The 72,089-nt window shown below is 43.4% G+C and overlaps 3 protein-coding genes across 4 annotated transcripts in view; all 3 read right to left on the bottom strand.

Moving 5' to 3' along the window:
• The window catches only part of LOC121532834 (protein diaphanous homolog 1-like), a 172,644-nt gene extending 162,894 nt beyond the window's left edge, over positions 1-9,750 (bottom strand). For both annotated transcript variants that reach the window (XM_041838636.2, XM_041838629.2), the window contains exon 1: positions 9,001-9,750. In XM_041838636.2, coding sequence (XP_041694570.2) covers positions 9,001-9,105 — 105 coding nt within the window. In that variant the 5' untranslated portion in view covers positions 9,106-9,750. The remainder of the gene's footprint in view (positions 1-9,000) is intronic.
• Positions 9,751-11,682: 1,932 nt separating this feature from the next.
• Positions 11,683-12,006, bottom strand: LOC121586060 (small integral membrane protein 32-like). Its single transcript, XM_041902511.1, has one exon. It carries the CDS (start codon positions 12,004-12,006, stop codon positions 11,683-11,685), a length of 324 nt encoding a protein of 107 aa, XP_041758445.1.
• Positions 12,007-27,235: 15,229 nt separating this feature from the next.
• On the bottom strand, positions 27,236-60,165 carry LOC121536675 (short transient receptor potential channel 7-like). Its single transcript, XM_045206141.1, has 11 exons — positions 59,413-60,165; positions 52,560-52,742; positions 50,876-51,040; positions 45,509-45,725; positions 44,909-45,142; positions 43,179-43,443; positions 37,687-37,882; positions 36,778-36,999; positions 35,395-35,475; positions 32,545-32,620; positions 27,236-27,378 (listed from the first exon to the last, which is right to left on the bottom strand). The coding sequence occupies exons 1-11, from the start codon at positions 60,163-60,165 to the stop codon at positions 27,236-27,238; spliced, it is 2,535 nt and encodes an 844-aa protein (XP_045062076.1).
• Positions 60,166-72,089: the final 11,924 nt, after the last annotated feature.

Consider the following 72,089-nt stretch of genomic DNA (forward strand, 5'->3'; position numbering starts at 1 on the left):
AAGTGGTTTCTTGCATCAAACAACATTTTCAGTCACCTCCTTGTCTGAAGGACAAGTGGATGAACAGGTTAATGTCAAGCCCGCATGTTTTTTTCAAAAAGTATCATGAATGTAGGCCTACATTGAACACCACACATTGGCTGCTTCTATAGGCTGAACGATAGTTAAAATGTTATGGGATGCATTTTCTCCATTGTTTTTGATGGTAGGCCACTCTGGTAGGCCTACATTATAATGAAATAACCACAGTAGCCTACTTGACCACTGTCTAAAACTGTAACTTAAAGCGAGTACAGCATCACTGTTCACAGTAAACACACGCTGGAAGTTTGCGCTCAGCAGACCTGAACTTTGCTCAGGGCCCCCCAAAAATGTGAGGGAACATTGGCTACATGGTTCTCGTCATTGGTGATAGCACATACATTTACATTTACATTTTAGTCATTTAGCAGACGCTCTTATCCAGAGCGACTTACAGTTAGTGATTACATATTTTTTTATACTGGCCCCCCGTGGGAATCGAACCCACAACCCTGGCGTTGCAAACGCCATGCTCTATCAACTGAGCTACATCCCTGCCGGCCATTCCCTCCCCTACCCTGGACGACGCTGGGCCAATTGTGCGCCGCCCATGAGTCTCCCGGTCGCGGCCGGCTGCGACAGAGCCTGGATTCGAACCAGGATCTCTAGTGGCACAGTTAGCACTGCGATGCAGTGCCTTTGACCACTGCGCCACTCAGGACTAGAAAATAAATCACATTTCATAACGCTTTTAAAACAATTACCTTCACTCCAGATCACCTAATCAGCTATCCATTCCAGAGAGAGAGCATTGGATTGTGGGTTTTTTTGTCGACTTGAGCCGGCAACAGATTTCCAAAACGATTTTCACATGTTGCTACCAACCTTGTTATAACGACAAAATAAAAAATTTGTTCCCAAAAAAATTTGTTTTCACATAACACTTATTCATAGAAATTAATGGTTTGGGGTGGATTAGACAAGAAGCCTTCAAACAAAGCCCCCTCTAGTGTGTGTGTGTGTGTGTGTGTCTATGTCTGCACGTCCATGAGAGTATCTGAGTGAGCACTTAGATGCAGGTAGGTAAGTCACTGCTGATCGTCGTAGTTCAACCTCCCTGGCCGTCAGTACAGAGCTACACACACAAACGACTCCCTACTCCAGGGCTAGTGGGGAGTCGAGAATGTCACCATGACTTAACGATACCAGTTTGGTGTCTCACTCAGTTGATACTCTTGGGATAAAACCCAATATTACAAGATTATAGACTAATGGGCAATTTCAAGTTCATTTGACCCTAAGATATCCTCATGTTCAGTCTGGGTGATGTGAGACACCTCAGTAAGTTGTGCAGCACTCTCCTATTAGACAGCTCAGATCAGGAAGTGTGCGTTACTATGGTGATGTAACCTGCTGCAGAACCTACAGGTGGAAAAGCCACAGCAGGAAATAAAGACTACCAGCTGGAATGGATAACTGCTGTAAGTGATCAGTCACACAGAGGATCTAGATGTGGTCGATTGGGCGTGCGTTTGCATGACATGCTTGGCAGATCCAAGCACTATGCACGCCTGATGGCTGCACACACAGCTCAGACACCCTGTACTATCTTTAGGCCTGGGAATTACCAGGGACCTTACAATACGATATTATCACGATACTTAGGTGCCGATAAGATATGTATTGCGATTCTCTCGATTCTATATGTATTGCAATTCGATACTGTGATTTTATTGCGATTTCATGTTCCAAACATATTGCTCACTATATGTATGCTGCAGAGAGACAAGAGAGATGATGAGAAAATACATTTTAAATCAGTCAGGGAAATAAAAGTGCTAAAAACATGTTGAATCACTATTTAAAAAGTAGATGGAGAACAAGCTGTAGGATGACAAATACCTGAGTTTTGGCGCAAGTACAGCCGACAAGCGCTAGCTAATGCTAACTGCAGTAGCAAACAAGTCAAATATCGATATGATTGTCCAAATATAATATTGTGATATGTAACTATCGATTTTTTCCCCCCATCACTAACTAGCATGCTGGCCGGCCAGGGTTCAGTGAATAATCCCTTGAACAAACGGGCGTGTAGCTGAGCAGGCCTGCAACGACCATGAGGATCAGAGGTTAGGTTCTCACCTGACACATGGGTCAGACACAGTGACAGAGAAACATCATGGCAGTTTAACAAGGTGCCTGGGATGACCAGGGGTTAGCTGAGGAATGCCATCCACTGATACTAGAAGGGTGTGTGTGTGTGTGTGTGTGTGTGTGTGGTAGGCTAAACAATGCAGGTTAACAGGGTTTCAGTTGAGTTATGCCATCCCCTGGTTCATCGCTCTCTGTGTGTTTACTGCTTGTCTTTCTGTCCATTGGCTCTCACTGATGGGAGTAAAGCCTTGCATGCTTACGACATGAGGTAGCCTAGTACTCCTTCTCAGACATGAGGTAGACCAGTACTCCTTCTCAGACATGAGGTAGACCAGTACTCCTTCTCAGATATGAGGTAGACCAGTACTCCTTCTCAGACATGAGGTAGCCTAGTACTCCTTCTCAGACACGAGGTAGCCTAGTACTCCTTCTCAGACATGAGGTAGCCTAGTACTCCTTCTCAGACACGAGGTAGCCTAGTACTCCTTCTCAGATTAAGAGTATGTTCAAAAATATCAACAGTGAGTTGAGTTGTGTAACTGTATTTACTACCCACGCTGGTGCCTCTGGGTCCTGCCACAATGGATGGAGAGGAGGGGTAGTGTAGTGACAGAATGGGTAATGGGGAAAAAAAAAGGAAACTTCCTGTTTCAAATTTTTGCACAACTTCCTGCAACAATATAGACTGAAGAGTGAGAAGGCTTGTGTCTTTGTTTAGCGAATAACAAGCAGATATGTACATGCACAGTTACTAACTCAAACTGGCTTTCTAAAGTCTTGCAACATAGTAAAGGAACATTGAGATAGTAAAATGAGGTAATAGCTGGATTTGTACTGCAGCCTAACTGTTTTCATAAATGAAAATAAACATTTAAACGAGAAACGCCCACGTCCAAGAAAAAGGATGTGTTTGACAAAGAAAAGCAGAAATGACTCCCATTCTTTCAATACAACTGAAGAGTTTAAAAGGTTAGCCCATGTTGTCACAGAACAGCCCAGAGACAAACACACCAGAGACTGAAAGTTTAATATTAGAGTTCAAACACCTCCAGACCACATTAATACAATATTTAGATTAAACATCGCTTTGCCCCTACTAATGGGACTGCGAGCACTGTGGCTTGGCGAGGATAGAAAGCAGCATGAGTTCATAGAATGTGTCAAAAGCAAGCATTTATCAGTGATAAAACAGAGGTGAGATGGACAGAACAAAACATATACAGTGGGGAGAACAAGTATGATACACTGCCGATTGTCCTACTTTCAAAGCATGTAGAGGTCTGTAATTTTTATCATAGGTACACTAAAACAAAAATCCAGAAAATCACATTGTATGATTTTTAAGTAATTAATTTGCATTTTATTGCATGACATAAGTATTTCATACATCAGAAAAGCAGAACTTAATATTTGGTACAGAAACCTTTGTTTGCAATTACAGAGATCATACGTTTCCTGTAGGTCTTGACCAGGTTTGCACACACTGTAGAAGGGATTTTGGCCTCCTCCATACAGACCTTCTCCAGATCCTTCAGGTTTCGGGGCTGTCGCTGGGCAATACGGACTTTCAGCTCCCTCCAAAGATTTTCTATTGGGTTCAGGTCTGGAGACTGGCTAGGCCACTCCAGGACCTTGAGATGCTTCTTACGGAGCCACTCCTTAGTTGCCCTGGCTGTGTGTTTCGGGTCATTGTCATGCTGGAAGACCCAGCCACGACCCATCTTCAAGATCTCGCAATACATGGCCCCATCCATCCTCCCCTCAATACGGTGCAGTCGTCCTGTCCCCTTTGCAGAAAAGCATCCCCAAAGAATGATGTTTCCACCTCCATACTTCACGGTTGGGATGGTGTTCTTGGGGTTGTACTCATCCTTCTTCTTCCTCCAAACATGGCGAGTGGAGTTTAGACCAAAAAGCTAAATTTTTGTCTCATCAGACCACATGACCTACTCTCATTCTCCTCTGGATCATCCAGATGGTCATTGGCAAACTTCAGACAGGCCTGGACATGCGCTGGCTTGAGCAGGGGGACCTTGCGTGCGCTGCAGGATTTTAATCCATGACGGCGTAGTGTGTTACTAATGGTTTTCTTTGAGACTGTGGTCCCAGCTCTCTTCAGGTCATTGACCAGGTCCTGCCGTGTAGTTCTGGGCTGATCCCTCACCTTCCTCATGATCATTGATGCCCCACGAGGTGAGATCTTGCATGGACCCCCAGACCGAGGGTGATTGACCGTCATCTTGAACTTCTTCCATTTTCTAATAATTGCGCCAACAGTTGTTGCCTTCTCACCAAGCTGCTTGCCTATTGTCCTGTAGCCCATCCCAGCCTTGTGCAGGTCTACAATTGTATCCCTGATGTCCTTACACAGCTCTCTGGTCTTGGCCATTGTGGAGAGGTTGGAGTCTGTTTGATTGAGTGTGTGGACAGGTGTCTTTTATACAGGTAACGAGTTCAAACAGGTGCAGTTAATACAAGTAATGAGTGAAGAACAGGAGGGCTTCCTAAAGAAAAACGAACAGGTCTGTGAGAGCAGGAATTCTTACTGGTTGGTAGGTGATCAAATAATTATGTCATGCAATAAAATGCAAATTAATTACTTAAAAATCATACAATGTGATTTTCTGGATTTTTGTTTTAGATTCTGGTCTCTCACAGTTGAAGTGTACCTATGATAAAAAATTACAGACCTCTACATGCTTTGTAAGTAGGAAAACCTGCAAAATCGTCAGTGTATCAAATACTTGTTCTCCCCACTATATAATGGGTGTTCGTTCACTCAACCCAACTGACTCCAACAGAAAAAGCATTCACCATCAAAGACAGGTGGAACCTAAATCAGTGCCGTTAAGTGTGGAACATTCAATAAACCAAGGCAGTGGGGTACATGCAGACAGACTGGAACATTCAATAAACCAAGGCAGTGGGGTACATGCAGACAGACTGGAACATTCAATAAACCAAGGCAGTGGGATACATGCAGACATACTGGAACATTCAATAAACCAAGGCAGTGGGGTACATGCAGACATACTGGAACATTCAATAAACCAAGGCAGTGGGGTACATGCAGACATACTGGAACATTCAATAAACCAAGGCAGTGGGGTACATGCACACAGACTGGAACATTCAATAAACCAAGGCAGTGGGGTACATGCACACAGACTGGAACATTCAATAAACCAAGGCAGTGGGGTACATGCACACAGACTGGAACATTCAATAAACCAAGGCAGTGGGGTACATGCACACAGACTGGAACATTCAATAAACCAAGGCAGTGGGGTACATGCAGACAGACTGGAACATTCAATAAACCAAGGCAGTGGGGTACATGCACACAGACAGGCACTTGTTTAACGTCCTAAAAAGGGAAGAAAGAGGGATTTACTAAAGAAGTTAGCTAAGTAGCACAGAATGAGGTGTTCTCTGTTCTTTGCCGCCCTCACACACACAATTATAATGCAGAATGCACACCAACACACAGAGATATACACTGACATGGTTCTTGACACAGCTCTTTAGCCAGCATGTTTGAAGAGCAGAGGCTGTCAAATGACTGTGTGGCCAAGCAACTCAATCATCAAGTTTGCAGAAGACACAACAGTAGTAGGCTTGATTACCAACAATGATGAGATAGCCTACAGGGAGGAGGTGAGGGCTCTGGGAGTGTGGTGCCAGGAAGATAACCTCTCACTCAACATCAACAAAACAAATGAGATGATCGTGGACTTGGCCATCACTGACAAACTGAAATGGCCCACCCACGCAGACAGTGTGGTGAAGGCGCAACAGAGCCTCTTCAACCTCAGGAGGCTGAAGAAATTTGGCATGGCACCTAAAACCCTCAAACTTTTACAGATGCACCATTGAGAGCATCCTGTCGGGCTGTATCACCGCCTGGTACGGCAACTGCACCGCCTGCAACCGCAGGGCTCTCCAGAGGGTGGTGCGGTCTGCTGAACGCATTACTGGGGGCAAACTACCCGCCCTCCAGGACACCTACAGCACCCGGTCACAGGAAGGCCAAAAAGATCATCAAGGACATCAACCACCCGAGCCACTGTCTGTTCACCCCGCTATCATCCAGAAGGTGAGGTCAGTACAGGTGCATCAAAGCTGGGACCGAGAGACTGAAAAACAGCTTATATCTCAAGGCCATCAGACTGTTAAATAGTCATCACTAGCACATTAGAGGCTGCTGCCGCCTATATAAATCACTGACCACTTTAAGAAATTGAACACTAGTCACTTTAATAATGTTTACATATCTTGCACTACTCATCTCATATGTATATACTGTATTCTATTCTATAATATTCTACTGTATCTTAGTCTATGCCGCTCTGTCATTGCTCGTCCATCTATGTATATATTTTTAATTCCATTCCTTACTTAGATTTGTGTGTATTGGGTATATGTTGTGAAATTGTTAGATATTACTTGTTAGATATTACTGCACTGTCGGAGCTAGAAGCACAAGCATTTCGCTACACCCGCAATAACATCTGCTAAACACGTGTATTTGACAAATTAAATTTGACATGGTTTATCACCTCTGTTACTTTCTCCTCAGTGAGTTGACTAGCTGTGTCCAGCCTGACTGACACTGGGACAAATATCACAGAACACCCACCCAATCCACACCCATTTCAATGACTCAACACATGGGCCTACAATACCGATCATCACCTAGTGGGCTACGTCAGTAGCATAGAACAATGGATCAATGATAAGATAAGAACTCATGATCCATGCCTAACAAAGCTCCATCCTTCCAGATGATCATGAGATAAAACAGAGACCGAACACAACAGAAAGCATGTGAATGTGATGAAATGAGAGAAAACAGAAAAAGAAACAGTCGAGGAGAGGAAAAATGTAAGTATGTAGAAGATTAGATTCCTGCAGTGAGCGAATGCATTCCTCTGCCTGCTTGCCCTGACATAGCAGACTTTTATTACACAAGTCACTTATCCAGTTAGGACAGACCGAGCTCACGCTCTTTAGGCTACATACTCTGCACCTGTAGGGTTTACTAGGTACCACAGTCAAAGCCTATATCAGGGTTCCCCAACTGGCGGCCCGCGTATTTGGCCCCCCAAGTTCAGATATATATTTTGATGTTTATTGTTTGACATAAAAGACTGTAAAAGGCAGCCCTGCATGCTGTTTTTCTGTTCTACATGCATATATCTGACTCAAGCTCAAAGCCATGTCATCTCTAACGACAACACCGCTCTTTTTCTTAATCCACTGTGGAATCTCTACTAATAATATCCATCCCCCTGCAACCCCCTACCTCTCCCCAATTCTCCCTACGACTCTCCCCCCATTTCCCTCTCCCTCCTTCAGATCCAAGAGGCTCCTCCAGGTGCATTTACCACTCCAGTTTCACATGAGCTCTCATTCTCTGAGCTATAATATGCTCTTATCCAGAGAGAGGGGCTGCCCCGCCAGGTGCACTCATCGGCAGGAAGCCTAGTGGTTAAGAGCATTGGGCCACTAACTGAAAGGTCGCTGGTTTGAATCCCCGAGCAGGCAAGGTGGACAAATCTGCCGTTCTGCCTTTGAGCAAGGCAGTTAACCCCCAACAATAACTGCTCCCTGGGTGCCGATGACATGGATGTCGATTAAGGCAGCCCCCGCACCTCTCTGATTCAGAGTGGTTGAGTTAAACATGGAAGACATTTCAGTTGAATGCATTCAGTTGTGCATCTGACTAGGTATCCTACTTTCCCCCGCACAGCTAATGAGAGACTGAACAACTCAACAGGCAGAGGTCATGGGTTGTGTTACAGTGTTACAAAACTCTCACTGTGTGTAGAACTACTGTCAGAGGGTTCATCATCAGCCAATCAGTGGCCTCTGTCTAGTGGGATGGGCATCAGGTGGGGGCAGTGTTGCATGCTGGGAAGGGTTATTTCTGCTTGAGGTGTGTCCAGGCAGGGTTGATCTAATGACCTCTGTGTTAGAGCTGAGGCGAACAACCGAAAATGATCGACACCGACCACTTATCGCTGACATTTTTCTGATATCATTCATCACATTGAATTACCCATTCTTACCATGGGTACTCTCACTGGCTATGATGTTACTATATCCCCCTCCATCAGGTTACTACAGCCAGCGCGATGTACCGCATGTCAGTGTTTAACTCTACCATACAAAGTAACATATTCTTTCTGTTGATGATTTAAATATATTTCTCATTCAAAATCGTTTATGTTATTGTGACGTGTAAATGACATTTCAGAATATTATCCCGCAAGGGAGACCATGCAAATTCCTTGCCTACGTGTGAAAGTGCAGAACAGAGAATAAAATGTATTCCATATGATGTACTGTACTATACCCCGGTTCAATCCGGAGACAGTAACCTGTGAAAAACCCTAACCGTTTCATCTCCAAAACAAACACGAACTTGCTACCGGGTTACAGTTTCCAAACCGCGAGTCACGCCGTTTGCTACAATGTCACTCATTGCAACGCTTCAGAGTTGGACATGAGGTGGATAGCTACCTACTTCCTCATTGGTTCACAAACCAAGGTTTGACATTAGCCTTGCAGATTTCAGAGTGGTGGGAAAACACGCTGAATAATATTATAATATAACTGGCTGCAAATTAAATATAATCACAAGCAGGTTTGGTAGGCAGAGATACAAGTGATATAATGACAAGCCACTTGTTCTACCAAAAAGTAGCTGTTGATGCGTCCACACTTGTTCAGCATGTTGTCATCAGAGCTCTAAAGTAACATTGAACAGGAGTGCGTTAGCTAGCTAACTCACAAGCAGTGAAATATTAAATGAATACGTACAAATTTCTTTTTCCCGTCTCCATCTTCATAACTTTTCTTTTCTTTCTTGTCCTTCTTGCTTTTGGGAGTAGCAGCAGAGGCAGAATTCCCCGCATTAGGATCCATTGTGATTTAGACAATTTCCTCAAAGGGAGAACAAAAATAAACCCCAAAACACACCCGGTGATTTCCGTATTTTTACACAAAACAAACTTACGCCCCACTACCAAGTTATCAAAAGCTGTCCTTTCCGACGAAAAAAAGTCTGAGTAGCCCCTGAGGACTGTCTGTACTAGTTTACTGCTTTTGGACTAGTTACTTTTAGCAAGTGGCTAGCTGTAGCCAATAACCCGAACCCCCCGCCTGTGACTGAAAAAGGAGGGAAATTTAAAGTACCCCCAAACAACGGAAGGAAATGTATAGGAGCCACTCTTGACGACTCTTTGTTGTTGCACCAAACACAACTTTACCATTACATCTAGCTAGTTAATGTTGCGCAATAGTCTTCCCAAAGAAAGAGGTTGTCCGTAATCCTCGCAAATTTTGAGTGCCTCCCTGTCTATGCGGTAGAGAATGATGGCTGACTAGCTAGATATCTTAAAACTCGGTAAAAAAAAAATTTGACGGTTCTTCCTACTACCACAAGTTGTTTCTATACAACACCGTGGTCATGTCACTGTTGACTCCATTATTATAGTTTCCCCAAATTCGTGTCATTACTGCAACAAATTAACTTTCCCGAGTGACAGCGTTCAAACACGTCCACAGTAGTCTTCTTCCTGTCCTAACAAATTGGAACGGATGGGGGAGGAGCCATGCGCACTAGAACTACACCTGAGAGACATGACATTTACAGTAGAAGGACGGGTTGCCCTCAAGTCGTTCTTGTAAATTTGATGAATGTGAACAAAAGTCACATGTGAAGTAGAACGACGCAAAACAAATTAATCAAATCATGCTTAATAAAAATAGAAAAGTTGAAGGCTACATTTAAAGTGATTGAAATGTAGCTTTGAGTAAAGTAGTCTATAATTTCAGAATCCCCCCTCCCCCTATATTTTTGGGGACATATTTTACTCTTTCCAGCTCAGCTCCAGCATGACAAAATCCCGTTAGAATGTGTTTGGGGTGTGGTTCATAGTCTATATTTTTAACCATCCCAACATATGGAGTTGAGAATGTTATTGTACTCACTCTATGTCTTAAAAACACAAACAGACACAACAATAGAACAGACACAACAATAGAACGAATCCACCTCTGCAGTTCATTGTGATATGGAAATACTATTTTCCTCATAAGCTTAAATTTGATTCACAATTTCATAATTATTTCCTTAGATTTCAAGATAAGACTAATGACAGTCTTAGGCTACCACCTAGTGGTTAAAACACGAACAGCAGGTTCGTTTTCTGTCAACGGTTGGCCTGATTTATCTCCGGGTCATTCAAGTGTCAAGAAAGTTTCACCCTTGTCTAAAACAAATCAAATTATCACGATTCTGAGCACAACAAGTTTCAATGACTTAGCAGTAAAATCGACTAGAATTATGGGGCTACGTTAGAGTATAGGCAGCATTAGCAGTGGTCTATCTTTCCACAATATGTATTTATCTTTCCTTCAGAATGTGCCGACTGCGTCGAACCAAATCCAGGCGGGCAGGCCTCCAATTGACTATTATTTTCACTTCAACACTCACAGCAATTTCCATAAAATGTAACTTGCTCAAATTCATGAAAATGTCTTTATCTAGGCTGGCTGAGGAATTCCTTCAATGTAAACCTGCCCTCCTCTGAAAATGGTAGAAAGCAATTAGCTATATGAAGATGCACACACAGGAAATTACAATCTGGAAAGTAATTCAGTTTGGCCACGGCCTAGGCCTACATTGCGCGCGCGCACACACACACACACACACACACACACACACACACACACACACACACAGGCTACTCCCTTGTGGTCACAAAACTGTCTTGGCATCTAGTGGATTAGGATATATGTATCTCATTCTCCATCAAGGGTGTTTTGGAACAACATATTTCAGAGTGGAGTCGGCATAGACAGCGAGGCCTCTGGATAAAAGGATAGATAGTCAATTTGTCTTGGGCGATTTATATCAGCGTTAACCACTCGTTCTGCGAGCAATTAAACTAGTACATTGTGAGTGATGGTTTAATAAAATTAAAAAAATGAAAGCGCGTGATAAACAGGGATGCAGTCATGAAACCTCTTGTCTCGGATATTCAACTATCAATCCGTGTCATCCCATCATCATCATCATCATCATCATCATCATTATCACCTATGATTTTCATATAGCCATATTGAACTAGATGGACAAATATAATATATTTAATCATGGTTTTACACAATACAAAGAATGAAACTTTAAGCTCAGAATTACACAATAGATCTGCAGAAGAGCGCATTACAGTGCTGTAATATAAAATGTTTTATATACAACAACAAAAAAACATACACATTTATATAGGCCTACACGTAATGACATTTAGTGCAGTTTGGAACAGGGCGCGTAATAGGTCTCTATCTCATTGTGCCAAATGAACACATAACGGTTACGCACAGCGTTTGGACCATGCACTGGCTGAAATAGTCAATATCACACATCCTTCCATGAACACATTCATAACACAAGTTACCTAGTCCTACAGACGTTACCAGCTGAGTGGGTCACGGATTCTATTTGTATGAGGTCCGGGCCTCTCGGAGAGACCGATCGTAGGGCATGAAGAAGGAGTTCCTAAGCTGACAGTTGATGAAGAAAACGATGAGCAGCACGAGCAGAAACAGCACCAGACAGATTACCAAGTAGGTGGCTAGGTCCGGTTTGTTCAGCTCCTCTTCCTCCCGCATCCCGCCCCTGCTGCCCGTGGGCCTGAGCAGGGCCGCCATGTTCACCGATCCGTGAGATGCGTTAACGGACACGGTCTCGTGCGTCTGGAGGGCCATCCCTAGGTCGAAGTCTAGTGCGTTGGTGGAATTCAGCAGGATTTGTCTCAACATGACCGCTCGCGTCACCGGCCTTCCACCCGGTCAACGTTCAACTGGGAAGGGAGTAAAATAGCAGTTTCTAATCACAGTTCAATGTGTTGATAGGCTATATAACGATCAATCATGCAAATGTTAACAGTTCACAAACGACCATAAGTGCACAATTGGGCTACAGACCCCTGTGGAAAAGAATGACGCACATGGAAAGAAATGGAGTGTGTCAATACGGCAAACGAACTGAGTGTCTCTATCCATAATAGCCTACCTCATACGAATCTGTTACTTACTTTGGTGTGTGCAGCGGGGTGACCCGCAGCTGAGGTGGAGATCCAGGGAAACAGAGCCCGCATTCCTCAGGCGTTGTTTGCTCTGTCCACTCTCTCCCGGAGAGGACGCGCTCTGGAGAGGCGGTGTTGTTTGGTACTAAATCCGCTGCGCCTACAGACCATATGCCGCCTGTCCTTAAGCCATTCATTTATCCCCACGCAGAACTGAATTTCGCATATCCATGTATGTCTAAGTCACGTAAAATCACCAGAGGTTGTCTAGTCTCGTTACCGGTGATGTAGGCCTAAACCGACATGCAGGAGCTTCTCCGGCTGTAACCGTGAGATCATAAATCCTCTGATTTCTTCATTGAGAGTTCTTACCGTAAACACCAGAGTAGCCTATCTGGACTGTAAGTGACAATGTCGCCCACTATGCAAATGAAAAGGCTAATTGGTATAGCCTAATTGGTCAAGTTTAAAAGGAGGTTATATGGAGACCATCCCATGTGCACGGATTTTCTTTCGGTTGGTTGGTCCAAGTGGCTCCTTAGTGCGCTGTAATGTATTGGTTGGAGCGCGGGTAGAGAGAGGGTAGGCAAGGGGCACATCGGTTCACTCCCGGTTCCTTCTCGCGTCCCACTCACGTTCTTATATCCAGGAAAGGTCGATATGTCTCGGTTTTGAGTGCCTTCAACTCAAAACGATCCCCCAACGGGAATATCGACCCAGACCCGAAGAGTGGGGTGGGGGAGAGATAGAAAATTGATAGAAGACAGAAATATTCTTGGAGCTCTTTCTCTCTCTCTCCAGGTCGTATACAGCTTCCTCTCTGCCTCGGTTTGTGTGTTGTGGGGAGAGGATAGATTGGTTACGGAGAGGGAGAGGGCACGCGCCAGATGGGATCCCTGTGCGCACAGGGATGTGTTAAAGTCAAGTGTGTCATGTAATGCCGTGTCTCCCTCACTCTCTCCTTCTCTGGATTTTCTCCCAACCGGTCCTTCTTCATTTGAGAGAAAGTGAGTTAAACAATTGTTAGGGCAGTGCGGAATCTCTCAGGGTGATTAGAGAGAGAGAGAGAGAGAGAGCTTTGGGTGGGGAGGGGGAGGGGGGCAGTTAAAGGGAACAGCCCCCAACCAGACCTGCAACTAGGCTGCATTCTGAATGTATTTATCTTAACCCTCAGGCGTAAAACGCTTGTACATCCAACCCCTCTCCTGAAAAATACAGCATGATGCAAGTCCAGTCTTTTGGTAGAACCTGAAAGTGTGCTTTTCTCAGAGAGAGTGTAGAGTGGATGAGTAATATGACCCTGATATTGATGATGAAATAAGGCCATGCCATAGGTAGCCATATAGAGAGTAGTCAGTGGGGCTGTGGAGATGTGAGGGTTATTCTATTCTGGGATGAACATTTGGAGATGGTGAGGATTTATGGATCATAATAGCTGGAGGCATGTACAGGCACCCAGATATGTTAACCTACAAATCTTAAAGCTTCTTGCCAAAAGTGAGTGGGTTTATACATGGTATGTATAAAAATGTGTTACATTATCACAGTAGCCTTGCATGCCATGCTCAGTGTCACGCAGCTGGTAAATGATACCAATATTATATTATTGTGTTTGGCTGCAGAGATCAACCATTCTCTCTAATAACAGTGACAGCCTCCAGCGCTAACCCTCTAAATGAATGCTTTTCTCTCTCTCTCTCTCTCTCTCTCTCTCTCTCTCTCTCTCTCTCTCTCTCTCTCTCTCTCTCTCTCTCTCTCTCTCTCTCTCTCTCTCTCTCTCTCTCTCTCTCTCTCTCTCATCTCTCATCTCTCATCTCTGCTTGACTGTCCCTATGGAAATCACACTCACCTGCTGTCAGATTGAAGAATATCACAAAATAGCCATGAATTCAGCACAGCCCCTGTATGGAAACCACAACAATTACATTTGTCAGAGATATTCAGGTGAAGGCGACCACTGGAACCCAGCAATATTGCAGTGGGTATTTGGGTTGAACATGATTAAAACAGCACTACCTTAAAAGGTTGGCTGGCTGGTTCATATTCATTATTCATGAGCACCTGTCGTGGTCGCAACAGGACGACAGACTGACAAGGTCCACTGAGACAAACACACACACACACACACACACACACACACACACACACACACACACACACACACACGCACACACGCACACACTCACACACACACCTCATACATATCTGCCAAGCGATGAAAGATTAAAAACATTCACCATTGCAGAACAGGAGTTTGATTTCATATGCAATATAAAATATAATATCTTATTATTATCTTATGTTTTTACTATCATAACAACATGATACATCTGAATCTATACAATATTACAAGAATTTACTCTCCATAGGGACTTCAATAGCTTCCTTTCCTCTCCTGTCTCTAATGCAGTCATCTTAAACTACATGGAAGGTAGACATGTGGAATGGAATCCTATATCCACCTCACACTGATCAGTGGGAAGACAAAGAGTACATGGTAGAGTATGATGTAATAATGTAACATTCCTTTATGTGAAAACCAAGCCCATTGCATCTTCAATGACCTCTAGACGACTATGTGAAATGTCATCACCTTGTTATGCAACCATACACAAACTTATATAACATGCTGAAAGAGGCTTTAGACCCCAGTGCTTGGCTAAATCTCCTTGTCACAGATGAACACAAGTATAGCCTCAAGTCATGTTTACATATGGAAGGGAAAACATCTCAGTAATTGTGACGGGTAAGGAGATAGTAATAGCTTTTTGCAAGTGACACTCTTTCGCCCTGGGCCTACTTTTCTACAGGCTCCCCACACTCTCCTCCACCCCCCTCTGCTCAGCACCCAATAAGAATGACCCACTTTCCCAGTGCTCCGCTGTCCAACTCGATCTCTTTACATTCCACTTGCTGACAATCTCACCCGTATTTGCCAAATTCCAGTGCAGTCTCCTGACATGAGGTTGACAAGCAGCTTGCCTACAGAGTGGGGCAACCTACTCTGTCAAAGATGCCTTGCTCCATAGCTAATTGTGTTTCTTATCCAGCTATGCTCATCAGCTGGTAACCCATGACGATGGAATTTGGATTATGAACGCTGTATTGTACTTCTCATCCAGCAGGACTGTAGTAGGCTTTATTAGGGACCCCGACTATCTCTCTCTCTCTCTCTCTCTCTCTCTCTCTCTCTCTCTCTCTCTCTCTCTCTCTCTCTCTCTCTCTCTCTCTCTCTCTCTCTCTCTCTCTCTCTCTCTCTCTCTCTCTCTCTCTCTCTCTCTCTCTCTCTCTCTCTCTTATTAACACATACATCTAATAAAGAAAGAAAGCAAGAAAGACAAACGTCAATTTATGGAGCAGCAAGGGATCAAGTCTTGGGTCTTTGTCTCGTAAAATAATTTACAAGGGAACAGAGATGTTCCTTAGACAGTCCTGTGACAGAGAGAGAGAGAGAGAGAGAGAGAGAGAGAGAGAGAGAGAGAGAGAGAGAGAGAGAGAGAGAGAGAGAGAGAGAGAGAGAGAGAGAAGGGGAGGGAGGGAGAAAGAGAGAACACAGAAAGACAGAGATGATAGAGAAAAAGAGAGAGGGAGAGAGAGAGACAGACAGAGAAGACTGAGACTGAGAGAGAACAAGAGAGTGAAAGCGAAAGAGAGAGAGAAAGAACAAGAGAGAGAGAGGATAGAAAAGGACTGAGGCGGATAGAGGGAAAGAGAGACAGAGACAAAGCGAGAGAGAGATAGAGAGAGAGAGAGAGAGAGAGCGAGAGAGAGATGAGATGAGACGTAACCGGCCCAGCGGGTTGGCTGAGAGCGAGGCGACAGGGATTACGTACACAGCACACACACGCACCCACCCCTCCGGCGCCGCTCACTGGAGTGCTGGGCCCGTGCCATGCAGTGTTTTGGAGGAAGGGAGACTTTGTGGCTCTTTGTGATATCTTCCCTTATATGCCTCATCCAACACAAGTTTTACTTGCCTCAAATACTGTAACATACTCCCACACAAACAGGATTGAGTGTTTTAGAGTTAGCTACACTTCTCCAAAATGTAAACTGTGTCATCTCAACCTAAATATCACATTGTTTTTAATTAAAAATAAATCTAAAACAAATAAGGTCACTGGAGCCAGAGGATATGTCTGAAAGATTTGTCTGGGTTTGTGTCTGTTTCTGTATGGTTCTATAATTGGATGGGTATTACATCATGGGAGGGCGCAATACAGGATGTTTCCTATAATTTCAAGTCCCAGATTCACTACAGCCATGTAATATAGGTGAGAGGAAGGTGTTCTCATAACCCCATTCCTCTCCCACAGGCCAGGGACAGAACAGACAGGCCAGGGACAGAACAGACAGGCCAGGGACAGAACAGACAGGCCAGGGACAGAACAGACAGGCTAGGGACAGAACAGACAGGCCAGCGACAGAACAGACAGGCCAGGGACAGAACAGACAGGCCAGGGACAGAACAGACAGGCCAGGGACAGGGAAGACAGACCAGGGACAGGGTATACAGGCTAGGGACAGAACAGACAGGCTAGGGACAATGCAGACAGGCTAGGGACAGAACAGACAGGCTAGGGACAGAACAGACAGGCTAGGGACAGTGCAGACAGGCTAGGGACAGAACAGACAGGCCAGGGACAGGGCAGACAGGATAGTGAACTCAATGTGTGCACGGTCAGGCATCTCTATGTGTTGTGTACACAAAGCCCTGAGTCCCTCCAACCCCAATGCAGCTAACTGCCATCGGCATTGAGTGTCCCTGCTACCAGTCTAGAGCAAACAGACCAGACCCAAAACTGATAACAGCCAGATACAGACACAGACAGAACACCTGCTCTGATAACAGGGACACACAGTTAGCCCTGATAAAATGCTTACACACAGATTACCCTATTCAGTCCAGTTACCAAGGTAACACAAAAAAGCCTTCGTCATTTTCTTCATTTGAATTGATTAGCACACTGAACATTGTTTAATTGATTACTTAAGTCCATTGAAATATGGATGTTATTGTTGTCTTGCTCTGTCCAGAATATCCGGAAACTGATTTTGATTGACTAGTCGGATAGCATGGAGAACATAGACCAGTAGCAGGTCTGTTGATGCTTTCAAACACGTTACAATGCCTCCTCTTCTCTGATGATTCTTGTCTGACTGCAGTGAAGATACATACAAACAACGGTTTCGGTATGCAAATGACTCCCCCTCTCCATGCTCATCATTATCCTCCTTTCTTCCTTCCACCTCCTCTTTAACCTGGCTGGAAATTACTCTGCAAATTAGGATTTACCCTCAATGTACATCACAAGCCCTGGCTGGCTGGGGCTCTGTACAATTAGTCACTTGATTATCCTCCCAGAAACATGAGACACTGTTGGTTTTTCATATGTTGCAGAGCCAGAGCCATTCACTTCCACAGCAATCAGACAACTAACACATCTCCAAATGAACAGACTCTGGGACTTGTCACTAACTTGAAACAACAAGACATTTCTGTTTCTTTGAGAGCCTTTAAAAAAATATTTTGTTCTTTTCTTTTCAAGTATTTTTATTGTTTATTTTTTATTTTTACCTCAGTGCTCTTATGGTAATCACATCCATTCCAGACTATTTGGTTCTAAAATTGTATTTATTCTTGAACGCATAAGAATGTTTCTGTCCCACAGCATTTAACCACATTCGGTCATATATACAGAATACAGTATGTTATAAGCAGAGTGGATTGTACACTGGATTCCCCCTGATATTTTTTTATGTTTTGCTCCATCAAGCCATAAGAGATGGCAGCCATCTCCCATAAGAGCTGATCTCGGATCAGCTCTCCTTGCCCTAACCTTTTCAATTAACCTCCTAAAATCAACACTAGCCAGGGACCAGTTTGTTTACAGCGTGAAATCAATACAACAAGGATCCACTTGCTTGTAAGATATTTTGCTCAGCTGCCATTTCTGCTTCCTAAAACTGCTGCGGGGACGGGGGACGGGGACGGGGGGAGGTTTAGGTGATCGCTCCAGTGAGCCGTGAGAGGCACCCCGGACCAGAGCTACCTCATTAGCATGCACCCCACCACACCACACAGTGTGGTGGGGTGAGGGAGGGAGAGAGGAGAGAGAGAGGAGGAGGGAGAGGGAGTGAGGAGAGTGAGAGGTGGTGGGAGAGAGAGAGAGATGGAAAGAGGGAGGGAGAGAGGAGAAAGAGAGGGGAGTTAGAGAGAGAGAGGGAGAGAGGAGAGAGAGAGAGAGTGAGAGAGAGAGAGAGGGAGGGAGAGAGAGAGGAAGAGGGAGGCACAGAGGAGAGTGAGAGGAGGAGGGAGAGAAAGAGGAGGAGGGAGGGAGTTAGAGAGAGAGAGAGAGAGAGAGAGAGAGAGAGAGAGAGGAGGGAGAGAGGAGGAGGGATGGAGAGAGGGAGGGAGGGAGGGAGGGAGAGAGAGAGGAGGAGAGAGGGAGGAGAGAGGAGGAGGGAGGGAGAGAGGACAGAGAGGATAGAGAGAGGGCAGGGAGGGAGAGAGGAGGAGGGAGGGAGAGTGGAGGAGGGAGGAAGAGATGAGAGAGGAGGAGGGAGGGAGAGGGAGGGAGAGAGGCGAGTGAGAGGTGGAGGGAGAGAGAGATGGAAAGAGGGAGGGAGAGAGTAGAGAGTAGAGAGGAGAAGGGAGGGAGAGAGGGGGTGGGAGGGAGAGAGGAGGACCAGAGTTACCTCGTTAGCATGCATGAAGGAGGGAGATAAGAGAGAGAGAGGAGGAGGGAGGGAGAGGGAGTGAGGAGAGTGAGAGGTGGAGGGAGAGAGAGATGGAAGAGGGGGAGGGAGGAGGGGTTGAGAGAGAGAGAGGAGAAGGGAGGGGAGAGAGGAGGAGGGAGGCCGAGAGGGAGGGAGGGAGGGAGGGAGGGAGGGAGGGAGATGATGAGGGAGGGAGAGGGGAGGGGGGAGTGAGAGGTGGAGGAGGGAACGGGGAGGGAGAGAGTAGGAGGGGAGGGGGGAGAGAATGAAGTGGGAGGGAGAGAGAGAGAGAGAGGAAGAAGGGGAAAGAGAGAGTGAGGGAGAAAGGAGAGAGAGGGAGGGTGGAGGAGGGGAGGGAGGGAGGGAGGGAGGGAGGGAGGGAGGGAGGGAGGGAGAGAAGAGGAGGGAAGGAGATAGGGAAAGGGAGAGGAGAGAGGAAAAGAGAACACTAACGAGGCTGGAAACGTGCAGTCTGTTCTGTAGAAGAGACTGAGACAGGGAGCTTTGTCTGTGAGATCACTTTAAGATCTGTGTATTGTGTCAGGGCATAGGTATGCATGAGTGTTCAAAACATTATGCTCTTTCCATGACATAGACTGACCAGGGGAATCCAGAGTAAAGCTATGATCCCTTATTGGTGTCACTTGTTAAATCCACTTCAATCAGTGTAGATGAAGGGGAGGAAAGAGGTTAAAGAAGGATTTTTAAGCCTGAGACAATTAAGACATGGATTGTGAATGTGTGCCAATCAGAGGGTGAATGTGCAAGACAAAGATTTAAGTGCCTTTGAGTGGGGTATGTTAGTAGGTGCGACGTGCACTGTTTTGAGTGTGCCAAGAACTGCAACGCTGCTGGGTTTTTCATGCTCAACAGTTTTCCGTGTGTATCAAGAATGGTTCTCCACCCAAAGGACATCCAACCAACTTGACACATCTGTTGAGTCAACATGATCAGCATCCCTATGGAACACTTTCAACACCTTGTAGAGTCCATGCCCCAACGAATTGAGTCTGTTCTGAGGGCTAAAGGAGGTGCAACACAATATTAGGAAGGTGATCTTCATGTTTTGTATACTCAGTGTATGTGTGGTCACTCTTACTGGTCTCCTGACTGCGTAGCAGACCGAAATCGTCCTGTAAATCTATATCAACATGCCAAGGGGGACTGATCATGATGATGACAGAGCTGATGGATGGCTTCTCCTGAGGATGTGTGGCTACACTCTACACCCTCTGAGGTGTGGTAACCACTCAATACTCCCCCCCCCCCATACGTACTGGACAACACTCTATCAAAGACTTCTCTAGAAATTTGATATTGGCTTCCAGGTATTTGGAGGTTATTTATAAATCTGCCACATAAGATAACCTTAGAATGTTGCTACTTTTATTAAATGTGAAAATAGGCAGACTACATTTTCAGAATCTGCCAAAGAATTGTATTTCCTAGTTCTTCAATTCCAGGTGGTGTGTTTTCTCATCGAGACATAATGGTGTGTGAGATGTATGTGAGGTGAGTGTTCTTTATAACAGTCAAGGGGGGAAGTGTATGTGTGTGTTGGGAGGTCGAAATCCCTAGGTGGTTTGCAGGCAGAAGCAGTTACAGGACTGTAATCTCTCCTCCAAATCCAATGAGTCCTGTCTTCTGTACCAGGGGGTGTTGGTGCTCTGTGAAAAGAGATAGAGGAGAAATGGAGGGAGAGAGAGGGGGAAGGAGGAGAGAGGCGGAGAGGAAACACATTTTTCCCTTGGGCTTCCGGGACTATCCAAACTACACCAAAGAGAGGGTGGCAGGTTTACTGTCACACACACACACACACACACACACACACACACACACACACACACACACACACACACACACACACACAGACAGACACACACGCACACAGACACACACGCACACACACACCCACACACACACACACACACAGACAGACACACAACACAGACACACACACACACACACACAGACACACACACACACACACACACACACACACACATACACACACACACACACACACACACACACACACACACACACACACACACACACACACACACACACACATACACACACACACACACACACACAAGGTATAATTGGGTAAGACCCATGGGGCTCAGACAGATATCAGAGGGAAGTTGAATAAGAGCACTGAAGATACAGTATATAAAATATGTAATTTCTTTGTACTGGGAAGACACATCTCTCCCGGACCACCTTAGTTGCTATGGAGAATGGACTGCTCAGCTTTGGGATAGAGATCTGTGTTTGTACGTGTGTGTGTTTGTGCACGTGCGCGTGCTTGTGTGTTTTTGTAGCTGTGTGTCTTCCTGTCTAGTGAAATACCATACAAGGCCAGGTATATGTTAACGTTTTATGGATTAACTATAAAGGCTGACTTTTACAGGAGTTCATGACCCCAGCCTGTTTAACTCCAGACTATTCAGACATCATTACAGGTTGAAAGAATACAGAGTGAAGATGGGGCATCCTTGGTAAATCCATAACATTGTGACACACTTTTTTCACAAGATCATGTGGGGAGTCTGTGAGTTCTCACATAAATAAACAATTACAAATAAACAATTACACACACACACTGAACAAAAAGGTCTGAACGCACAGATAATTGTTATGGGATGTTTGAGTTGCATATGTAGGGTAACTAGGTGACGTTTAATTGAGTGGAATGGACCAATTATTAATAGATTATAAATGAGTGTGCTTGTGTTTGTGCATTTGTGTACTGCTTGCATGTGTGTGTGATAGTCTCTCTCTCTCTCTCTCTCTCTCTCGCTCTCAATTCAATTCCATTTAAGGGCTTTATTGGAATGGGAATCATGTTAACATTGCCAAAGCAAGTGGGGTAGATAGTAAATAAAAGTGAAATAAACAATAAATATTAACAGTAAACATTACAATCAGAAGTTCCAAAAGAGTAAAGACATTTCAAGTGTCCTATTATGTATATATACAGAGTTGTAACAATTTGCAAATAGTTAAAGTACAAATAGGAGTACATATGGGTTGTATTTACAATGGTGTTTGTTCTTCACTGGTTGCCCTTTTCTTGTGGCAACAGGTCACAAATCTTGCTGCTGTGATGCCCACTGTGGTATTTCACCCAATAGATATGGAGTTTATTAAAATTTGGTTTGTTTTCAAACACTTCGTGGATCTGTGTAACCTGAGGGAAATATGTGTCTCTAATATGGTCATACATTTGGCAGGAGGTTAGGAAGTGCAGCTCAGTTTCCACCTCATTTTGTGGGCAGTGTGCACATAGCCTGTCTTCTCTTGAGAGCCAGGTCTGCCTACGGCGGCCTTTCTCAATAGCAAGGCTATGCTCACTGAGTCTGCACATAGTCAAAGCTTTCCTTAATTTTGGGTCAATCACAGTGGTCAGGTATTCTGCAACTGTGTACTCTCTGTTTAGGGCCAAATAGCATTCTAGTTTGCTCTGTTTTTTTGTTAATTCTTTCCAATGTGTCAAGTAATTCTCTTTTTGTTTTATAATGATTTGGTTGGGTCTAATTGTGTTGTTGTTGTAGTTGTTGTTGTTGTCCTGGGGCTCTGTGGGGTCTGTTTGTGAACAGAGCCCCAGGACCAGCTTACCTAGGGGACTCTTCTCCAAGTTCATCTCTCTGTAGGTGATGGCTTTGTAATGGAAAGTTTAAGAATTGCTTCCTTTTAAGTGGTTATAGAATTTAACAGCTCTTTTCTGGATTTTGATAATTAGCGGGTATCGGCCTAATTCTGCTCTACATGCATTATTTGGAGTTTTTCGTTCTACACGGATGATATTTTTGCAGAATTCTGCATGCAGAGTCTCAATTTGGTGTTTGTCCCATTTTTTGAATTCTTGGTTGGTGAACGGACCCCAGACCTCACAACCATAAAGGGAAATGGGTTCTTTAACTGATTCAAGTATTTTTAGCCAGATCCTAATTGGTATGTCGAATTTTATGTTCCTTTTGATGGCATAGAAGGCCCTTTGTTCACAGATTTGTGGAAGTTACTTGTGGTGCTGATGTTTAGGCCAAGGTATGTATCGTTTTTTGTGTGCTCTAGGGCAACGGTGTCTAGATGGAATTTGTATTTGTGGTCCTGGCAACTGGACCTTTTTTGGAAAACCATTATTTTTGTCTTACTGAGATTTACTGTCAGGGCCCAGGTCTGACAGAATCTGTGCAGAAGATCTAGGTGCTGCTGTAGACCCTCCTTGGTTGGTGACAGAAGCACCAGATCATCAGCAAACAGTAAACATTTTACTTCAGATACTAGTAGGGTGAGGCCGGGTGCTGCAGACTATTCTGGTGCCCTCGCCAATTAATTGATATAGATGTTAAAGAGGGTAGGGCTTAAACTGCATCCCTGTCTCACCCCACGGCCCTGTGGAAAGAATTGTGTGTGTTTTTGACAATTTTAACACACTTGTTACCACTTTCCATCAATTTGTATGCCAAATTGAGTCAAAAGCTTTTTTGAAATCAACAAAGCATGAGAAGACTTTGCCTTTGTTTTGGTTTGTTTGTTTGTCAATTAGGGTGTGCAGGGTGAATACGTGGTCTGTCGTACGGTAATTTGGTAAGAAGCCAATTTGACATTTGCTTAGTACATTGTTTTCACTGAGGAAATGAACCAGTCTGCTGTTAATGATAATGCAGAGGATTTTCCCAAGGTTGCTGTTGACGCATATCCCATGGTAGTTATTGGGGTCAAATTTGTCTCCACTTTTGTGGATTGGGGTGATCAGTCCTTGGTTCCAAATATTGGGGAAGATGCCAGAGCTAAGGATGATGTTAAAAAGTTTAAGTATAGCCAATTGGAATTTGTGGTCTGTGTATTTTATCATTTCATTGAGGATACCATCAACACCACAGGCCTTTTTGGGTTGGAGGGTTTTTTATTTTGTTCTGTAGTTCATTCAATGTAATTGGAGAATCCAGTGGGTTTTGGTAGTCTTTAATAGTTGATTCTAAGATTTGCATTTGATCATGTATATGTTTTTTTCAGTTTGTTCTTTGTTATAGGGCCAACAAGATTGGAGAAGTGGTTCACCCATACATTTCCGTTTTGGATAGATAGCTCTTTGTGTTGTTGTTTGTTTAGTGTTTTCCAATTTTCCCAGAAGTGGTTAGAGTCTATGGATTATTCAATTACATTGAGCTGATTTCTGACATGCTGTGCCTTCTTTTTCTGTAGTGTATTTCTGTATTGTTTTAGTGATTCACCATTGTGAAGGCGTAGGCTCAGGTTTTCTGGGTCTCTATGTTTTTGGTTGGATAGGTTTCTCAATTTCTTTCTTAGGTTTTTGCATTCTTCATCAAACCATGTCATTGTCGTTACTTTTCTTCGGTTTTCTGTTAGAGATTTTTAAAATTTGATAGGGAAGCTGAGAGGTCAAATATAGTGTTTAGGTTTTCTACTGCCAAATTTACACCTTCACTATTACAGTGGAACGTTTTGTCCAGGAAGTTGTCTAAAAGGGATTGAATTTGTTGTTGCCTAATAGTTTTTTGGTATGTTTCGACACTACTTTCCTTCCATCTATAGCATTTCCTTTGGCCTTGATGCCTCATGATTGAGTATTGCTCTGTTCAAGTAGACTGTGATTTTGCTGTGGTCTGATAGGGGTGTCAGTGGGCTGACTGTGAACGCTCTGAGAGACTCTGGGTTGAGGTCAGTGATAAAGAAGTCTACAGTACTACTGCCAAGAGATGAGCTATAGGTGCACCTACCATAGGAGTCCCCTCGAAGCCTACCATTGACTATGTACATACCCAGCGTGCGACAGAGCTGCAGGAGATGTGACCCGTTTTTGTTGGTTATGTTGTCGTAGTTGTGCCTAGGGGGGCATATGGGGGAAAGAATGCTGTCACCTCCAGATAGGTGTTTGTCCCCCTGTGTGCTGAGGGTGTCAGGTTCTTGTCCAGTTCTGGCATTTAAGTCGCCACAGTCTAGTACATGTCCCTGGGTCTGGAAATTATTGATTACCCCCTCCAGGATGGAGAAGCTGTCTTCATTAAAGTATGGGGATTCTAGTGGGGGGATATAGCGTCTGCTAAATGACTAAAATGTAAATGTAAATATAGGTAACACACAGGAGGACATTTTTCTCTGTTGAGATCATTTCCTTTAGAATTTCTAGCCAAATGTAAAATGTTCCTGTTTTGACTAATTTAATAGAGTGAGTTAGGTCTGCTCTATACCAAATTAGCATACCCCCTGAGTCCCTTCCCTGTTTCACACCTGGTATTTTGGTGGATGGGACTACCAACTCTCTGTAAGCTAGAGGGCAACCAGTGGGTTCATCTCCTCTATACCATGTTTCTTGTAGGATAACAATGTCTGTATTTCCGATTTCTTTGGTGAAGTCCAGGTTCCTGCTCTTTAGGCCAAAGGCAGATGACCTCAGACCTTGGATATTCCAGGATGAAATAGTGAAGGCTTTGTGTTCCATAAAGTGTCTAATGTTGTTGGTTGTGTGGTTTGGCCTCAGGCCAGTAATTGTGAGCAGAGCCTGCTGAATATATGGTACATGCCATTGGCTTGGGCTAGTGTAAGAGTGGGGGTTGGGCCTGTTTGCCTGCTCACGGCCTGGGCGTATGTGTGACAGATGTAAGTGCTACGGGTCGGTAGTCATTTAGGCAGGTTACCTTAGTGTTCTCTCTCTCTCTCTCTTCCTTACACATACCCACACCGACACACAGAGACACACAGAGACACACGCACACCCAAACACAGACACTCACACACACAAAAACAGTGTGTTGTTTACACTGTCCGATCAGAAAAATGAGAAAAATATGATAATTAATTCTGAGCATGGCAGGGTTGATACAGACTGTGTACTGAAGCCAACATGCCCCCAACAGCTGGAGTTTAGAACCAATATATTCTTGGTCCCCATGAGAGAACCAATCAATGTCCTGCAGGTAAGCAGATGATGGTCTGAGTGTGTTCAGGTTGTCATTTGATAAACAGACCACTTGGTAATCAGCACTTTATAAGGAGTTATACAGTAATTAGCTTACCCAGTGTGTGTGTGTGTGTGTGTGTGAGCTCCTCCAGTGTGTGTGAACCTATGGACATTGGACAGTGTGTTAATTAGATATATGTTCATTATCATTACTACTCTATAAAAATGTTCATTATATTTATCTTCCTGAAACAGTGGACTGCTATATGGCACAATACCTCAGGTACAGACACCCTAACAATACCTCAGGTAGAAATACTATCACAGTGTTTTTTCAACTTCTGTTATTTTTACTTCCCTATTACTCTCTCTCTCTCTCTCTCTCTCTCTCTCTCTCTCTCTCTCTCTCTCTCTCTCTCTCTCTCTCTCTCTCTCTCTCTCTCTCTCTCTCTCTCCTCCCTCCCTCCCTCCCTCCCTCCCTCCCTCCCTCCATCTGTTCCCATGGTAGGGTGAGCTGATGTATTTTGGCAATGTGTGTTGGAGGGGTGACCTGTGTCAGAATTGTACTCCAAGAAGCAGAATTCTACTCTTAACTGTCCCCTACGCATCCCTCGTACTGTTCAGAGCCTCCTTCCTCTCTTTCAGTCCTCTCTCCTGCCCTTCTCCCTCCCTCCTCTTCTCCCTTGCTCTCTTCCTCTCTATTCCGCCCCACCTCTCTCCCCTTCATCTCTTCTTCTCTCCTCCCTCTGTCTCACTCTCTCTCTTTGTCTCTTTCTCTGTCCACCAGCTCTCTTACCCCCTCTCCTCTCCTCTCTTTCCCCTTCTTCCCACTTCTCACTCTGTCAATTTTAATGTCTCACCCTTCCCTCTCTCCCTCTCGCTCCTCCTCCCCCCTCTCCCCCTCGCTCCTTCTCCCCCCTCTCCCCCTTGCTCCTCCTCCTCCCTCTCCCCCTCGCTCCACCTCCCTCCCCCTCGCTCCTCCTCCCCCCTCTCCAACTCGCTCCTCATCCCCCCTCTCCCCCTCGCTCCTCATCCCCCCTCTCCCCCTCGCTCCTTCTCCCCCTCTCCCCTTGCTCCTCCTCCTCCCTCTCCCCCTCGCTCCACCTCCCCCTCCCCTCGCTCCTCCTCCCCCCTCTCCAACTCGCTCCTCATCCCCCCTCTCCCCCTCACTCCTCACCCCCTCTCCCCCCTCACTCTTCCTCCCCCCTCTCCCCTCGCTCCTCATCCCCCCCTTCCCCCTCACTCCTCAACCCCCCCTCTCCTCCTCCCCCCTTTCCCCCTCGCTCCTCATCCCCCCTCTCCCCCTTCTCTCTCAGGGTCTTTTGGTGGTGTTCTTGACAAACGTGTCACTGAGTTGTGTGATGAGGTCAGCCAGTTCTCCGGTGGCCTGAGACTTTTCCTCCAGGAGCTCATAGCGCAGGCTGGAGATGTCCTGCTTGATCTCCTTCAGCTCACCTATAACACACACACACACACACACACACACACACACACACACACACACACACACACACACACACACACACACACACAAACACAGTCAGACAGAGTCACACACACACCAAAACACACATAAAACAAACGCATACAAACACACACACATCAGTCTAGAGATATCCAGATTTACCTCATTAAAGCATACATTTATTTAAAAAAAACATATTTTAATATTTTGTTCATAATACTCTACTTTTAGTCCACATTGATCCTTTAAGCTACTGTATGATACAGCACACACTCTCATACTGACAACACCAACCCATTCACACTCACACTGACAACACCAACCCAGTCATACTCACACTGACAACACCAATCCAGTCATTCTCACACTGACAACACCAACCCAGTCACACTCACACTGACAACACCAACCCAGTCACACTCACACTGACAACACCAACCTAGTCACTCTCACACTGAAAACACCAACCCAGTCAGAGTCATACTGACAACACCAACCCAGTCACTTTCACACTGACAACACCAACCCAGTCAATCTCACATTGACAACACCAACCCATTCACACTGACAACACCAACCCAGTCACTCTTACACTGACAACACCAACCCAGTCAATCTCACACTGACAACACCAACCCAGTCACTCTCACACTGACAACACCAACCAATTCACACTTACACTGACAACATCAACCCAGTCACTCTCACACTCATACTGACAACACCAACCCAGTCACACTCATACTGACAACACCAACCCAGTCACAGTTTTACTCACAACACCAACCCACTAACACTCATACTGACAACACCAACCCAGTCACACTCACACTCACAACACCAACCCAGTCACACTCACACTGACAACACCAACCCAGTCACACTCAACCTGAGAACACCAACCCATTCACACTCACACTGACAACACCAACCCATTCACATTCATACTGACAACACCAACCCAGTCATACTTATACTGACAACACCAACCCAGTCACACTGACAACACCAACCCAGTCACAGTTACACTGACAACACCAACCCAGTCATACTCATACTGACAACACCAACCCAGTCACACTCACACTCACACTCACAACACCAACACAGTCACACTCACACTGACAACACCAACCCAGTCACACTCACAGTGACAACACCAACCCAGTCATACTCACACTGACAACACCAATCCAGTCATTCTCACACTGACAACACCAACCCAGTCACACTCACACTGACAACACCAACCCAGTCACACTCACAACACCAACCTAGTCACTCTCACACTGAAAACACCAACCCAGTCAGAGTCACACTGACAACACCAACCCAGTCACACTCACTCTGACAACACCAACCCAGTCACTCTCACACTGACAACACTAACCCAGTCACTCTCACACTGACAACACCAACCCAGTCACTTTCACACTGACAACACCAACCCAGTCAATCTCACATTGACAACACCAACCCATTCACACTGAAAACACCAACCCAGTCACTCTTACACTGACAACACCAACCCAGTCAATCTCACACTGACAACACCAACCCAGTCACTTTCACACTGACAACACCAACCCAGTCAATCTCACATTGACAATACCAACCCATTCACACTGACAACACCAACCCATTCACACTTACACTGACAACATCAACCCAGTCACTCTCACACTGAAAACACCAACCCAGTCACTCTCATACTCAAACTGACAACACCAACCCAGTCACACTCACACTGACAACACCAACCCAGTCACAGTTTTACTCACAACACCAACCCAGTCACACTCATACTGACAACACCAACCCAGTGACACTCACACTAACAACACCAACCCAGTCACTCTCACAATGACAACAGCAACCCAGTCACACTCACAATGACAACACCAACCCAGTCACACTCACACTTACAACAGCAACCCAGTCACAATCACAACACCAACCCAGTCACACGGACAACACCAACCCAGTCACACTCTACTGACAACAGCAACCCAGTCACACTCACAACACCAACCCATTCACACTCACACTGACAACATCAACCCAGTCACACTCACACTGAGAACAGCAACCCAGTAACACTCACACTCTTACTGACAACACCAACCCAGTCACACTGACACTGACAACACCAACCCAGTCACAGTTTTACTCACAACACCAACCCAGTCACACTCATACTGACAACACCAACCCAGTCACACTCACACTGAGAACACCAACCTATTCACACTCACACTGACAACACCAACCCATTCACATTCACACTGACAACACCAACCCAGTCACACTCACAACACCAACCCAGTCACACTCACATGACAACACCAACCCAGTCACAGTTACACTGACAACACCAACCCAGTCACACTCATACTGACAACACCAACCCAGTCACACTGACAACACCAACCCAGTCACACTCACAGTGACAACACCAACCCAGTAAAACTCACACAGACAACACCAACCCAGTCACACTCACAAAAGCAACCCAGTTATACTGACAACACCAACCCAGTCACACTCACACTGACAACACCAACCCAGTCACACTCACAGTGACAACACCAACCCAGTCATACTCACACTGACAACACCAATCCAGTCATTCTCACACTGACAACACCAACCCAGTCACACTCACACTGACAACACCAACCCAGTCACACTCACAACACCAACCTAGTCACTCTCACACTGAAAATACCAACCCAGTCAGAGTTACACAGACAACACCAACCCAGTCACACTCACTCTGACAACACCAACCCAGTCACTCTCACACTGACAACACTAACCCAGTCACTCTCACACTGACAACACCAACCCAGTCACTTTCACACTGACAACACCAACCCAGTCAATCTCACATTGACAACACCAACCCATTCACACTGAAAACACCAACCCAGTCACTCTTACACTGACAACACCAACCCAGTCAATCTCACACTGACAACACAAACCCAGTCACTTTCACACTGACAACACAAACCCAGTCAATCTCACATTGACAATACCAACCCATTCACACTGACAACACCAACCCAGTCACTCTTACACTGACAACACCAGCCCAGTCAATCTCACACTGACAACACCAACCCAGCCACTCTCACACTGACAACACAAACCCATTCACACTTACACTCACAACATCAACCCAGTCACTCTCACACTGAAAACACCAACCCAGTCACTCTCACACTCAAACTGACAACACCAACCCAGTCACACTCACACTGACAACACCAACCCAGTCACAGTTTTACTCACAACACCAACCCAGTCACACTCATACTGACAACACCAACCCAGTGACACTCACACTAACAACACCAACCCAGTCACTCTCACAATGACAACAGCAACCCAGTCACACTCACAATGACAACACCAACCCAGTCACACTCACACTGACAACACCAACCCAGTCACAATCACAACACCAACCCAGTCACACTCTACTGACAACAGCAACCCAGTCACACTCACAACACCAACCCATTGACACTGACAACACCAACCCAGTCACCCTCACACTGACAACAACAACCCAGTCACACTCACAACAGCAACCCAGTCACACTCACACTGACAACACCAACCCAGTCACACTCACACTGAGAACAGCAACCCAGTAACACTCACACTCATACTGACAACACCAACCCAGTCACACTCACACTGACAACACCAACCCAGTCACAGTTTTACTCACAACACCAACCCAGTCACACTCATACTGACAACACCAACCCAGTCACACTCACACTGAGAACACCAACCTATTCACACTCACACTGACAACACCAACCCATTCACATTCACACTGACAACACCAACCCAGTCACACTCACAACACCAACCCAGTCACACTCACATGACAACACCAACCCAGTCACAGTTACACTGACAACACCAACCCAGTCACACTCATACTGACAACACCAACCCAGTCACACTGACAACACCAACCCAGTCACACTCACAGTGACAACACCAACCCAGTAAAACTCACACAGACAACACCAACCCAGTCACACTCACAAAAGCAACCAAGTTATACTGACAACACCAACCCAGTCACACTCACACTGACAACACCAACCCAGTCACACTCACACTGACAACACCAGCCCCGTCACACTCACACTGATCAACACCAACATAGTCACACTCATACTGACAACAGCAACCCAGTCACACTCATACTAACAACATCAACACAGTCACACTCAGACTGACAACACCAACCCAGTCACACTCACAACACCAACCCAGTCACACTCACACTGACAACAGCAACCCAGTGACACTCACACTAACAACACCAACCCAGTCACACTCACAATGACAACAGCAACCCAGTCACACTCACACTGACAACACCAACCCAGTCACACTCACACTCACACTGACAACAGCAACCCAGTCACACTCACAACACCAACCCAATCACACTCACACTCACAACAGCAACCCAGTCACACTCACAACACCAACCCAGTCACACTGACAACACCATCCCAGTCACACTCACACTGACAACAGCAACCCAGTCACACTCACAACACCAACCCAGTCACACTGACAACACCAACCCAGTCACACTGACAACACCAACCCAGTCACACTCACAACAGCAACCCAGTCACACTCACACTGACAACACCAACCCAGTCACACTCACACTGACAACAGCAACCCAGCAACCCAGTCACACTCACAACACCAACCCAATCACACTCACACTTACAACAGCAACCCAGTCTCACTCACAACACCAACCCAGTCGTACTGACAACACCAACCCAGTCACACTCACACTGACAACAGCAACCCAGTCGCACTCACAACACCAACCCAGGCACACTGACAACAGCAACCCAGTCACACTCACACTGACAACACCAACCCAGTCACACTCACACTGACAACAGCAACCCAGTAGCACTCACAACACCAACCCAGTCACACTGTCAACACCAACCCAGTCACACTCACACTGACAACACCAACCCAGTCACACTCACAACAGCAACCCAGTCACACTCACACTGACAACACCAACCCAGTCAGGCAGAATCTGGTGAGGTACATAAAGTTGACATTAAAGGAGATTAGATCTTCACCTTCATTGACGTCATCATTCTCTCTGTCAACCTGAGCCTTCAGAACATAACGCTTAATGAGACGCTTCATGATCTTCTGCAGTATGACAAAGAGGAGAGATGGATGAGGGGAGAGGAGGATGGGAGGAGAGTGCAGAGAGGTGAGAAAATATGAAAGGGAGAGTAGAGGCGGAGAGGAGAGAGTTGGAGTTATGAAAGCTGAAAGTAATGTTTAAGCACACCACGGTTATTATAGTAAACTAAAACTGAAACTAAAACTAATCATGAAAAAACTGCTCAGCAAATGGAAATAAAATAATTAACAAACCCGTTTGAAAAACTAAAACTATACTTAAACTATTATCTTTGACCCCAAAATGAACTAAAATAAAATAAAAACCCATTAAGAATTATGTTATTTTTATATATTTTTTTACTTTGGGCAAAACCCTAATGGGGTTTTCAAGCTCCTGAATGTGGTGGGTAATGTGGCCAGGAGATGGTGATGTTTCAAAAATGCCTCGCTTGTTCATCACTATCATTAGCTATCATTAGCTATCATTAGCTATCATTAGCTATCATTAGCTATCATTAGCTATCATTAGCTATCATTAGCTATCATTAGCTAACAGGAAAAAAACCTGCTAAAGATAAAAAGCATTGGATTGGTGTAAACATTGGCGAGAGAGAGTTTCCTTCCACCATATTTTTTGCACCAGTCTTGGCGCTATTCCTTTTAAATCCAAGTCACATCGAGATTGATTTGATAATTTAAACATAACCTAACCTTAGCCTGAGAACCCATACAGCCATAGGGTTCTTATTTGGAACAATTGACCACAGCAGGGCAACTATACCGACACTTTATCTACACGTTAATAATTACCACAGGCAATACACTTTTGGAAACCCCCGGAATTCTACTTTCATATGAACCTTGAACACTCAACTTAATTATCACCCAAAAATAACTTTACAAATACAAAAGATACACTTAGTATGCGTGTTTATCTCAAAGATTCCAACGGAGGTTTAGCATGGCACTTCCTGAGCTAATAGAAACTCGGGAGGGAACAAAAAAAAACGATCAGCTCAAAGCTGTGTTACACAAAAACCTCTGTGGAAATCTGTGGTAAAACAGTTAGTGTATCTTTTGTAAAGTTATTTTGGGATGATAATTAAGTTGAGTGTTCAAGGTTTCCAAAACCATATCGCAATAACGGATAAATTGTTTCAAGACAGATCAATTGTTTTCTTGACCAAATTACCAGCCAATCAAAATGGATGTGGAATGACTCCGACGTAGCATTGGTGTCATGAGAAGGCCTAACCTAACCTATGACCTGACTCATCAACTTATGTATTACTGCCCCCAGTTGGAAGAAGAAAAATAAAATAAAAACACACAAAACTATACCACACAAATGGCGCCTAGCCTCTCACACTTTCTGTCCCAAACACTAAAACTAAAACTGAAATTAAATAATATAAAAACGAAATAGAAATATTTGTATACAACTATACTAAATAAAACTAATATAAAAACACAAAACTATAATAACCTTGAAGCAGTGGTGGAAAAAGTACCCAATTGTCATACTTGAGTAAAAGTAAAGATACCTTAATAGAAAATAACTCAAGTAAAAGTGAAAGTCACCCAGTAAAAATGACTTGAGTAAAAGTAAAAGTATTTGGTTTCAAATATACTGAAGTATCAAAAGTAAAAGTAAAAGTATATTAAGCAAACCAGACAGAAACAATTTTCTATTTTTTCTTATTTACGGATAGCGAAGGGCACACTCCAAATCATTTAGAAACCATTTGTGTTTAGTGAGTCCGCCAGATCAGAGCCAGTATGGATGACCAGTGATGTTCTCTTGGTAAGTGTGTACATTTGACAATTTTCCTGTCCTGCTAAGCATTCAAAATGTAACAAGTACTTTTGGGTGTCAGGGAAAATGTATGGAGTAAAAATTATATCCTTTTCTATAGGAATGTAATGAAGTAAAAGTAAAAGTTGTCCCAAATATAAATAGTAAAGTAAAGTACAGATACCCCCAAAAACTATTTAAGTAGTAGTTTAAAGTATTTTTACTTAAATACTTTTACACCACTGCATGCAGACGCCTTAAGACCTACTCTCTGGGAACCCGTCAATACCTGTAGCCCTGCGAGCATTACATACACACTCACTGTGAGAAGCTGGCCTGACATACCAAATGCAGTGTGTGTGTGTGTGTGTATTGATGTGTTTGTGTGTGTGTGTCAGGAGAAAGGCTTTTATAGAGAAGCAATATCATGTGTGAGAGACACAATAGAATGACCTCTCACGAGGAAGAAAGAAGATTTCCCATAGTGCAAAGGTGGAGGACAGAAAGACCTTCCCTCATTCCATTCCATCTATTGTCCCCATTCAGTCACTCACTCCCCACTCCTTTACTGGGCCATTACCTGCTTCCATTCACTCCATTTCTCGGTACCACGTTAAACCGATATGCAGTCGGTCTCAACATCCATCCGTCTCACTGACTGTCTATTTCTCCATAGCTCTCTCGTTCTCTTTCCTTCTGTGCCCCCTATTCCCCTCTGATGTTTTCTCACCTATTACCCTCCCCTCCTACACCCCTTACCCACTTTATTTCTGTCTGTCTGTCTGTCTGTCTGTCTGTCTGTCTGTCTGTCTGTCTGTCTGTCTGTCTGTCTGTCTGTCTGTCTGTCTGTCTGTCTGTCTGTCTGTCTGTCTGTCTGTCTGTCTGTCTGTCTGTCTTTCTTTCTTTCTTTCTTTCTTTCTTTCTTTCTTTCTTTCTTTCTTTCTTTCTTTCTTTCTTTCTTTCTTTCTTTCTTTCTTTCTTTCTTTCTTTCTTTCTTTACCTGGTATCTGGTAGGGTGTTTGATGGGTTTTCTGAGAGTGGACTCCTCTCGTGGTCGACCGTGGGCCCTGTAGCGTTCGCCCTGTAAAAACACAACATGAGTTATATGTTATATTTAATCCTGTGGTGCAAACATGATTCCTGTGATCTTGGAATAATGTGTATTGTGATGTACTCTGCTGTGCTAACTCTGCTGTGCAAACTCTACTGTGCTAACGCTGCTGTGCTAACTCTGCTGTGCTAACTCTGCTGTGCTAACTCTGCTGTGCTAACTCTGCTGTGCTAACTAACAGTGACCTGGTTTTATTGTCCTCTTTTAGCTTTACTTAGTGCCCTTCAAGTCCTTATTTTCATTTTGGCAGGAGATACGCTCAGACACACACACACAGCTCTGGGGCTCGTAAAGGCTGCCAAGTTTGGCATTGTCAGTGGCATGGCATGGCAAGACAAGACGTGGCACCAAACTGCAATGGCTCCTGAAACCCCAGACAGACACACACACACTAACCCATGCACGCACGCACACACACAGACACACACATGCCTGAACGCACGCACATACAAAGACACACACACACACAAACTCACATGACATTTTGCACATTTTCCAGAGGTGTAGTGTGAGTCTATATATCGATTGCTCACCTCCTGCTCAGTTTTGTTCCATAGTGAAGCCATCGGGTCTCTCTCTACCCATGAAGGCAGTTCTATAATACATCCTGAAGCATTTGAATAACATGTAACTGCCAAAATAAAGGAAACACCAACACAAAGTGTCTTAATAGGGCGTTGAGCCACCACGAGCCGCCAGAACAGCTTTAATGCGCCTTGGCATAGATTCTACAAGTGTCTGGAACTCTATTGGAAGGATGCAACACAATTTTCCATGAGAAATTCCATAATTCGGTGCTTTGCTGATGGTGGTGGAAAACGCTGTCTCAGGCACTGCTCCAGAATCTCCCATAAGTGTTCAATTGGGTTGAGATCTGGTGACTGAGACACACACACACACACACACACACACACACACACACACACACACACACACACACACACACACAAACACACACACAAACACATGGACAAACACACACACACTGTAAACCCCTTATGCTCCTTTGAGACCCCTCTTTCAAAGTCACTTTGATCTCTTCTTCTAACTTTCCTCCCTGGAGGTTCAGCTGTGCCTTGGCAAGACAGCTTTACCAAGGATCAAATTCTCACCTGGTATTCCAATAAGGTAAACAACAAAACACTGTTTTTAAATGTCTTATCGTCTTATTATGAAAATAGCTTTGTATCAGATCAAACACCTACTAGCATCTACAATATCTATTGACACAATTAGGGTTTGACTTTTGACCTTTGCCCTCTCCCCTCTGGCCTTCAGTCGTGAGTTGAGCATGCCCATCTCCAGCTCATTGTCGTGGCGACGGCCCTTGGCATTGCAGAGGTGAACGAGGCCGGCCTTGGTGCGGAGGACCAGGTAATACCAGGACTTGGGAGAAGGCACCATGTTGAAGGGAGCGGGGAGAGTACGGCCCTCGTCAAAGTAGGACATCCACAGCTTGGCACGGGCAAACTTCCACTCTACATCTGCATCTGTCTGGAGGAAACAAACACGTGTAGAAATGGACACAAACAAACAAATGCATGCACACACGTTAACACACACATATTGGTTGCAGCATTGTACAGGCATGTCGGATTAACAATATTTCACACTAAATATACTGTACGTTGCTTTGGATAAACATGTCCTAAATTAACAGGACCCTATTAGGATTACACATTTACATGCAAGATTGAATAATTCCTGATGAATAAGTTATTAATAGGACTGACCTCTATATGAATGAGTTATTAATAGGACTGACCTCTATATGAATGAGTTATTAATAGGACTGACCACTATAGGAATTAATTATTAATAGGACTGATCTCTATATGAATGAGTTCTTGATAGGACTGACTTCTATATGAATGAGTTATTAATAGGACTGACCACTATAGGAATTAATTATTAATAGGACTGATCTCTATATGAATGAGTTATTAATAGGACTGATCTCTATATGAATGAGTTATTAATAGGACTGACCTCTATATGAATGAGGTTTTAATAGGACTGACCTCTATATGAAGGGGTTATTAATAAGACTGACGTCTATATGAAGGGGTTATTAATAGGACTGACCTCTATATGAAGGGGTTATTAACAGGACTGACCTCTATATGAAGGGGTTATTAACAGGACTGACCTCTATATGAAGGGGTTATTAACAGGACTGACCTCTATCTCCTGGTAGGAGCTATTGATCATAGCGATGAGCATGTTGAGTAGAACCACCACCATGGTGACGTTATAGACCCCGTACAGCACATAACCAATGTTCTCTATGAACTTATGGTCATACTTCAGGACCACAGAGATCACCTCCGACAGACCGAAGATGGACCAGAACAGGGTCTTAAAGCTCTCCTCCACCCTGGGGAAGCACACACGCACGCACACACACACACACACACACACACACACACACACACACACACACACACACACACACACACACACCAGGTGAGTCTTTAAACCAGAGTATGATGTTCTTTTATTAGAGTTTATGAGCTGGCCCTGATGAAATAGCTGATGAGTCATGTCCAGTTCTAACACATTATCCTCCCACCAGGACAGCTCAATAAAGGCCAATTCTCCTTTCACATTTTGAAACAGATCACTAAGAGGATATTGCTGCAATTTATAAGCTCAGAATTCAGGCTGAGTCCAGCCCAGCCCAGCCCAGCCTAGTCAAGTCCTGCTTTTAGCCACAGTGCTCTAGCTAACTCTCTGGCTGAGGGGCTTTTGAACAAGCAAAACAACCACTGAGCCTAAAGAACACAGACATTTGGCCTCAGTTCTGTAAATACATATTCAATAAGTGGCAGAGCTGGAGGAAGGGAGGAGAGATGTTGACTGAAGGCCTGTGTGTGTCCTTTCCTCTTTCAGAACTGAGAGCACACACACACAACCACACGTCCTCAGCAGTGAAGTTTACTGGTATCTCCTCAGAGTGAACTTCTTATCTTTCCCGAGAAGACAGGAAAACACTTCTTAACTTCCAAGACCTCTCTCTCTCTCTCTCTCTCTCTCTCTCTCTCTCTCTGTCCCATGAGATGCAATAACTGTGCAGTTATACAATAAGCGTCAAGCCAAACATCTCTCATCACTTAGCAATATCTCCAGTATCATCTCAATATACTGCAGGACCCAGTACGCACAGGATATTATCTCTCTAGAAGGACAGCGTTCTCATGTGGAACAGTATTCATATCACCATATGACAGGCCATGCATTGATCCCTGTGAATGTTTATTGATTTCAAGTTCCTCTGACCCAGGGGTCACATGACAAACGTCCGTTTGAAGGCGTGATACTCAACCCATCACTAATGTCCTTGTCAATACCCACGACTCTATTTAGAAATGGATTGACATATTATTTGGCAGGGAAATGGATAGAAATGGATTTAAATATTATTAGGCAGCGAAATGGTTAGAATGGATTTACATATTATTAGGCAGGGAAATGGATAGAAATGGATTTACATATTATTAGGCAGGGAAAGGGATATAATGGATTTACATATTATTAGGCAGGGAAAGGGATATAAATGAATTGCTAATAGAAGTTCATGACAGAAACACTGACATCCCCACTCGTCTGCAGAGATATACAGTAGTGTTCTCTCTTGATGATTTCTCTGTCTAACCTCTCATCACCCACTGTGAACAATTCGGTCAGTCGCCGCATCCCACTACGCTTCCTATTCACACAGAGAGCAGCTCAGTGGATGTGGGCACCGGGTGGGGATCCATCATTAAACACTTCTGTCTAGTTCCCTAACGGCTGGTCACAGCAGGTGCCTTCAGAGACACAGCAGGCCTTGACCCTCAGGAGAACACCTCACTGACAGGAAGGAGGGTGGGAGGAATACAAGACACCAGTAACAGGCTAGTAGTGTCTTCTCTCCCCCCTGTTCTCCAACCCTGCTCCTCTGCTCCCTCAGGAGACTCACCTGAACACACAGTAGGTCTCTGTTTCTCTTTATCTAACTTTATTTTCCATTTTTACTTTTCTCTTTCTTGCTACCTTTCTTCAGTCTCTCTCTCTCTCTCTCTCTCTCTCTCTCTCTCTCTCTCTCTCTCTCTCTCTCTCTCTCTCTCTCTCTCTCTCTCTCTCTCTCTCTCTCTCTCTCTCTCTCTCTCTCTCTCTCTCTCTCTCTCTCTCTCTCTCTCTCTCTCTCTCTTTCTCTCACCGCTGCCCCTGTGTTTCTCAACATCACATTGAAATTATTATGTTCTTGACTGGCATGACTGATAATGACACATCCCCAATCACATATCCATAGGAGTTAATAACCACTCCCCTTCACTCAGATCCCTCTCTTTCTCAACCTATATATCACTCTCAAACGCTCCCTGCCATCTCTCAACCTCTATATCACTCTCAAACTCTCCCTGCCATCTCTCAACCTCTGTATCACTCTCAAACTCTCCCTGCCATCTCTCAACCTATATATCACTCTCAAACTCTCCCTGCCATCTCTCAACCTATATATCACTCTCAAACTCTCCCTGCCATCTCTCAACCTATATATCACTCTCAAACTCTCCCTGCTATCTCTCAACCTATATATCACTCTCAAACTCTCCCTGCCATCTCTCAACCGCTCAGTCGCTCTCTCCTTTTTTCCTTCTCTCACTCATGTTATTTTTGTATATAGCCTTAGCTTGACGTATGTCCCTTTCTAGCCCACACGAAACTGGATTCCGTACCACCAGCCCTATTTACGTCTCCCTCTTATCCCCCTCTCTCTATATCATTCTCATCTCTTTATCTCTCCACTCTTCACTCTGCCTCTCTCACCCCATCACAAAACATGATAATATCTCACAGTTTTTTGGTTTTGCGCTCTCGCTCATTCATATTTTCCTCCATGTCTGTGCACAGATGCATATCTTGATTTGTTCATCCTGTTGTTGCAGGAATTTTCCTGCACAGTAGGAAATGCAAACTTGTAGTGTTTTCGAGGTTTTAAAAAGCTTCTAAAATGTGTCATTTTCACTTTAAAATTGATTTGTCCTAACAAAAAAATGATCAGCCCCTACAGATGTCCATGAATTATAGTCCACATAATAATTCACATTTCCTATTGCTGCAGGATTATTTTCCTGCTTTGATAAACTCGGTCAAATTAGGATACAGCATATGTATGTCTCTCTCTTTCTTCCTCTCCCTCTTTCATTTCCTCTCTCTCCTCTCCTCTCCTCTCCTCCCATGTCTGTGGCTCTGGCCTGTTTCCCTCACTGAGCCCACACAAACAAGCCAGCCAAGAATCATCCTCTGCTGCTCTCTTTCTCCCTCTAGTCTCTCCTTCTCCCTCTAGTCTCTCCTTCTCCCTCTAGTCTCTCCTTCTCCCTCTAGTCTCTCCTTCTCCCTCTAGTCTCTCCTTCTCCCTCTAGTCTCTCCTTCTCCCTCTAGTCTCTCCTTCTCCCTCTAGTCTCTCCTTCTCCCTCTAGTCTCTCCTTCTCCCTCTAGTCTCTCCTTCTCCCTCTAGTCTCTCCTTCTCTCTCTAGTCTCTCCTTCTCCCTCTAGTCTCTCCTTCTCCCTCTAGTCTCTCCTTCTCCCTCTAGACTCTCCTTCTCCCTCTAGACTCTCCTTCTCCCTCTAGTCTCTCCTTCTCCCTCTAGTCTCTCCTTCCCCCTCTAGTCTCTCCTTCTCCCTCTAGTCTCTCCTTCTCCCTCTAGTCTCTCCTTCTCCCTCTAGTCTCTCCTTCTCCCTCTAAACTCTCCTTCTCCCTCTAGTCTCTCCTTCTCCCTCTAGTCTCTCCTTCTCCCTCTAGTCTCTCCTTCTCCCTCTAGTCTCTCCTTCTCCCTCTAGTCTCTCCTTCTCCCTCTAGTCTCTCCATCTCCCTCTAGACTCTCCTTCTCCCTCTCTTCTTCTCTCTCTAGTCTCTCTATCCCCTCTCTCCACTCCATACTCATTCCTCCTTTCCTCTTCCTCCTCTAGCCTTCATCAGTCTGTGCAGCATTTGTCACGCATGGCTGACTAGAACATAGAGACAGGCCTACTGCTTCTCCAGAGGTGCCTAGCTGAAAATCCTCATAACCTGCAGTGTGTGTGTGTGTTTGAGAGAGAGAGAGAGAGAGAGAGAGAGAGAGAGAGAGAGACTGAGTGAGTCAGTGAGTGAGTTTGTTTCTGAAGGCCAGAGTAATAGCCATAAGGGCCTACATTTTTCATTAAACTTTCTCCAGCTCAACAGTCTGAACCATCTAGCCAGCCTCCAGAGACCCCCCTTCACCCTCTCCCTGGCACCCACTAAGCATGCCTCCTCCTGGGGTATCATTATCACTGCCACCTGCCTCCATCACCACCAGAGCCATCAAACCAGCCCTCGCTACCATCCTCCATCAAAACCTGCCTTGTCAACTATACTCAATCACACAGAGCGATAACAGACACACACACGTATGCACACACACACACACACACACAAACCTTAGTCATACAGCAGCATAGAAATGATTGATGGAATGTATGTCAACACCTTCAAATACAGACACACTCAACTGTTACTGGCTTTTTCTGATGCAAGCTGAGTCAGAATTGCAGTCATACTGACCCCTTGTGGCATGAGTGACAACTTTTCAATAGAATAATTCACTCATAACAGCTCACAACACCAGCAATTCAAGCAGGAAAAATATTTGTGGAAAAATATCAGAGACAAATCTCAACTATGTTTCAAGGCAACGTCAAGCTTTCTTATTCCAGACTGATCTAACTTGTGTATGGGTAGAAAAACATAAACAGTTACAACACTGTTGTAACTAATCGGGCCTTAGAGTCCAAAATAGAGCCCTGACACTGAGTATCCGCTGTGGGGGAGTAGAAGTGATGAGTCAGCCTAAGAGCTTTTATACCAGTACCGCCTCAGCAGACTGGTGGTTCTATGTGATCAGCCACGCAGAACCCATCCCAGATGCCACGGTTCTCTACAGTTCTACTTCACTACACACAGACGGACAGAACAGAGGAGTTCTCTAACTCACAACTTAAAACAGACTGACTGACAGATGGACAGACTGACTGACCGACAGACTGACTGACAGGCAGACTGGTCTCAAAACCCATTAGCAAAGTGACTAAAAGATGATTGAGTGGAAAGTTTCAGTCTGAGTCATATGACACAGGAGAGGAGATAGGAGAGGAGAGAAGGGAAGACAACTGACAGTGTCTGAATGAGTGTGCCTTCTCTCTCTAAGATAAATGATGACAAATGGTTCCTAAATGAGCCTGCCTCAGGATAAAGATTATTGACATCCCTTTGCGACGTTGCTAAAAACAACAGACAGACATTGAATTTAGCCTGTCATCACTGATGTGAAAGGACTAGCAAGATTCCAGAAAACATTATGGTGGATTTCTACTAATAAACTGGACAGAGATGTAGCCAGACACTGCTTTCACCTGTTCTTTCAGAAGAGAGCTTTGAAAGAAAGGTGACCTTTAGGGATTCGTCTAGTGTCTTTCCTAAATGTTTGGCCAAAAGAAAGTAAGGCTGAGTTTCTCTCTACACGCTAATACGGTGGAGAGTGTATGTGAACAGTATGTCAGTGTGAAGTGGAGAAGCTAGGGTTGTACTTGGCTCCTAGGTAGTAGGAGTAGAGGTTGACCATGCATGTGTGTGTGTGTGTGTGTGTTCCTGTGTGTGTGGTCCCACTCACGTGGTGAAGGCAGGGTTGTACTTGGCTCCCAGGTAGTAGGAGTAGAGGTTGAACATGCCGATCATGAAGGCCACGAACACCATGATGAAGATGACCATGAACTTAAAGATGTCCTTCACCGTCCGGCCCAGGGAGATCTGGAGCGGGCCAAAGCTCTCGTTGGCCGGCAGGATGTAGGCGATGCGGGAGAAACTTAACACCACAGCGATGGCATACAGACCCTCTGAGATTATCTGGGGGTCCGACGGACGCCACTTATTCCTGGCTGAGAGAGGGAGGGGAGGGGGAGGGAGAGAGGAGCCTGATCAGTAGAAACAGACTTCAATTTCGGACATGCAAACTCATGATCCTCGGCGCCGAAGAGTGCTGCTCAGACCACAGCGCTACGGCAGTTCACAATGATCTGGCAAGCCACGAGAATACTAAGAATACTGATGATACCTGATAGTAATAGTGTGTCATTTTTAATTACTTTGTACTAAGCCATCCCTAAACAATAGCCCTAACCTTAACCCCTCGGAATTAATGCTTAAACTGTTCAACTTTGAGTTGTTTCTGTTTTAACCCTGTAACCATGCGGAATTAACCCTGTAAACACGTGGAATTAATGCGGCAAAAATAAACGTTCATTCATAATACATCACATTTCTAAGGGAAGCTATGAGATCTTGTTGGGAGAGAGATAGTTGAAAGTGAATGTAATTTAAAGGTAGGTGAAAGGAGAAGGGATAAGGGAGAGAGAAAAATGGATGGAGATGCATGGATTAGAGGGACAGGGAGAGAGAGATATAGAGAGTGAGAGAAGAAGAGAGAAAGCAAAACATGAATGAGAAACAGAGAGACGAACAGGAGGGAGAAAACATGAGAGAGAGGATGGTGAAGAAGTAGCCAGAGAAGAGAGAGAAAGTGAGAGAGGATGGTGAAGAAGTAGCCAGAGAAGAGAGAGAAAGTGTGAGAGAGAGAGGATGGTGAAGAAGTAGCCAGAGAAGAGAGAGAAAGTGAGAGAGAGAGAGAGAGAGAGGATGGTGAAGAAGTAGCCAGAGAAGAGAGAGAAAGTGAGAGAGAGTGTGAGAGATGAGAGAAGATAGAAACAAAGAGTAGAAGAGATTCTGAAAAGGACAAATGAAAGGAATAATGAATGGACAAATGAATGGACAAATGAATGGACAAATGAAAGGACAAATGAAAGGATAAATGAAAGGATAAATGAAAGGATAAATGAATGGACAATGAAAGGATAAATGAAGCACCAATGAGCTGCGTCCTCTCATTAGGAGTTGTTTGAAGATAGGGGAGAATAAACTCTTAAGGGAATATTGGACAACTTATAGCACCAGAGTGGTTCAATACAAAGGCTTTGTTTACGCATAAGCACTTTGTTTTTATTCTTTGAAAAATACTTCCTCATTTCAAAACCACCAGGAGAGATAAACACAGACGTATACAGACAACTACCAGGGCTTTGGGGTGTGTGACTGAGTGCGTCATTGTGTGTTGGCTGTTTCAAAGTGTTTATGTGTAAATAGTGGGGAGGCTAGCATATGCGTGTGTATGCAGACTGCATAGCAGCTTACTGTAAACAGCCGTTGTCATAACAACCTCACACCAGAAGATGACGGCAGTGATTAGGGAGCTTGAGCAGTGTACTGTGGGCACTAGTCCACAGTGGCTAATGTAGACCCTCGTAGAAGGGTAGAAAATGAGAATGCCAACTGTATATTTCCACGCACCATAGGTGTAGTAGGCTACCTCAGTAGGTAGGGATGCGTTGCGGATGTCTTCGTTGGTCACAAACTGGTCTACGTACAGCTGGGCCTTGGAGGCCTTGAGGAAGGCCATGAGCCGAGCGGTGAACGATGCTACGAAGATAGACAACATGCCGAAGTCTAACACGTTCCACAGGTGATTCACGTACTCTCTAGGACCGTCCACCCAGATCTCCTTGACCTCCGACCAGATCATACCTGAGAGAGAGAGAGATTGAGAAAGAGAGAGAGAGAGAGAGAGAGAGAGAGAGAGAGAGAGAGAGAGAGAGAGAGAGAGAGAGAGAGAGAGAGAGAGAGAGAGAGAGAGAGAGAGAGAGAGAGAGAGAGAGAGAGAGAGAGAGAGAGAAAGGACAGAGAAACCAGCTGATGTTTATGTAATGATTGATCTTGTGTGTGGGTACCTGTCTCCCTCTCTCTCTTTCCCTCTCTTCCTATTTATTTCTCTCCATCCACCATCCTTTCCTTCTTTCTCTCTCTTAATCCATCCCCTCTCATTCTTCCTCTGACCTCCCTCATTTCCTCCCCTCTTGCCTCTATCCCCTTCTCTCCCTCACCCCTACTCACCCAGCACCCATTTCATGATGAGCATCTCAGTCCAGGAGAACTGAGTGGTCTTGACCCGGAACACCTGACGAGGGTGGTCAGTGATGGTCTCGTTGGGCAGGTTCTGGACCCCCTCGAAGCGGTCTGAGGCGTTGATGACCAGCAGGCCCAGGAAGATGGTGAAGGACACGGCGTGGGCCACAAACTTCATGAAAGGACTTCTCAGGATCTGACCCAACTAAGACAAACAGGGTAAAAAAATACAACAGTTGTACTAGCCTTTCTTTACACTTAACTGATAGCTGCTTTATTTAGGAAAAGGTCTACTTACTATGACTGTGATGTGGATGTCTTGCCTAGCTGTCTTAAGATGAATGCACTGTAAGTCACTCTGGATAAAAGTGTCTACTAAATTATTCAAATGTAATTATAAACTGGGTGGTTCGTGCCCTGAATGCTGATTGGCTGACAGCCGTGGTATATCAGACCATCTACCACGGGTATGACAAAACATGTATTTTTACTGCTCTAATTACGTTGGTAACCAGTTTATAACAGCAATTAGGCACCTCCTTGGTTTGTGGTATATGACCAATATACCACGTTGCGTCGTGCCTAGAAACAGCCCTTACCCGGGGTATATTGGCCATATACCACTAACCACTGAGGTGCCTTATTGCTTAAATGTAATAGCACCATGTTAAACGTGTACATGATATTGCAAAGAAACAGTATCACTGTCAGGAGGTGTCATAATAAACTGACTTAGTGGAACAAGTGTGGACTATGGTATGGAACCTGCGGCTGAAAAACTAACCAAATTCAGTTAAGACAGACTTAGGGTTTAGCTAAGTCAGACTTTGAGTCAGACTCAATACTCCTGTCAATTGAATAGAACATTTCTCCATTGGAGTGTAGCCAACAGAACTTCTATTTTATTGACTCTCCAGTAACCCATGTCCAGACATCAAAGTGTGAAGAGAAAGATTAATTAATAATTCTGTACTAATCCTGGAGAATCAGACAAGTACAGATTGGTACACCAACACAAACACAGCTATGCTTCAGAGGGATGGGAGAGATAGGGATGAGACACACACCTTTACAAACACATGCAGATCGACACACTGAACATTTACAGTTCATTCGGAAAGTATTCAGATCCCTTTTCCCACATTTTGTTACGTTACAGGCTTATTCTAAAATGGATTGAACTGTTTCTTCCCCTCATCAATCTACACACAATACCCCATAATGACAAAGCAAAAACAGGTTTTTAGAACATTTTGCAAATGTATACAAAATTAAAAACTGAAATATCGCATTAAAATAAGTATTCAGACCTTTTACTCAGTATTTTGTTGAAGCACCTTTGGCAGCGATTACAGCCTCGAGTCTTCTTGGGTATGACGCAACAAGCTTGGCACACCTGTATTTGGGGAGTTTCTCCCATTCTTCTCTGCAGATCCTCTCAAGCTCTGTCAGGCTGGATGGGGAGCGTCGCAGCACAGCTATTTTCAGGTCTCTCCAGAGATGTTCGATCGGGTTCAAGTCCAGGCTCTGGCTGGGCCACTCAAGGATATTCAGACACTTGTCATGAAGCCACTCCTGTGTTGTCTTGGCTGTGTGCTTAGGGTCGCTGTCCTGTTGGAAGGTGAACCTTCACCCAAGTCTGAGGTCCTGAGCGCTCTGGAGCATCAAGGATCTCAATGTAATTTGCTCCTTTCATCTTTCCCTCGATCCTGACTAGTCTCCCAGTCCCTGCCACTGAAAAACATCACAACAGCATGATGCAGCCACCACCATGCTTCACCATAGGGATGGTGCCAGGTTTCCTCCAGACATGACGCTTGGCATTCAGGCCAAAGAGTTCAATCTTGGTTTCATCAGACCAGAGAATCTTGTTTCTCATGGTCTGAGAGTCTTTAGGTGCCTTTTGGCAAACTCCAAGCGGGCTTTCATGTGCCTTTTACTGAGGAGTGGCTTCCGTCTGGCCACTCTACCATAAAGGCCTGATTGGTGGAGTGCTGCAGAGATGGGTGTCCTTCTGGAAAGTTCTCCCATCTCTACATAGGAACTGATTGCTCAGTTTGGCCAGGCGGCCAGCTCTAGGAAGAGTCTTGGTGGTTCCAAACTTCTTCCATTTAAGAATGATGGAGGCCACTGTGTTCTTGGGGACCTTCAATGCTGCAAAAAATGTTTGATACCCTTCCCCAGATCTGTGCCTCGACACAATCCTGTCTCAGATCTCTACGAACAATTAATTTGTCCTTATGTCTTGGTTTTTGCTCTGACATGCACTGTCAACTGTGGGACCTTTTATACATGACAGGTGTGTGCCTTTCCAAATTATGTCCAATCAATTGAATTTACCACAGTTAGACTCCAATCAAGTTGTAGAAACATTTCAAGGATGGTCAATGGAAACAGGATGAACCTGAGCTCAATTTCGAGTCTCATAGCAAAGGGTATGAATACTTACAGTTGAAGTCAGAAGTTTACATACACCTTAGCCAAATACATTTAAACTCAGTTTTTCACAATTCCTGACATTTAATCCTAGCAAAAATGCCCTGTTTTAGGTCAGTTAGGATAACCACTTTATTTTAAGAATGTGAAATGTCAGAATAATAGTAGAGAGAATGATTTATTTAAGCTTTTATTTCCTTCATCACATTCCCAGTGGGTCAGAAGTTTACATACACTCAATTAGTATTTGGTAACATTGCCTTTAAATTGTTTAACTTGTGTCAAACGTTTTGGGTAGGCTTCCCACAATAATTTGGGTGAATTTTGGCCCATTCCTCCTGACAGAGCTGGTGTATCTGAATCAGGTTTGTAGGCCTCCTTGCTCGCACACGCTTTTTCAGTTCTGCCCACAAATTTCTATAGGATTGAGGTCGGGGTTTTGTGATGGCCACTCCATCTATTTTGTGAAGTGCACCAGTCCCTCCTGCAGCAAAGCACCCCCACAGCATGATGCTGCCATCCCCGTGCTTCACAGTTGGGATGGTGTTCTTCGGCTTGCAAGCAACCCCCTTTTTCCTCCAAACATAACGATGGTCATTATGGTCAAACAGTTCTATTTTTGTTTCATCAGACCAGAGGACATTTCTCCAAAAAGTACAATCTTTGTCCCTATGTGTAGTTGCAAACCGTAGTCTGGCTTTTTTATGGCGGTTTTGGAGCAGTGGCTTCTTTCTTGCTGAGCGGCCTTTCAGGTTATGTCGATATAGGACTCGTTTTACTGTGGATATAGATACTTTTGTACCTGTTTCCTCCAGCATCTTCACAAGGTCCTTTGCTGTTGTTCTGGGATTGATTTGCACTTTTCGCACCAAAGCACGTTCATCTCTAGGAGACAGAACGCGTCTCCTTCCTGAGCGGTATGACGGCTGCGTGGTCCCATGGGGTTTATACTTGCGTACTATTGTTTGTACAGCTGAACGTGGTACCTTCAGGCGTTTGGAAATTTCTCCCAAGGATGAACCAGACTTGTAGAGGTCTACAATATTTTTTCTGAGGTCTTGGCTGATTTCTTTTGATTTTCCCATGATGTCAAACAAAGAAGCACTGAGTTTGAAGGTAGGCCTTGAAATACATCTACAGGTACACCTCCAATTGACTCAAATTATGTCAATTAGCCTATCAGAAGCTTCTACAGCCATGACATAATTTTCTGGAATTTTCCAAGCTGTTTAAAGGCACAGTCAACTTAGTGTATGTAAACTTCTGACCCACTGGAATTGTGATACAGTGAATTATAAGTGAAATAATCTGTCTGTAAACAATTGTTATAAAAATGACTTGTGTCATGCACAAAGTAGATGTCCTAATCGACTTGCCAAAGCTATAGTTTGTTAACCAGAAATGTGTGGAGTGATTGAAAAACAAGTTTTACTGACTCCAACCTAAGTGTATGTAAACTTCCGACTTCAACTGTTTGTAGATAAGGTTTTTCTGTTTTTAATTTTTTATAAATTAACAAAAATGTCTAAAAACCTGTTTTCGCTTTTTCATTATGGGGTATTGTGTGTAGATTGAGGAGGGATTTTTTAAAATTTAATCAATTTTAGAATAAAACGTAACAAAATGTGGAAAAAGGGAAGGGGTCTGAATACTTTCCGAATGCACTGTACATTCATAAATATGCACTCAAAACACAGGCACATATATTTGTGAATGTTACCATGCACATAAGTACAACTAAAAATGTATTGGCCAGCTTGTTCATTTAACAGACAGCCATCGTGCTGTGTGTGTGTCCCACATACGTCAAGGGTGTTGTTCACCACATTTTTCTTCAATCATTTAGCAGACGCTCTTATCCAGAGCGACTTACAGAAGCAATTAGGGTTAACTGCCTTGCTCAAGAGCACCTTGTTGGGTTGGGGATTCGAACCAGCGACCTTTCGGTAACTGGCCCAATGCTCTAACTGCTAGGTTACCTGCCGCCACACACACTGCCATCTAAACCTAATCAATCATGTGTGTGTCTTTCCCATCTGTTTTCTCCGGACAGGAACATCCCAAATTGCACCATATTCTCATAATGAAATGGACTACTTTTGACCAGGTGCCACATGTCTCTTGTCAAACATAATGCACTATATAGGGAATAGGGTGCCATTTGGGACTCATCCACTGTTATTCTCAGCAGATTGAGGTGGGGAGAGATCCAGCTGTATTTCTCAGTGTTAAGGGGTGACTGGCCCCTGATTGGGGTGACTGGCCACTGGTAGGGGTGACTGGTCCCTGATATGCTCCTATTAAACATAATGATTACAGACATCATCAGCAGAGACCATCTCTGATCACCCCCTCAATCCACTCCCTCCATCCGTCTCTCTGTCTGTCTTTCTGTCGGACACCCTCAGTCTCCCTGTACATCTCTCCCTCCTTTTCCCTGAGTCTCTGTCCATTTCCTCTCCTTCTCTCTCTCGTTCCCTCTTATCCATCCTTCTTCACGCTCCTGTCACCATTCCTCTCTCTCCACAGTTAATTCCCCTTCTCTCATCCTCTTGGCTTGCTCTCTTTTCTTTCTATTTCCTTTCCTTTCTCTTTCTGTCAGAGGCTGTGCCAGTGTCAGAGAGGATGCTGGGAGGGACCTGCCAGTGGAGGTAAAGGTTAGTGTGATACTTACAGTATCTTCCTCCTGCTATAGGAGGATTAGACTCTCTAACTGTCTGTCTTCTGATTGGTTAGTAATCCTCTTACTGACAACAGCCCCTAGAACCCCCACAAGGATATTGCTGCTCCCACACTCCAGGTCTCAAACACACACACACACGCAAGCACACACACATACTTTGACCCCCTTGTCTGTGTGTGTGTTTGCGCAAGCATGTGTGTGTGTATACTGTAGGGGCGTCTGCCTGCGTCCATTACCTTGCTGCAGGGCATGATCCAGTAGGCGAGAGCCAGGAAGGGCAGTCCCAAGCTGACCCCCAGAACGGTCCAACACTTGACCCCGATGGACTGTTGCTTCAGACCTGACAGGTTCTCATACCAGATAGTCAGCAGCTGCTGCTGGCAGTTAGGATGGGCCACAAACTACAGAGAGAGAGAGAGAGAGAGAGAGAGAGAGAGAGAGAGAGAGAGAGAGAGAGAGAGAGAGAGAGAGAGAGAGAGAGAGAGAGAGAGAGAGATGAAAACACACTGGCCCACACTTACATAAAGACGGTTACTGTATATCAACAAAGCACACATTTCTTGCGCCTGCTGACAGGAAGTGTGGGTCAGTTCTTACTCCTGCTGACAGGAAGTGTGGGCCAGTTCTTGCTCCTCCTGACAGTAAGTGTGAGCCATGAACTGTATAAAATAATTAAAACTACAGTCAGATAGCTACAGCAATAAAACAATGAACTGTCAGTTCCCTGCAGTGCATTCAAGTTGGATACAAATCACAAACATTTGCTTGCTTTTAAAATAATTTTCTTGAAGAGCTAAACTCTTCAAGAAGGGCACCACAGGAAAAGTCTGCTCTTTAAATGGACCTGTTCTTCCTGTCAGCTATTCTCCATCTGTAATGACTAATAATAATTCATCATTTAGAGGGTGCTAATATTTGTCCTATTTAACACATGCACAAGTGTGTATAATATAATAATATTTGTGAATTGGAAATGTATTTTTTTGTATATCTGAACTCTCCCTGAGACACCCTCGAAGTGTGTGTGTGTGTGTGTGTGTACGTGTGCGTGTGTGTGTGTGTGTATGTGTGTCCCCCTCAGTTTACGCACTAGTATCTGGGGCCACCTGGTTGTCATGGCAACCCATCTTCCCCCTAGTCTGGCAGGTTGATTAACACACTGCTGTGGTCACGCACCCCTGCTTTGGGAAAACAGTCCATGCACTACACTTTACTGTGTCCCTGGATGCTTACAGACAGGCTGGAGTCTACATTATTATGGCTTAGATGATATGGTGGTACTAATGTCTCACAATGTTTCCATATAGGATGCTCGACTATAAGGTCAGATAAACTTGTATACCTTTATTGTTGAAATGTGTGTGTATGACTGTGTGTGTGTGTTTGTCAGTCTCTGTGAGTCCCAGGTGATGTAGGGAGAGGTGACGTGGTTTGACATTTAGCTGAAACACCTCTGGTATGAGAGGGATTAGCACTCTGAGACAGAGACTCGATAGGTCTGATATTTACAAACGCTACCAGGCCTCGGGACACACACTTGCACACATGCATGCATGCACACACACACACACACACACACACACGCACACACTCTCACACGCATGCACACAAACACACACATGCATGCACACAGACACGCACACACACACATAAATGTGTGTACTGCATCACTGCTGCAACACTACATCACTGATCGAATGCTTTCCCTGAATTATCTAGATTGAACCTAAATAAACATTTTCGACTCAGATTATACCAGTTAACAATAAGGTCAAACACACAAATGCGGTCAAATGCTACATGTACAATCAATGCTATCAGATAAATACTGCCATGTAAACTAAACCAAAACTAACGTTGGTCATTTACAGCAGTGTCAAGCAATGCGGTCATGTTGCGGTCCTGGTTGGGCTGTCTCACCTTCTTGACGTCGTATTTGATGGCCAGTTTGACGCGTTCGAGGCAGGGCCGGTTGTTGTCGCTGGGCGGGGCATTGTCCACGTCTCCGTTCAAGATGGCTTCCACCTCCTCTGTGTCTCTGCACTGGTCCAACACCCCCACGACAAAGTCCTTACACTGCATGGACAACTTCCTGTAGTCATTCTATGGAGAGAGAGGAAGGGAGGGGAGAGGGTGAATGGTGGGAGGATGGAGATAGAGGTGGAGAAAGGGACACATGGAGATAGCAAGGATGGAAAGAGAGGAGAGAATGAAAGAGAGATTGTAATGCCTATGGTCAATTTGGTTTGACATCTGATATCCCTATGGGGATAGTTAGGGACCATCAGTAAATGACACAATGTACATGGGACAATATTTTTAAATAGCTCCAAATTTCAATGACTTAAAAACCTCTAACCAACTATAAATTGTAAAAGTTAATGTCCAATTATTGAAAGCATTAAATGAGACAACTAAAAGATGTGCAACATGAAAATATTGCTCCATGTACACTGTGCAATTCATTGACGATACCTAACTAGCCCCATTGATAGGCTATCCAAAGTCAAACCAACTTTGCCACGGTCGCACACCGGGTGGCTGAAACTAATTGGCGAAAGAAGTTGACTAGCTTCCTAGCTAGCCTAGGCTACTTCCAGAAACAAGACCTGGTTAGACTGTTTCTAGAAGGGGGAGTGACTAATTGTGTTCCGTTTTGGCATAGTGAAAGTACAAACGCTTCCCAAGTTAGAACACACACACACAAGAGACACCCACATCAAAGCACGGCCCCAAGACTCAAATCTTGCTCTCAGTCGCATTTCCTAATGAGGAGAATTGAAACCGAGGCTAAATCAGGAAGTTCAGCCCCCCTTTAAAGGAACATAAGATAAGGAGAAGAGCGAGATGAGAGGTAGAATGTTCCTGTGGAGGGAGAGAAGAGAGAGATGAGAGGTAGAATGTTCCTGTAGAACTAGTGTTTGTATAATGATTTGATTAGCCGTTGGAAGCTCAGGTGCAGCTCTGGAGACAACTTCACAGCTTTCAGCTCTGACACCACACTCCCCTCTCCTTCTCTCTCATACCTTCATATTTTGCCCTCTCTCTGTCACATCTTTTTATTCATTTTCCAAACACTCCCTCTCCCTAAAACCTTAATTTCTCTTCCTGTATCTCTTCCTTTCTCATTCTCATATTTATCTTCCTCGTTCATCCATTTACCCCTCCCTCCTTCTTCCATCCTTCCATACTCCCCCCTCCGTATGTGCTCCCTTGAACCCCACAAAGCTCTGCAGGACAGTGCCTAAGGCCCCTCAGATATGCTAACACACACATAAACACTCATAAACAAACAACCACACACACAAATTCATGCTTGACACATGCACGCACACCCACGCGTGTGGACATGCACGCACACCCACGCGTGTGGACATGCACGTACAATTGAAGTCGGAAGTTTACATACACTTAGGTTGGAGTCAGTAAAACTTGTTTTTCAATCACTCCACACATTTCTGGTTAACAAACTATAGCTTTGGCAAGTCGGTTAGGACATCTACTTTGTGCATGGCACAAGTCATTTTTCCAACAATCGTTTACAGACAGATTATTTCACTTACAATTCACTGTATCACAATTCCAGTGGGTCAGAAGTTTACATACACTAAATTGACTGTGCCTTTAAACATCTTGGAAAATTCCAGAAAATGATGTCATGGCTGTAGAAGATTCTGATAGGCTAATTGACATAATTTGAGTCAGGTGTACATGTGGACGTATTTCAAGGCCTACCTTCAAACTCAGTGCTTCTTTGCTTGACATCATGGGAAAATCAAAAGAAATCAGCCAATATTGTAGACCTCCACAAGTCTGGTTCATCCTTGGGAGCAATTTCCAAACGCCTGAAGGTACCACGTTCAGCTGTACAAACAATAGTACCCCAGTATAAACACCATGGGACCACGCAGCCGTCATACCACTCAGGAAGGAGATGCGTTCTGTCTCCTAGAGATTAACGTACTTTGGTGCGAAAAGTGCAAATCAATCCTAGAACAACAGCAAAGGACCTTGTGAAGATGCTGGAGGAAACAGGTACAAAAGTATCTATATCCACAGTAAAACGAGTCCTATATCGACATAACCTGAAAGGCCGCTCAGCAAGGAAGAAGCCACTGCTCCAAAACCGCCATAAAAAAGCCAGACTACGGTTTGCAAATACACATAGGGACAAAGATTGTACTTTTTGGAGAAATGTCCTCTGGTCTGATGAAACAAAAATAGAACTGTTTGGCCATAATGACCATCGTTATGTTTGGAGGAAAAAGGGGGTTGCTTGCAAGCCGAAGAACACCATCCCAACCGTGAAGCACGGGGGTGGCAGCATCATGCTATGGGGGTGCTTTGCTGCAGGAGGGACTGGTGCACTTCACAAAATAGATGGTATCATGAGGAAGGAAAATTATGTGGATCTATTGAAGCAACATCTCAAGACATCAGTCAGGAAGTTAAAGCTTGGTCACAAATGGGTCTTCCAAATGTACAATGAACCCAAGCATACTTCCAAAGTTGTGGCAAAATGGCTTAAGGACAACAAAGTCAAGGTATTGGAGTGGCCATCACAAAGCCCCGACCTCAAGCCTATAGAAAATTTGTGGGCAGAAACTGAAAAAGCGTGTGCGAGCAAGGAGGCCTACAAACCTGACTCAGTTACACCAGCTCTGTCAGGAGGAATGGGCCAAAATTCACCCAACTTATTGTGGGAAGCTTGTGGAAGGCTACCCGAAACGTTTGACCCAAGTTAAACAATTTAAAGGCAATGTTACCAAATACTAATTGAGTGTATGTAAACTTCTGACCCACTGGGAATGTGATGAAGGAAATAAAAGCTGCAATAAATCATTCTCTCTACTATTATTCTGACATTTCACATTCTTAAAATAAAGTGGTGATCCTAACTGACCTAAAACAGGGAATTTTTACTACGATTAAATGTCAGGAATTGTGAAAAACTGAGTTTAAATGTATTTGGCTAAGGTGTTTGTAAACTTCCGACTTCAACTGTAAGTGCACACAACCAAGAATCCATCAGTGTCTTTCATTTGCACGAGAACATACCAAATCTGCCAACCCATGTCTCCAGGACAAGTCAAAGTGGTTTGTAGAGCTAAATGTCGACAGAGACTGAAATGCATATTTTGGACAGGCTTTCTTCTTTTCACTCTGTCAATTAGGTTAGTATTGTAGAGTAACTACAATGTTGTTGATCCATCCTCAGTGTTCTCCTATCACATTAATTAAACTCTGTAACTGTTTTAAAGTCACCATGGGCCTCATGGTGAAATCCCTGAGCGGTTTCCTTCCTCCCAGGCAAAGGAAGGACGCCTGTATCTTTGTAGTGACTGGGTGTATTGATACACCATCCAAAGTGTAATTAATAACTTCACCATGCTCAAAAGAATGTTCAATGGCTTTTTTTATGTCTACCCATCTACCAATAGGTGCCCTTCCTTGCGAGGCATTGGAAAACCTCCCTGGTCTTTGTGGTTGAATCTGTGTTTGAAATTCACTGCTTGACTGAGGGAACTTACAGATAATTGTATGTGTGGAGTAGAGAGATGAGGTAGTCATTCAAAAATACTGTTAAACATTATTACTGTACACAGAGAGAGTCCATGCAACTTATTATGTGACTTGTTAAGCACATATTTAATCCTGAACTTATTTTGTCTTGCCATAACAAAGGGGTTGAATACTTATTCTGAATTTATTCCACTTTGACATTATGGGTTATTGTGTGTAGGCCAGTGACAAAACATCTACATGTAATCCATTTTCAATTCAAGCTGTAACACAACAAAATGTGGAAAAAGTCAAGGGGTGTGAATACTTTCTGAAGGACTGTATCTATGAACTCTGTTCTGCACACCGCATCAAGACATCTCTGAACTGTACTCTGAATAATTGCACTATACTGCATTGCACTCTGTCCATCTCTCTGTGTTTAGATATGTTGGTACTGATAGTGTACATCTGTACATCCACTGTATATCAACTGTATAATCCACTTTATATCAATTGTATAATCCACTGTATATCAACTGTTGATATAACGTATTTTTATACAGTATTGGTTAATGTCGTTGATCTCATATAGAGAGGATAAGGACAGGCCATGTGTTAGTTATGTCACTGGTGGGTGACAGAAGGTCTGCGTGCCAAGATAGATTGGGGGCCACTGGTGCTAATCTTACATTTACATTTAAGTCATTTAGCAGACGCTCTTATCCAGAGCGACTTACAAATTGGATCTTAGAAGGAGTACGTGATGGAATGGCCTGGCTAGGGGGCCACACGATACCATGTAGGGGTTATCCTATTGTAGGAGATGAGTGGCACTCAATAATGGTTGGCAACTGTTGGATGGAATTAGCTCCAAAAGCATTATATAAACTGAGAGGTTTTCTATGTAAAGTCATTTGGATGACAAGAGGCTACGCCTGTACCGCTTGTCATGTGAATCCAGTACTGTAACCATTAAATAACTATGAATCAACTGTCCATCTAAGTGTTCAACTACTCTCTTGCATCCTGAACTTCTCGATACCAGAGAAACTCGTCATAACAACTGTATAATCCACTGTATATCAACTGTATGATCCACTGTATATTAACTGTATAATCCACTGTGTATTTGTATATCTGCTCATTCTCTTATAGCTCTATGCTCACTCTACCTATTTGTATATAATGTATGTAAACTTTGTGTATACTCCTCTTTCTGTATTGTGTCTCTAAATGGTGTCTATCACTAGCAGCACCATATCACCAAGTACAAGTCTGAGTATGTTGTCTATCCCGAGTGGCGCAGTGGTCTAAGGCCACTAGAGATCCTGGTTCGAGTCCAGGCTCTGTAGCAGCCGGCTGCAACCGGGAGACCCATGGGCGGCGCACAATTGGTCCAGCGTCGTCCAAGGTAGGGGAGGGTTTGGCCGGCAGGGATGTGGGTTCGTTTCCCACGGGGGGCCAGTATGAAAAAAAAAACTAAAAAATGTATGCATTCACTAACTGTCAGTCGCTCTGGATAAGAGTGTCTGCTAAATGACTGAAATGTAAATGTATCACTAGCAGCACCATATCACCAAGTACAAGTCTGAGTATGTGTAAATGTACTTTGCGGATAAAGGTGGTTCTGATTCATTTCCTGTCCTTTCCAGGGGCATAATAGGAGAGTGATGGGTCTGGGGACAGACAGTGCCAAACTCATGTAAGATGAATGTGGGACTTTTTACAAATGATCTAAGATCAGATTCACAGCATCAAAATGAACACACATCTAACATTATGACCCTAGTCTTACCTCTACCATAGACACATTGTCTGCTAACATCTCTAACACTGTGTGCTGTTGCTATCACTTTAACCCACTTGGACAATACATGACACTGTGTCAACATCACCCGGGGCAACAGGGCAGATACTGCACATAACCACACAAACATTGCAGAGGGCAATGACATCACTGGTGGCAACAACAACAATGATAAAGCCCACAGGGACTTCACCTGTTAGATTAGTCATGTCCTTCCTTTCAGAGAGATAGAGGGTAGAGAGCATTAGAGAGATGCAAAGTTAGAGTTGGAGGGAAGATGAGAGGGAAGCCAGAGGGAGAGAGAAAGAGGGAGAGAGAGAGAGAGGGAGAGAGGGCGAGAGAGGGAGGAAAGACCCACAAAGAATTCGAAAACAAACCCAATTTTGATAAACTCCCTTATCTACTGGGTGAAAAACCACAGTGTGCCATCACAGCAGCAATATTTGTGACCTGTTGCCACAAGAAAAGGGAAACCAGTGAAGAACAAACACCATTGTAAATACAACCCATATTTATGTTTATTTATTTTCCCTTTTGTACTTTAACTATTTGTACATCGTTACAACACCGTATATAGTATATGACATTTGAAATGTCTCTATTCCTTTGGCACTATTGTGAGTGTAATGTTTACTGTAAATTTTTTATTATTTATTTCCCTTTTGTTACTTATCTATTTCACTTGCTTTGGTAATGTAAACATATGTTTCCTATGCCAATAAAGCCCTTTGAATTGAGAGGGAGAGAATGAGAGAGGGCGAGAGGGAGAAGGTGATAATGAATGTGTAATGAGAGAGATGGAGGGTAATAGAACTAAGCCCCCCCCCCCCAGGTGACTATTTCTCATTTACACTTCTGGGAAGCAGACAGACAGACAGCTCCAGTCACGACAAATGCCAACCGACGCACCCTGGCTGTATATCCCACACTGCAACATCTATTTTCAAGACCAAATTGTGCGCTGTTAACACGTTAACGTGTGTATGTTTGTGCACGCGTGTGTGTGTGAGTGCATGTAGTATAACTTATGATTGTTAGACTGTGTATGTATGTGTGTGTGTGTAGAAGTAGTCAGAGAGAAAAGCAAACCAGCCTCAGTCCTGAGCCAAAGCTGCTAAGACTCCTAGCAGATAAATTCAATCATTACAGCAGATGATGGAGCAACAAATCCTCACTGGCAATACATAAACACTCACTCACACACTCTCAGTAGTTTGTGGCCCATCCTAACTGCCAGCAGCAGCTGCTGACTATCTGGTATGAGAACCTGGCTACCTTTCTCCAGTCTCTCTCTCTCTCTCTCTCTCTCTCTCTCTCTCTCTCTCTCTCTCTCTCTCTCTCTCTCTCTATCTCTCTCTCTCTCTCTGTCTCTCTGTCTCTCTCTCTCTCTCTCTCTCTCTCTCTCTCTCTCTCATCTCTCTCATATCTCTCTCTCTCGTTACGTGTTCCATCATCTCTCACCTTAAACTCAGTCTCTATGTTAGCCAGTCTGGCCAGTTCGTTGCTGAGCTCCAGGGCGGTGAATACAGGGTCTTCACTAGACAGGGACAGGTAGGCAGCACTGGCCAGCCCTTTATAAGCATTCATCCTGGAGCGCGAATGGCTGAACGAGTCTCTCCTCTGCTTCTCTGCACACTCATTGCACTTACAGAAGTAGTCATGAGGCCTCTCGATGCGAGCCCCCTTGGTGAGCAGGATATGTACAATCTCAAACTCCTGACAATGTGCTGCTAGGATTACAGGGGTGACGTCGAGGGAAAAGCGAGTCCCGTCTTCGTCGTAAGCGTAAAAATCGTCATCCCGTAGCTCCTGTTCAAGGGGACTCAGGGTGAGCCGCAGCCCTTGGCTAAACGCCGGGTTCCCCAATATGGCTTCCACGATACGCACATACCCTTTTGAGATAGCCAATAGGAGCCCGTCACCCACTCTGGCTAGCCCCTCCTTCTTTAGCAGCAACTCAGTCACTTCCAGGTGCTCGTTTCCCACCGCCAGCTGCAATGCATTCTGGCCCATGTAGTCCACACAGTTGAAGTTGAGGGTCTTGGACTCCTCCAGCATCTTGCGGACCACTGGGATATTGCCGTACTCAGCGGCGTCAAGGAAACCCTCTTCCTCAGGCGTCAGTGCCGAGCCGCGCTCGTTAAACATGTAGGCGGGGCCTCGCACGGCTTGGCGACGCCCCTTCTCCCGCACCGTGGTGTGTCTCCGGTGCATGGCTTCCACTCTAGAGAAGGGGGAGGAGGGAGGGAGACAGGGAGAGAGAAAAGGTTAAGCAAGGGGTAGCCCTTTCCTGCAGTCAACGACAAAAGCGCCCTCTTTGGCCTCATGGGTGGAATGTTATTAATATTTTTCACAATTTCATCGTTATTAACATTTTTTTTGGTGGGGGACGAAAATCCGGTGTTTCTATGTCAAACAGTTTTGTTATATTTTTGTCTTCTGTGATGTATATAAAGTGTAATATTGGGATTCAAACTCAAAATGTAATACATTTCAACTCTATATCTGACATTGTATAGGTGTCTTCTTTTTTAAAGCCCATAACCGTGTGTGAGGTATATAGAGCGAGAGAGAGAGAGAGAGAGAGAGCAGACGTGCAGATGAGCTCCCACATTTTTCAGCACGTTTTTACAAAAAGATAGATTTAGAGTTAGATAAACGTGGATTTTTGGCAAGGACATATACAGGATACTACCCTCCACCACATAACCTTCCCTCCAAATCAAAACTCCAAACCTACAACCTGATTTTGGCCAAAATTACCTGGAAAGATTCCTACTACCAAAGATTCTTATTTCCAAGCTATACAGCAAATGCTCTGGCAAACAAACAACAGAAACCTGAAAACACCATCCAACATGGAACTGAGTGAGTAATGTTTAGTCTGAAGCTATTTTTAAAGCCAATAAGACAAATACATTACAATTATATATTTTACTTATAAGGACTGAATGCTAAGTTAAGTCTACCAAGCTTGCTAGGCAGTACATTTTGGACTGCAACTTCAATTAGCACTGAGGTGTGAAGTGAGAGGTGTTAAAGCCCTTGAGCCCAGCAATGGTAGGAGAGTTCCACAGCCTACCCCACCCAAATGCAGAGGCCTTTGAAGCCCCCTCCCGCTGCACAGAGATTATTAGCATACAGTACCCTCTGGATGTAAAACATGACAAGGCACGAAAAGAGTACAAAAAGAAGCTCCTTATGGAAAATCAAGAGACACTTTTTGCTGACTATTATAAAAATGGGAACATAAGCAACTTAATCTTCCACACATACCATGCCCTGGCATGGCACAGTGCTATATTAACACACTACCCCTCTGATACCAAGATGGCGTAGAAGTGCGGTCGTGTATTGTGTTGTGTCCTCGTGTAAATAGCCAGTTTTTTTTTTTTGTCTTTTATTCGTATATATTTCTCTATCTCACTTTCCATCCTTTAACTAAATATACTTTGCTGAAACCCGCCTCACCCAATGTGGAACGTTTTCTATTATTTCTTTATTTTTATCAAGAACCTACGGCTGAAACTAGCCAGCTAGCCAGCTAACTAGCTACTTGCTATTAGCCACCATTAGCGGTCTTCACCACTGTCCGTGGCCTGCACTACCTACCAGCCAGCTCTAGCCTGGACAATTATCGGCCAGTCTGCACAGCGTGCTATCGACCCAGAGCATATCGGATTTTCTGCCGGAATCACTGAACCTTAACACCGGACCATCGCAACTAGCTAGCTGCAACCGAATGGCTGTTGTTGGCTAATCACCACTTCCCGACGTACCAGTTAGCCTTGAGCTAGCCTCGAGCCAGGCCCATCTCCCGGCTATCTACCTCTCTGTCAACCGGACGGGACCTCCTAATGTCGACACGGAGCCCCGCCGATCCATCACGACTGGTCTGCCGACGTAATCATCTGATGTGGTTTCAACAGGCTTCCCGTTGCGACGACCACGAAGATCCATCTGCTAGCCCCGGCCCACTAGAACGCGCAATCAACAGCCGTGCCTCCTGCTCGCCTGTGCTTTAGCAGCCTACGATCTGCTCCTGGACTTACTTAGTGCTGTTCACTGGACCTTATGATCACTCAGCTACACAGCTAATGTCTGCTGGACTGTTCCTTTACACGGTACCCCATCCTGTTTATCTGTTTAGCCTCAGCCCAAACTTTCGTTGCCATTACCAGTCTTAGCCCTCTCGAATAACACCTGTGATTGCGTTATGCCTCTCTCCCATGTCAATATGCCTAGCCTATTGCTGTTTGGGTTAGTTCTTATTATACAATTTCACTGTAGAGCCCCAAGTTCAGCTCAACCAGCCTCAGAGAGCACCTTTGTCCCACCCCCCATACACGCGGAGACCGTCTCAATCAGTACCTCCAGTGATGCTATCTCTTTCATAGTTACTGAATGCTTAGGTGTACCTCCACTGTACTCATATCCTTCCATATCCTTGTCACTACATAATGCCCTGAATCTATTCTACAATGCCCGGAAATCTGCCCCTTTTCTCTGTACCCAACGCACTAGAAGACCAGTTCTTAAAGCCTTTAGCCGTATCCTTATTCTATTCCTCCTCTGTTCCTCTGGTGATGTAGAGGTTAACCCAGGCCCTGTAGCCCCAAGTATAACTCCTACCCCCCAGGCGCTATCATTTGTTGACTTCTGTAACCGTAAAAGCCTTGGTTTCTTGCATGTTAACATCATAAGTCTCCTCCCCAAGTTTGAGTTATTCACTGTGTTAGCACACTCTGCCAACCCTGATGTTCTAGCAGTGTCTGAATCTTGGCTTAGGAAAGCCACCAAAAATTCAGAAATGTCCATGTTGCCACTTGCTACAGACCCCCCTCAGCCCCCAGATGTGCCTGGACACCATACGTGAATTGCTTGCCCCCCATCTATCCTCAGAGTTCGTACTGCACATAAAATCAAATGTTCTCCAATCAGTAGTATACATATATGATTAGATTCTTAACTATGCTAGATAACTGACCCATCATCTTATACATGCTACTAAGAAAACATTCATAGAAATAAATTGTAACCATAATGACATCATCCCCACAAATACAAAGATACATAACCATTACTAAGTTACATGTATATTATAATATATTCAATTGAATATATCAAAATAAAATTACTTCAATCTTCTTCATCCATCTTCAATACAGATGAACCCCAAGCTTTTGCCTGGTCACTCGGGGCGTTATCTGATCTACTGAGATAGACTTCTTTCCACATCTTCAATCCTGTAAACCTCATTCCACTTTATACATTTCCAACTTAACATTCCTCATTCCTCAATCAACATTATCAATGTACTCTAACCTGGAATAACGTATAAATGAATAATTTATCCTTTCTCTCCTAGCATTTATACTGACTGATACATCTCTATTCATACTCCTAATACCTTCCTATATGTCTCTAATATTCCCCATAGCTTTATTTAAATTCCCAATACCTTCCTAATCTTAATGTCCAACATGTATCCCCCATATAATCACATACATTCCCTCTTTATCTACTATAATAGCATCCAATGCTATGTGATTATCACTTACATAGTCTAATGAGTAACATCTACGACCCAATTGCTTAAAAATCCAAGATTGTTAAAAGATACAATGTTCAACTCCGACTTTAATCTCCTATTATTCCTGATATGACATACACATTATAACACTATATTTTCACTCCCTGTTAAATCATTACATCCCTAAACTATTCATGCTTTAAAAATTCTACCAAAATCAGATCATATGAAAATATCATAACCCCATGATAATAACCAATTAAGTACTTGCCTAGCAACATAGATATTTACCACTCTAAACATCCATATCAATATCACCCAATACTTCAAATGTATATAATGACTAATTTGCTAATACGTTAACTCAATTAATCAACATATTCATGATTTCATTCACGGTCCTCACCTTAACTTCCATGTTTCAAACAGTATGATAAAAAAATGTCTACTCAAAATAAATCATATCAGTGTATCCTAAGATATTACCATAATGTATCACTGTTTTTAACCCATAATATCTATATAAAACAGTTATATACTAATACATACTAATGATTCACTTCAATCACTCATTCATCTTATAAATTATAACCAACCAAATTACATAACTCAACCAAATTTAAAATGACAATCCTTATTGATTCACTTTATCTTTATTAATGAAAATTAAAACCCTAAACTTTATCACCCATTACAACTGTCAGAATTTACACTTATATTAACATACATTATAAACATCCATAATTCAATTATGACCTTCCTCATCCTGATAATAAATACAGATCATTATCTCAATGCATTCTTAATACTATTAATTTAGCAGTATATATACTTACTACCCAAATTATCAAATTTAGATAAACCCAATTTTACTATCAACACAGCTAAGCAACCCCTTTATTTCTCCCGGCACTTAAATCTTCTTGCGTCTCTTCATTATGTTCTTCAGACCTTCAGACATTTCAAAATGACTTGCCCATGACAATGTCACAACTTCGATGTCTCATTCGAGTCACCACCAACTCATTGTCTTGTCCATTTGCCAACCATTATGCCAACACCATTACATTTTTTTGCATTTGAACATATATTTCTCCATTCTCACTCAATGGTGGACTCCTTTCCCACTCCTTTGAGATAATAACATGAGAAAATCCTTTGATGTCTTCGATTGTTTGTTACAGACCAGTTGCATGTAGAAGTGGTATTTTACAAAAACAACTTCAACGCCTCTGATATTCATCTTCAGCCGGTTCATAATTTTGTTACTTTTGTTCATTTATGTTCACACCATGCTAGTCCAAATTATCCCTGCTATGCAGCAAGACACCATCTGTATTTATCTCACTAGAAGACAAACATAACATTTTAATTGATTACATTTCTAATCCAATAAATCCATACAATCATTGACCATATGACAAATTATTATGTTTCACAGTTATTCCTAATACCAATTACTCTAATATACTTCCCCATTTCTATTAGATTAACCCTTTAAATACATGTAACCAAAGGGAATGACAGACAGTTGATTCCTGAAAATCTGGAAGAACTTGAAATTATTGGAGGTCTATAGCTCTGTGCCTTCACTGAGGTAATCAGCCATAACCCACAGCTCATCAGTATCATTCCTCTGACATCGTCTTCCATCACCTGATAATTGTCATCAACAGCAGCCTCATCTCCCTCATCTCTAGATCGCCAGTTTCCTCGTAGCAATCTGTTGCAGTGGTTGACATGATACCTGGTCAACCTCCCCTCTATCCATACCTCCGTTGGTGTAGACTATGTGACGATGCATGAACCTTCTTCCTTCACTAGTTCTATGATCATGCAGAGTCCTTCTCCATTTATCACCATCTCTCTGTGGATTGTGTCCTTCTATCAGCGTACCAATAGTCCCTGCTGCAAAAACACACAGACAAAACAAAACAATGCTCCGCCGAAGCAGTGCCATCTTCCTCCTCTGCGTTAGAAAAGTCCCTCTAAAGGCCTCCTCTAAATTCTGCCTTATACCACAAATACATTTTCCCCTAAAACCTTTAATCTAACCCATAACACATTACTTACTACTGCTCATATTCTTAATACAATATGCAAATGTACCAATAAATCCTCTTACCATCATTACTACCCCCTTTTCTGAACACATGAGTCACAACGTGATTCATGCTTTCAAAAACAAAACACCAACATTGCCTAAATTAAAATGACAATATTTGATAATACATCAACTTACTTCTATCCCCTAAAGTAATCCAAGATTAGTACAATTGACTAGCAACAGGTATCCCTCATTCAGGGAAAGCTCTCTCTCTCTCTTGTTATTTTATGGTTCGAATCATATATATATTATTACCAAATAATAAACTTCTTCACAATTTTCACAGTATTATAAATTACCCTCAACTCGGTAAAATGAACTATCTTAAAATCCTCAGCCCTTGTTTCTAAAATGTCCAGTGTGGATGATCAAATCACACTAGAAAGTCAGTTCAGAGGTCATTGAAATGATTCAACAAATTGTTCTATCCAATAGTATACTAAACATTACCAACATTCAAAACATTTCATAAATGTTGTGTATCCCAAGTGTACATTAAGTCCTCATGACATTTCTTCTCATAAGAAATCATGTATACCCAAAACTCAGTCAAAAAAAAAAAAAAAAATCCATAAAATTCATTGTGTGTGCTCCTTTAAGACTTATCACCTTTGACCTGTTGAAAACCCCCTCAAATCAAAATAACAAGCCTTTATAAACATCATACTAGGTGTATTGTGTTTTATTTGAAAAACCCAATTGAAAACAACAAACAAAAATAGCCAGGCCATACTTCATTTGGTAGCTCCCTTTTACGATCTAATAATGCCTAACTTCACTAAACTGCTCCCCCTTAGCCCTGGGCAACATTCCAATGAGATAAGCAAATCCCCTTTCTCCTGGAAGAGAAATTATACATTTTGTTAATATTCAATTACAATCAATAATCCCAAAATAGTAAGTACACACAAAACATGATACAGATAGACACAGTCCTATCTCATCAATAATCGTTTATAACAAACTAAATATTATATAAAATCTCTCAAAAGATGAAAACCACTCAAATTTCACTTAGTATATAATGAGTATGTTTAATTGATTACCCTTCAGATCATATCCTCTTTAAATCTCACAATGATTATTGAACCCCTAAATCTGCTCTATGTGATCCCATATCAAATGATCCATTATCGTTTACTTGATCAACAACATAGGAAAATCTGTTTCCCCTTCTATTGTTCCTATCACCCCTGTAAATGTCATATTTCAGTCATTAGCCAATACAATCACGTACTCCGTGTAAGTAAGATGTGATATTTTATCCCAGGCATCTATTTTAAAATAGTTTGATACGTTGTCTCCTACTTACCCCTTAACATAATACTATAGTAGACTTCCATCAATCCTGGAGAAAAAAAAACTCCCACTCAGAAGACACTAGATAATACCACGTTTCATTAAGTTCACTACACCTTCCAATATAAACCTATAACCCCTTTCTAGTAATGTAATCATCGCAACCTGTTGCATTGATGTTTTAAAATATAGACCTATTGTTTAATAATTTACAAAAAATGTTTATTTAATCCATCATCCTAATAGTAACAACTATATCCCATTGTTCAACGTACCATAAACAGATTATCGTTTTTAGAATTAATGAACTGTCTGCATAACTCAATGTTGTTTAAACAAACTATATAATGTAATAATAATAATTACCAATTATCAAATAAGGTTCCATATTCAACTATCTAGACATGTTCTTCATATCATGCTTCCTACATATGTCAATATAGCCCAACTATCACTACTTCCTTTCACCCTCTTACGAAATCATGTCATTAGTAAATTGTCTCCACAACGCAATAATACCTAATAACATATTTTCATTCACCTAAATAGAAATAATTATTTTAATACCCGTCTATTAAACAATCCAATTCAACATCAATTCAACATGTCTCATCACCCAATTAACTTACTTACTTTGTAAACCCTCTACAATATCTATTATTCTCTATCGCTAACTTTCCATATAACGGTACCTCAACAAAATATAAATATTGTGAAGTTATAGTCAAAACAAATAAAACATATATTCACCGATATGCAACTGTAATTACTATGTTATACTATTCGCTATGTGCTGGTAAGACAATTCCTTTCACGTAATGTTATCAATTCATCTAGTAATTTAGGTAAATAGCATCAATGTAAAAGATTTGCTTTCTGTCCCTTCCTGGGCTCGAACCAGGGACCCTCTACACATATCAACAACATTTACCATCGAAACACCATTACCCGTCGCTCCACAAAATCCGCTATCCTTGCAAAGCAAGTTAAACAACTACTTCCATGTCGCATAGCAAGTTATGTCACCAAATGAAACCCCACTAGCTCTCACCGCTAACTAGCTAGCCATTTCACACCGATAACATTCACCAGCCTTTTGACATCCTCTTTTTTCACATCAACTAGTGATCTGTTTACACCTCATTTAACCCATTATTACACTTAAAGCTCTTTCACGTTCAGCGAGACCCAGTTGCTAACACCCGCAGACAAAATATGGAAACCCCTTCTTACTAGTATAACAAATAACATCCATGCTCAAGCCGCGTTCTGCATTTACCTCTATCGTAGGGTTTAAAAACGGAGTTAATAACATTAACAATCCTAAATTGCTGTAGTAACGTCATGTTTGGTTCAATTGATCTATTACGATAGTATGTCCATAATACTTCTAACAAAGCTACATTATCCCTAGTGTTTGTTTAATATTCCTATTATTCTCTAAATTCCCTTGCTTCACTTCCCATGAATATAAGACATTCGCTTCTCTGTGCGTCCTAAACTACATTCTATTTCCCCTGTAATCAACTAAGATTATAGCTACAGCTCTTAAGAAACCACCACTCCGCCATTATCAGAATAAATCAGATCTAGGTAACTGTCCTTTCTAAGTAGGCTACAAGTAACACCAAACACTTGCTGTATTTTACCATCATATATTGAATTCATATTCATATTATCAATATCCAGTTTATTTATAGACATTACGCCACCATTCTCAATCGTTTAATCTAGCAAACCCTTAGTCAATGCCCAAAAAGAAATAACTACCACACAATCGTCTCTCTATACCTGTTAAATAAGTGAGTCTTTCTATTTGAACCAAAACACGCTACAAATCTTCCATTCAACATCACCAAATCAAATACTCTGTAGTATCCTTTCAAGCAACACATACCATCAGTTGAATTACACTCATAAATACAGATGTTACTCTATGCCATTGAAATGACAAATAAATTCCACAAATAGCTCAATTACAATGATTTGTTACCTTACCCTTTGATACAAAATGAAGTACCTTCAGTTCACTACGTTAGCTCTACCCTGATAATTAGTTTAATGGAAACCCTAAATTGGCTTAGTACTATATTATACATTACGTCTATAACCACATTACTTATGGTCAGTTTATTCCTATCACATGATCCCACAACGGTACAAACTTAGAAAACCCATGTTAATTACTTTCCCACCCATGACGTACGTCTACGTTTGGGTGAGCAAGTTAATACATATATAATGTTAGAAACTTCTAGGTACTCACATCAAATAACCCCATCATGGTGTTTTTAACCAATTCTTAATACACACAAATCACTTCTTCAAACATTTTCCCAGTGGAACCAAAAAATAGACTGTAATTTCCCGGACACTGCCCTGCCTGTCCATAAAATACAGACCTTTCTACTACTCTCTAAAATAACCTCACAATCTCCATACCTCTCCTTGATTATTCTTATTACTTAATTCTGTTATATATCGAAACTTCTTATCCTAACTTATATCACATTATCAAATCCATTTCTATAACTTATTATGCACCCTTCAGATTTAAATTACTTTCTGCTCTTTGTTCATAAGATAGCCCATGTTGTCCCATTCAATTACTCAACTTCGTTAGCTGACTTTTCCTCCTACAAATTACATGCCCAGGCCATCGTGCGCCCATGAAATCACATGCTACATATGCCTCTTTAATATAATGTAAATCCCATTTCGTGATGCTTACGGCGATTTTGTCAATGATTTTTGCGCTATTTGTAATTGACCCCTTTTAACTACTCTTTTGAGGATATTCATTATCTGTCCATGCTGACCTATCACTAAGATATGGTTCCACAATGTTTTGTATTATTAGTTCATGCAATGTTAGTAAATTAAACACTTGCATCAAATCTCCTCCCTGATGTTATTAAAATTTCATTTGCTTATTATTATTTTTTTATATGGTGTTACGAGTCAATATGTTACACTGCATCGGCGCCATCTCCTGGCCATTTTGAGTACTTCTCTCTGCCTTTTTATGACGATTTACCACATCAAAGGTCCGTAACCTATTTATTTAATAATGTACTTTTACATTAAGGGAATAAGACCACTCTCTTAATGATTTATCTAACATCAAGGGTGACCTGCGCCCACTCATTGTATGATGCATCTTAGCTTACATCAAGGGTGCCTTGCCCACTCTCTTTATGATGTATCTAACATCAAGGGTTTACCTGAGCCCATTCGTTTTATAATGTACTGTTTTACATTAATGGAATCATCTACTCTCTTTAGGATGTACTATTACATCAAAGGTGCCCTGCACCTACTTGTTTGTCCACTTGTTGCCTTTACTCTGTACTTTAAAAACACCCTATTTTGGAATCATAACACCATGTCATAGTCCAATTTGATATTCTCCTTATATCCCTTACATAACTCAACAGCACTCATCGTCCCCCTTTAAAATATAGAATTTTAAACGTCCGTTACAGCTAAGCCTTACCACAGATAAGTAGAATTTGACATAATCAAAAAAATGAAAGTCTGCTTACCTGTTAGTTCGGCTGTGAACTGCATCCTGTTCGTTTAGACGCTATTATGATGTTGTGATGAATTTCTGGTATTGAGAAGTTCAAGATGCAAGAATTTACTTAGACATTCTGTGGAGATTTTACTAAAGCATTTATTTGATCACGAGCCTGTGGGTTCATCTAACAAACAGACATAGCCTTGCCCCCTTGTCAGTTGAACTGCCCACATACACAAATCTCACATCTTTTATACTCTTGGTTACACATTTCCTCAACCACATCTGGCCATCATCAATGAGCACTACACCTTCTACACCCAAGCAGGACGTTCCCTCCGTACATCATTCTAATATAAACCCCACTATCTTCCTTGAACAGATTGGAATTTACTACCCCAGACTTAGAGTCACCCAGAACCACTTCTCTCTACTAACTTTAAACTAGTTACACACTCATATGAAATGGCCTCATACCCTCATCATATCACTGACAAATTTACCCTCTAAATACACCTCCGCTGTCTTCAACCAGGATCTCAGCGATCACTGCCTCATTGCCTGTGTCCGTAATGGGTCCGGGGTCAAACGACCACCCCTCATCACTGTCAAACGTTCCCTAAAACACTTCAGCGAGCAGGCATTTCTAATTGACCTGGCCCGGGTATCCTGGATGGATATTGACCTCATTCCGTCAGTAAAGGATGCCTGGATGTTCTTCAAAAGTGCGTTCCTCTCCATCTTAAATAAGCATGCCCCATTCAAAAAATTCAGAACTAAGAACAGATATAGCCCCTGGTTCACCCCAGACTTGACTGCCCTTGACCAGCACAAAAACATCCTGTGGCGTATTGCATTAGCATCGAACAGCCCTCGCGATATGCAACTTTACAGGGAAGTCAGGAACCAATATACACAATCAGTTACGAAAGCAAAGGCTAGCTTTTTCAAACAGAAATGTGCATCCTGTAGCACTAACTCCAAAAAGTTTTGGGACACTGTAAAGTCGATGGAGAATAAGAGCACCTCCTCCCAGCTACCCACTGCACTGAGGCTAGGAAACACTGACACCACTGATAAATCTATGATAATCGAGAATTTCAATAAGCATTTTGCTACAGCTGGCCATGCTTTCCACCTGGCTACCTCTACTCCGGCCACCAGCTTCTCCTTCACCCAAATTCAGATAGCTGATGTCCTGAAAGCGCTGCTAAATCTGGACCCCTACAAATCAGCTGGGCTAGACAATCTGGACCCTTTCTTTCTAAAATTAGCCGCCGAAATTGTCGCAACCCCTATTACTAGCCTGTTCAACCTCTCTTTCGTATCATCTGAGATCCCCAGAGATTGGAAAGCTGCGGTGGTCATCCCCCTCTTCAACGGGGGTGACACTCTAGATCCAAACTGTTACAGACCTATATCCATCCTGCCCTGCCTTTCGAAAGTATTTGAAAGCCAAGTTAACAAACAGATCACCGACCATTTAGAATCCCACCGTACCTTCTCCGCTATGCAATCTGGTTTCCGAGCTGGTCATGGGTGCACCTCAGCCACGCTCAAGGTCCTAAACGATATAATAACCGCGATCGATAAAAAACAGTACTGTGCAGCCGTCTTTATCGACCTGGCCAAGGCTTTTGACTCTGTCAATCACCACATTCTTATTGGCAGACTAAATT

The sequence above is a fragment of the Coregonus clupeaformis genome, chromosome 2 (genome assembly GCF_020615455.1).
Source record: "Coregonus clupeaformis isolate EN_2021a chromosome 2, ASM2061545v1, whole genome shotgun sequence".
Taxonomy (NCBI): Eukaryota; Metazoa; Chordata; class Actinopteri; order Salmoniformes; family Salmonidae; genus Coregonus; species Coregonus clupeaformis.

Excerpts from the sequence above, each read along its gene's own strand:
- LOC121586060 (XM_041902511.1), bottom strand. The coding sequence starts at position 12,006 with ATGTTGAGACAAATCCTGCTGAATTCCACCAACGCACTAGACTTCGAC.
- LOC121536675 (XM_045206141.1), bottom strand. The coding sequence starts at position 60,165 with ATGCACCGGAGACACACCACGGTGCGGGAGAAGGGGCGTCGCCAAGCC. Across the intron at positions 51,041-52,559 it reads TCAAATACGACGTCAAGAAG|TTTGTGGCCCATCCTAACTG; the intron begins GTGAGACAGCCC and ends CTCTCTCTGTAG. Across the intron at positions 35,476-36,777 it reads TGCTCAACTCACGACTGAAG|GGCGAACGCTACAGGGCCCA; the intron begins GCCAGAGGGGAG and ends GTGTTTTTACAG.